Below are 71,868 nucleotides of genomic sequence, written 5' to 3'. Positions count from 1 at the left end.
GTCTCTGAAGAGAGATGTTCATTTAGTGATGACCACAGCCCCTGTACAAGCTGCACATTTGATCTTTAGGAAGCAGGGACAGAGTGACAGCTGAGTGGACCGACCAAAGGGTCTGGCAAGAACATGTAAAATCCTAAAATGAGTCCAGATAGCTTACTAAATAATTTTGTGTGATTTTCACAGCACTCGCTTTAAAGCAAAACAATTTGCTGTTCAAGAACAGCAAAGTCCTGAAAGAAGGTCAAATGAAGAATGGTACACACATACACACACACACACACACACACACACACCCTCACACGCCCTGGAAAGAATCTCTTCCTTTTGATACCAGGGGAATGTTCTGTGTTGGTGATTAACTTCTTTGCACAAATTCCTCTAAGGGGTACAATTTAAGGCTAGTTGGGGAATATTATAATATCTTGGTACATACATGAAAATATCACCAAGCAGCTGGACATGGTGGTGCACGCTTGTATTCCTAGCACTCAGGAGTCAGAGGCAGGCAGATCGTTGTGAGTTCGAGGCCAGCATGGTCTACGAAGAGAAACCCTGTCTTGAGGAAGAGAGACAGGATTAAAGTTGTCTTTCACATCAGCACACTACTGCTTTCAAGTGCAAGCACTTGGAGGGAATATGGCTATCAGAGCTGAGCTTAGCCGCTGCGGCTTGTCTTCTTCAGAAGTCACCACTGAAGCCGGAGTTCTCTGTCCTGTGAAGGGCAGTATGTCAGACGTAAATCAATGTGTTCTGAGTGTGGTTGTGTTCTGAGTGTGGTAAATGGTTTCTCTGTTAGACTGGCTGTTTCTGGGACCTTCCGAGGGTCCTGGTGAATCAGAATCAACAGTCCATATGTCTGATGTGAGTCCTTACTGATTACCACAGGGCAGATCATTTAGGACTGTGGCAGTCTAAACCTGGCCCTAGCCAGAGGCCGAGCCTGCTACCAGCTCCTGTTTTTTTCTGGGGGTCTGCCTACCCAGGCAGCTGCAGACTGTTTCAAACCACCAAAATGCAGTTTCAAGTTACAGCCTAAAGGCAGGTTTTCAAATTACTGCAGGCTGCTGCTATTTCCCCTGGAATGTTTGGATCCAGGGAGCAAGTTAATCCCAGCTCCAGACAACCGAGTGAAATGCCTGCAGAAGAACCTTCCACCAGCACTTGCTCTATCCGAGCAATTCCACTTCTTCTGCATCTGCCCCAGCCTGTGCCAACCCCAGCAGGAAGCTGCTCCTCCTTCTTTCCTTTGCCTGTCACTATGGATTGCCCGGTCCTGGGTCTTTTGATGCCAGGTCTTGTCTTGCCACACACCCTCTCTGCCAATCTCTCCCTCACAGATCCTCATCGCTCCCTTCACTGCCTTCATTTGCATGTTTCTCCCAAGATGGCCACCCTTTGCACAGCTCATCACCACGTAATCAACAAAATGATACAACTTCCCCTTCCTCTTCTTCCTTCTCTTGCAAAGAGGTGCCCATTGTTTGGCCAGTGAACATTCACCTCTTGATAAGTGCCTGTTCTCATCCCTATGAATCACTCCCTTATTTATTCATCCAACAAATTTATTGAGTGTTTAATAGGGGCCACATTCAGGGAACAAAAGATAAGTGAGAAACTAGTCAGGTAGGCTTACTGTAAGTAAATACCCACAGTGTTGTAACCCTTACAAGCACACATTGTAATATAGCAAAGACATAACTATACCCATGTAACATATTCAGCTAGAACCTCGGAATGTGGTTGTTTTGTTTTTAATTTTGGATTAGATTTTTATTTACTTTTTAAAAGTGTACACACTGGGGTGCGTTCTCCTCATCCATCATGTGGGTCCAGGGATCTAACAAAACATCACACCTAGCAGCAGGAGACTTTACCTTATTTTTGGTTTGTTTCCCATATTTTAAAAAAAATAAGCTAGGTGTGGTGGCACACCCCTTTGATCCCAGCACTCAGGGAGGCAGAGGCAAGGTGAATCTTTGTGAGTTGGAGGCCAGCCTGGTCTACAAAGCAAGTCTAGAGCTGCCAAGGCCACACAGAGAAACCCTGTCTTGAAAACCCCCAAAAAATAAGATAAAATAAATTAATAACAATAATTTATTTTATTCTATATGTATTAGTATTCTGCCCACTTGTATGTATGTATGTATCTATGTATGTGCGGCACATGCTTGAGGGATGTCCAAAGAGGCCAGTAGAGGGCGTTAGAGCCCCTGGGACTAGAATTGCATGTAGCTGTGAGCTGATAAGTAGGCATGGGAATCCAGCCTTCACCCTCTAGAAAAGCATAAAGTGCTCTTCATCACTGAGCTATCTCTGAGCGCTCCACCCCCACCTCCACCCCTTGTTTTGTTTTTCCAGATAGGGTCTCAAGTGGCTCAAGCTGCCCTTGAACTTCTGATCACTCAGCCTCTACAGATGTGTGCCGTCACACCTTGCTTTTATCTTTTTATCTTATTTATTTGGTTTTCGGCTTTGTGACTCAAGGCCTTGATATGTAATTTTGGGCTGTCCTTCAACTCACTCTGTAGAACAGACTGACCTCAAACTGACGTCAATCACACAGAGATTCGCCTGCCTCTGTCTCCAGAGTGCTGGGATTAAAATTGTGGGCTCATTCCTCTGCCCCCAACAGTACCAAGCCATTTTCCAACCTCTATTTTGTTTTTCTTTTTGAAATAAAATCCTTCTACAAAGCCCAGGCTGGCCTCAAACTAGTATTCTCCCTGCAAAGCCCCAGTAGGTGATAACAGAAGCTGGTCATCCTGCCAGTCACTGGAATGATCTTAATGTGCTTTAATGTTTTACTGGATTAGTGTGCTGATTTTAAAAAAGAAAAGTGAGTCGGGAGTGGTAGCGCATGCCTTTAATCTTAGCACTCAGGAGGCAGAGGAAGGCGGATTGTTCAAGGTAGCACATGTCCATAACCCTAGCTTTCCTGTGGTGGCAGGCTAGCCTTTCTTGGTTATATAATTAGTTGATTTAATTAGAGGCCAGACCCCACAAGAGACCCTTTCTCAAAAATAAATAAATGAAAAAGAAAGATGAAAAAGAAAAAAAATGGAAACGGAAACAGGTGTAATAATGAAAGCCTTTGAGAGACTGAGGCAGGATTAGGAACTTGAGGCCAGCCTTGTCACAAGACAAGTTAAAGACCAACCTGGGCCACCAGAGACTCTGTCTCTAAAGCCAATCAGAAAGGCAAGCTGGTCATGTGAACATTCCTGGCATTGTGAGGTGGCGGACAAGGACACGGAACGGAGGCTCCATCAACTCAGGTTTATCTTGTCCTCAGAAGGATTAAGCGAAGGGAACATCATTGTCTTAGCTGAAACAGACCTGTTTGAGAAATTTGACTGCTCCTCTTTAACCCTGATTTCTCTCAGAAGTTTAGATAAGTTGTTTAATTCTCATGCAAATTCTGGCACAGCGTCTTTTTCTTTTGAAGAAAAAACAGGAAAGTTGTGCAAGTGAGCAATGACCAATGCCTCGCACTAAGGGACTTTTGTCAGTAGGGAAAAAACCCATCAGTGACTTCACCAGGAAGACCTCTCTCTACTGAGGACTGACGGGGAGAGCAACCGACAGAAATATGAAGGGCTGCAGGTTCCATATGCAGCCACTGCTTTCTGTGTGTCTCTTCCTCTTTCACTGCTGCCCAGCAAAGTTAGAGCAAAGAACCCAGTTCCTTCGGTTTTCATCCCAACTTATTGGAGCCTAGTGAAGGAATTAAGTCCAAAATAATGGCTTCTTGAGGAGGGTGGGGGTGTGCCCAGTATGAGAGACATTGCCTAGCAGACACAAGACTCTTCTCTGAGACTTACCATCAAAAATAAACTTAAAAAAAAAAAAAAAGATCGAAACAAAGCAATCGTCTCCTGTAACTTTTCTTTTCACAGGTGGGAGAAGCACTCCACCCGTGACTTTGCACAGCAGTAAACAGGGACGTGCAGAAACAGGCAGACTGTAAGCATAAGCCCGGACACAGGCCAGGGAAGTTCAGCCATCATCGGAAAAGCTTCCTCCCGCGGCACATGGGAACAAACACAGTCGCCTCCCACGGCAGGACAATGTGCAGTGGAGCATTCAGCTCTAATTGGGATGTCTCCTTCCAATCCCTCTGCCCAGGGCTCAAGGAACTCTACAGAAGAAGAGGCAGAAGGAGTGTAAGAGCCAATGGGGGCGGAAGCCAGCAAGGGATCAAGGCGCTCTGGACACACAGGACCAACACGTAGAAACCCACAGAGACTGAAGCATTACACAGAGAGTCTGCACCAGACGCGATTCCTGTGTGTGTGAACATGTGCATGCATCTCTGTATCAGTGTATGTTTCTTATGCTTTTTCTTTGGCTTTTTCTTGCTTGGTCCTTTGTTGGCTTGGTTTTTTGTTTGTTTGTTTGTTTGTTTGTTTGTTTGTTTTTCGAAACAGAGTTTCTCTGTGTCGCCTTGACTGTCCTGGATGCACTTTGTAGACCAGGCTGTCCTCGAACTCAGAGATCCGCCTGGCTCTGCCTCCCGAGTGCTGGGACTAAAGGCGTGCGCCCCCACGCCCGGCTCCACGCTTCAGTTTTAAAGGTACTAACGTGACAAGCAAATGACTAACTTTCTAGGAGTTTGAGTCAGGCTTGGTTGCGCACCTCTCTGATATCAGTGTTAGGTCCTGCTGCAGGGCGCGGTTGGCATGCCATGCCTTCCACCCAGGGCCGGGGCTTCCCCTCTCCCGGAGACTCAGTCTATAAACCCTGCAAGGGGAAGGACACAAAAAGAATGAAGAAAATTTAAAGGAAAGTAAAAGTGAAAAATAAACGTAGCAAAACAAACAATATTGATGGCATCGGCTGTAATGGCCATCCTTAAACAACTGTGTCGTTTTTGTTTATTTGTTCGTCCACTTGTTTGTTTTTTTGTTTTGTTTTATGGTTTTTTTTTTCCCCTCAGTCTGGCCTCCTTATGTAGCTGAGGCTGGTCTTGAACTCTTGATCCTCCTGCCTGTACCTCCCAAGTGCTAACTTTATGGCTATGAACCACCAAGCTCAGCAACAATTATGTCCTTGTACAGAACTGTCGTCTAAATAGAAGACACAGAGAATGAGGTGGGGGGGGGGAGGGGAGGGACAAAAGAGCTTACAAACCTGTGAGTCTGTGGCCCAGGCCCGTTTTCCTGCAGGCAGTGCCACACTCGGGCATCAGTATCTCCTGCTCTCTATGTGTAACCTCGCCACCAGTCCCCAGACCCAGTCGGGCTTGCCTCCAACACCTGGCCTTTCTGCTAACCCGTGTTTCAGAGCTGTCTTTTTTTTTTTTTTTTTTAAACCTAGTATGTAATCCCTTGGTCTCCAGTCCTAAAAAGAAAGTGCAAGCTGATTAGCATGCAAATCAAGTGACTTTCACCAGCAGTCTCCCCTGCATGTCACCTCTACTCTAGAATAGCTTTTTATGCACAGCCCTTAAAATGCTTGCTGGTCCCCACATGCATTCTCTTGCTCAGGCTGGTCTGTTTGCTGAGGATAATTCATTCCCTCGTAATCTGGCAAATCCTTAGCACTTAAAACCACAGTAATAATAATAATAATAATAATAATAACAACAACAACAAAAACAAAACCAACTCACTTCCTCTTAATCTGGCAAATCCTTAGCACTCAAAACCACAGCCAAAAAAAAATTTAAAAAAAAAAAAGAAGAAAGAAAGTATATAGTAGTACTCTCTCTGCCAGAAGCATGGACCGGCACCTGTCTATCCGACGGCTTCTGTCCTTGCTCCTGCCTCTCCTGTCAAACTGTGTGCTCCAAGACCCAGAACTCAGGTCTGGTTGGTGCTAAGTGCTTGGGAGGCAAACATTTGATGAGCTGGTTTTATTCATGTCTTATGTATGTATTTATTACTGCTCTAAAGTCACTGCTTCTGCTTCACCACTTTTACTGAAAACAGCTGAACTTTAATAAGTGCATTAAAAAAGCTGAGGCAGGAGGATTCCGAACTCAAGGCCAGCAGAGGCTACACAGTGACGTTCTGCCTCAAGAAAGGGGTGGAGGGGTGGGGGGGGAGGGGGGAGAGAAAGAGAAGAGAGAGGGAAAGGGAAAGAGTGGGGGGAAAAACAACAAAAACAAACAAACAAGCTCAGAGGTGGGTGGGTTGTTACATAGGTAACAGAGACAGTTAAAAGAAAGGCCACAGAACTGAAAGTTAAACTTCTGGACTCTCTCATGGCTGAGAAGATAAAGGCCAGAGCCACACGGCATTCAAGGCAGGACGGGGTGTTTTGAAGCTGGGAAGCACTAAGGCCCTCACTTCCCTTCCAAATGTCTCCGCTCTTGGGATCTCTTTTGTTTCTTGGGAAATTCTAAACATATTACACGGCCTTTTCAATGAAGGGTCTGTTTCCTGTAACTGGTGCCTCCTTTCAATTACGATCAAACGGATTCATCATTAAGCGGAGCCATGACTCTTTCTCAAGTTAACGTTAATTATAACTTTGGTGGATGTGTTGCAGCTTGCGCCAACCTATCTGATTCTGCAAACAGACGGGGCAAAGCTTCTAGGAGACAGCATTTCGCCTCTGTGATTATGGTGCTTGCCTGCAATAACTCATGGGTATTTCTTCCCAGGGAAAAAATCTTCATCTAAGTACTTATTATATGAAAAATATGAACCTTTATTAGAAGCTAACAGTACGGTCTATGTCTGCTCAGTTTCTGTTAAGCAATGAAAGAGAACTCGGATGCTTTGTTCTTACATGTTGGTGTGAGATTTGCTACCTTAAAAGTATTACATTCAAAGAATTTACTGTTGTAGAAAAATACAGGCAGCTATTTCTAAACTAACTTGATAATCTCTGATGCCCTAAGTGAAGGTCACCTGCAAGCCTTTTGTGTGTGTGTGTGTGTGTGTAGTCTAAAGTAGTCAGCATACTTACTGTTTCTATAAGCTAGAACTTGCAAACAGGTATGTAGCTTACAGTTAGCCTCACCAGATAAAACACAGGCAAAAAATTCAAATTTAACTGGAATTCTCATATTTCTGTTTGCTGGACCATCCTGATTTTAGTGTGATTTTATTTATCACTGTTTTTTTTTAAACAGAAATACTTGACCCACCAAGCTCTTATTTTTAAATTCTAGCTGCTGGAGCTCATTGTACAATGTGTGTTCTGTAAATGATCTCCAGTTAATAAGCGCATTCTCCAACTGGTCTCTTACCAGGCACCTACTCAATGCCTACACTTCCCTCTCTGGTCTTATCTACTTTGTGTGTTTACAGACATCATTGCTGCATGCACTTACCATGTGGCGTTCTTATCTTGACCATCCCCATATGCAGTTGAGTACTGGGTAACTTTGTTAATGGTGCTTCTCCATTACATACATTTTTATACCTTATTGTAGATACCTGGAAAAAAAAAAGACTAATGATTTCTGTACCGGCTCCTTTTCATGTCAACCTGATACAAGCTAAAGTCATCGGAGAGAAAGGAGCTTCCATTGCAAAAATGCCTTCATATAAGATCCAGCTGCAAGGCATTTTCTTAATTAGTGATCAGTTGGGGCATGCTCAGCTCACTGTGTGTGGCTCCATCTGTGGGCTACTAGTTCTGGGTTCCATAAGAAAGCAGGCTGAACAGTCCGTGACAAGCCAGACAGTAAGCAGCACCCCTCCATGGCCTGCGCATCGGCTTCCACCTTCAGGCTCTAGCCGTGCTTGAGTTCCTCTCCTGAATTCCTTTGGTGATAGAGCGATGGTGTAGAACTGTAGGCAGAATAAACCCTTTCCTCCCCAGCTTTCTTCTCAGTCCTAGTGCTTTGTTGCAGCAATAGAAAGCCTAAGACGGTTTGTTTCAAAACAATACTGGTGGTTTCTTAGATATTCTATACGTTGTTTAACCCACCATCTGATTTAGCCTCTGCCTAAAGCAGTTCCGGTGAGATATGTCACAGTGGAGGAAATCATGGATTTTTTTTTTCAGGAGTGGGGGGAGCGGAGCGGGCTGTTGAGACAGGGTTTCTCTGTGTAGCCTTGGCTGTCCTAGATTTGCTTTGTAGACCAGGTTGGCCTCGAACTCACAGCGATCGGCCTGCCTCTGTCTCCTGAGTGCTAGGATTAAAGGCATGCGCCACCAGGTCCAGCAAAATCATGGATTTTATAAGATACCGAATGGTCTTTTGGTTCTTCTATAAAACTAAAACAACCATGGGACACTGGAAGATTCTTTAATCTCTCTCCATATTGGCTTTCCTGTGTGAACAACAAAGAGGTTGCACATAATGACACTATGCTTGAGACTGTGTTGTTGTCAATAACTAATGATTCTGGGGCTGGTGAGATGACTTAGTGGTTAGAAGCACTTGATGCCCTTGTAGAGGACCCAGGACCCACGTGGTGGTTCACAACCACTAGTTCCAGACGACCGGATGGAATCAGTCGCGTACATGTACAAACATACATTCAGGTAATACACCAATACACATAAAGTTGGAAAAAAATAAAACCTTTTAGAAAATAACTAATGATTCTGCGAAGCTAATTCCTAGTGGAGACTTTGTGGGGCTGATGAGACAGTGTGAGCTGCGGCAGCAGGTCAGTACCTTTCCCGAGTTACTGTAATGTCTTACAGCATTGGAAAGCATTTATCCATTGTCAGGGTTGCATAGCATCACTGCAGATTGCTAGGAGACAGTAAATGTTTTTACAAGCAAAAAGCCTTCGCGGTTTCCTACCCCTATCTACTGAATCAAGAAAGAACACGGTTTGCCCAGCTACTGGTCTACAAAACAGCCTTGTGTTTCAGAGCGGAGGATAATCCCTTTCAGACCTAACTGAAGAAGAAGAGAGTTTGGTTCTTCTTATCCAGCCTGCAGCATCCCTAATGAAAGAGGGAGCACCACTGGCTTGGCAAGTCTCGACATGACAGCACGCCCCTGAGGCTGGGCACAGGGTCACACCGTATGATCTTAGAACTCAGGAGGTAGAGGCAAGAGGGAGGTTAAGGCTACTGTGGGTTGTGTAGCAAGTTCCAGGTCAACCTGGGCTACGTTGCAATGTAGGTCCTCAAAGAAAACAAAACATAACATATTATCTTGAAGAACTATTGCAAGTAGCCTGCTAGTTGATTCAAAGCCGCCAAACACTGTGGATTTTGAAAAGCAGGGAGGTGCTGCCTGTCACGGTGGCACAGGCCTGTAATCCCAGCACTCCAAAAGGCAGAGGCAGGTGGATCTCTGCGAGTTTGTGGCCAGCTTGGTCTACAAAGCAAGTCCGGGACAACCAAGGCCTCAGAGAGAAACCTTGTCTCAAAAAACAAAAAACAAAAGAAAAAGAAAAAGAAAAAGAAAACCCTTCGGTTCACAGAGACAAGACCACACCTGAATACTCTCACTCTCTCTGCCAAGAGTAAGCATCTATCTCATAAAATTCTCTCTTATGCAAACTAACCAGATTGCTCAACATTAATTAATATAATTAACACATTATCAATAAATGCCCTTACCACCCCCCTCTATGTATTCCCAGCTTCCTGCAAGCACAGATCACAGCCTTTCTAAACAGCCAGCATTAATCTTACCCTCTTTCCCACAATTACCTTCCAAACTGAAAACTATCCCATTATAAAAGCCAAAGAATGAGCCAGAGAAAATTATACACTAGACAGAGAACTGGTTAGCCATGAGAGCGAGAGCAGGGACATGCTTCACACGTTTACTAAATTGCTGCTTTAAAAAAAATGATAATTTATTATTGTACTTAGTAATCATGTGGGATTAAATGATACCAAGCAACTAAAATAAAATGAAGATGCAGAAATGGGGATAAGAAATTACCACATAGAGAATCCTGTCTCAAACCCTGACCCGAAAAGGAAATTACCAAAACATTCAAGAATTTGTAATCATTCTGTTTAATCTGCCTAACATTCATTATATATATATCAGCTAGTAAAGGGTCCCAGTGGAGCAGAGAGTGTGTGAAACTTACAGAAGTAGCAGAAAAAATAAATAAATAAACTATGCCAAGACTCTGTGCAGCATTATTTGTTGTCTGTACCTCTAAAAAGCTGAGTAGATAAATTACATTTTTGTTACTACTTTGGAATAAATAGAAAAATAGAAGCTGAGGTTATTATTTGGTGGTGGAGCTTTTGCCTAGCGTGTATTCAGCTCTGGGTTTGATTCCCAGCGCGCGCGCGTGCGCGCACACGCACACACACACACACACACACACACACACACTTTCCTTAGCTGAGTACAGTGGGTCCTATCTGTCATCCTAGAATTTAGGAGATAGAGGTGAAAGAATCAAAAGACTAATGCTAACGTTGGCTCTAAAGGAATTCAAAACTACTGCCTCTGCCTCCCGAGAGCTGGGATTAAAGGCCACCACACCCGGCTATTTAATTGGTTTTCAATGTTTCAATCTGCTTACTAAATTTTTCCTCCATATTTTGAAGATTTTCCTCCAATTTACTGTTATATTAATTTTGGAAACTATGTTGAAAAGATCTTAGATGGATTTTAAGTCATGCATCTGTTTGAGTCTTCTCTGCAAAGACCATCAATTCTTTTTCAGCTATCTCTAACCGTGAGTTCTGTTATATGAGAGTCAGTCATTTGGTAATGGGTCATGGGTGGTGGTTGTGTCATTATTTTAATGTTGTCTTTTTGGGGTTTTGCACCAAAATAAAAATGAAGAGTTGGGAAGATAGCTTGATGAGAGAGGGAGGCTGCATAACAAATGTCCTGGCTTCAACTTTCAAAACTGAAGGGGAAAAAGGAACATTCCAGTAAGCAAACAGGGGTTTCCCTTATCAGTATACCTTACCACTAATAAAGGTGTCATGTCAGGCAGCAGCTGCCTGTTACATGTACAAAGCAATCAGCAAAATGCTAACAACATTTTACACTCCATATATGTGTATGCATATCTGCCCCAGAAGTAATGGGGGAAGGTCATGGATGCTAACAGAAATAGAAAATAGCAATAGATCAGAGGAAAACAATTCAAAAAGATCAGTGGGCGGGCATGGTGGCACACGCCTTTAATCCCAGCACTCGGGAGGCAGAGGCAGGCGAATCGCTGTGACTTTGAGGCCAGCTTCGTGTACAAAACGAGTCCTGGACAGCCAAGGCTACACAGAGAAACCCTGTCTCTAAAACAAAACAAAAAACAAACAAACAAAAAAACCCAAAAAGGTCAGTGAGCCATCAGCAGTGAGGATGATGGGCTGTTGTCCTCCCAGGACTCAGGAGATTAACTGGCGATGAACACTTAATCCCAGGAGTCCAAGGCTTGTCTGCGCAATGTAGGAGGAGAGAGACAAAGAGAAGGAAGGAAGGGAGAGTTCTCCACTTCCTGTTTTCGGCACTGTTGAGACCTTACTATGCTAAGGACACGGTGAAGGAAAAATGAATTTGCCTGATGCTCGATGAAGAAAACGTCTAATCCTTTTAATTCCAAGGGACAAATGATAAGAACTGTGGTTGCTTTGGGGATTAAATAAAAATAATTAGAACACTCATATATACAAATGCATGCAAAGTCCTAGGACGGGGCAACAAAACACTACAGTATCTACTGCAATGCTGCTTTGTGAGATAATACACCAGAAAGACAAAGGCATAAGAGACAAGTGTCCCCAATTTCTCCCACAAAAATTGCAAAGTAATTCTATACCTAACGGAAATGATGTTGTCCTTTGGATTACTTAAGTAGAGATTTAGATCCAGAACTTTGAAATCCTGAGGAACTAGGACATGGGCTAGGCCTAGAGATAGTGACAAGGAGCAGACACAGGGACATCTGAGTGACCAAAGTGTACATCTTCCTCGGCTTCTTATATAGCCTTTGTCTTCATAGGAGCCACATATATATCCACATGATTTTGTAATTGTTAAATGTCAGCATAAACAAAATATTAAAAATTGGCATTGATAAATCACAAAAGTAAGATTGTCCCATTTTGTTCTGTGTTGAACACTGAAAATTCAAAGCAGACTCTTTTTGTGTAGTTCACTAATATATAGAGTCTATATGCCAAAGAACAAGCCACAGACTGCATTCTCTCTCTCTCTCTCTCTCTCTCTCTCTCTCTCTCTCTCTCTCTCTCTCTCTCTCTCTCTCTCTCCCCCCCCCTCAAGTTTTTCGAAACAGGAATTCTCTGTGTAGCCTTGGGTGTCCTGGACTTGCTTTGTAGACAGACTGTCCTGGAACTCACAGAGATCCACCTGTCTCTGCCTCCCAAGTGCTAGCATTAAAGGCATGTGCCACCACCTCCTGGCTGAAAATGCGTTCTCAACAGGATGATGCTCTTCATATTGATTGCTGGAGATGAGTTGGGTGAAAAGATTGGGGGGTGTAGTGGGGGGGGGGGGATTTGTCCACACTATCAAAAGAAAAACAGTGAAAAAATTCAAGCTGATGGGTAGTTTGGGGATGATAATATCAAAGGGAAGAACAGTTGTGGTTAGGGTTTTGATTGATGACGATTACTAAAGGTTGAAATATTTAAGAAGCAAATTAAAATGTGCACTTTTCAGCTTGGCTTGGTGGCCCATGCTTTTGATCCCAGTGCTTGAGAGGCAGAGGCAGGTGAATCTTTGTGAGTTCGAGGCCAGCCTGGTCTACAAAGTGAGTCCAGGACAGCTAGAGCTGTTACAAGGAGAAACCCTGTCTCAGTTTTCTAAGTTTGGGAAGCCAGGACTAAGAACAATTAGACAGAAGCAGGGCAAAGTTCTGGAGGTGCTGGACTCACTGCCAGCTGCAGGTTGTGTTGAATGGAGGAGCCGGTGAGCTCATTCCAAGGATGGATTCTCACTGTGGGTAAAAGGCCAAAGCACAACTCCCACACGAGTGAGAGTGATCAAGGGTGTACATTCAGTACTAGTTTGTAATGCAGTGAACAAAATAATGTAAGATGTTAAGTTGCTAAAGCAATCAACACAAGTCAACCCTGGAAAAGGTGCTTCTGTCTCACAGCGGCAAACTTTGATTCGTTTCGACTTAAATCCCAGGTGAAGACTATCAGTAGGAATTGCTCAGCGTCTGGGTAGTGGTGGCACACAGCTTTAATCCCAGCATTCTGGAGCCAGGGACAGGCAGATCTCTGAGGAGGAGTCCAGTCTACTATACAGAATGAGTTCCAGGGCTGCACAGAGAAACCTTGTCTCAACAAAACAAAACAAGGCCCGGAGAGATGGCTCAGAGGTTAAGAGCACTGGCTGCTCTTCCAGAGGTCCTGAGTTCAATTCCTAGCAACCACATGGTGGTTCGTAACCATCTAGGATGATATCAGGTGCCCTCTTCTGGCCTGTTGGCTCATATGCAGGTAGAACACTATAAATAAATAAGTCTTAAAAGCAAAAACAAAAGTAAAACAAAACTGAGCTTTTGGATCAGTACGTGTGTGTGTGTGTGTGTGTGTGTGTGTGTGTGTGGTTCCAAGTCTGGTGGCGCAAGCCTGTAATCCCAGCACTTAGGAGGAGGCAGAGGCAGGTGGATCTCGAGTTTGAGGCTGGCCTGGTCTACATAAGGGAGCCCAGGACAGCCAAGGCTACACAGAGAAACCCTGTCTCTGAAAAACAAAACAAAACAAAACAAAGGAATAAATAAAAAACATATACATGCAGGAAAAACACCAATGCATAAAAAAATTAATAAATCTTAAAAAAGAGAGAGAGAGAGAGAGAGAGAGAGAGAGAGAGTGAGAGAGAAACAAAGAAATGCTATCTCAGGTAACTAGACTCTCTGGAAAGCACTAGCATTACTTTAATTAGACCTTTCTGCTCCTGAAATTGTAGATGAATTTGAAGTTCAGATGCGTACATGATTGGATTCAGCTAACTCATAAGAGATTCAGATGGACAGCTGCAAGGGCAGTGTCTCTGTGTGTTTGTTTATATTTTGGGACCCATAACATAATGTGACATAGCTACATTTCTTTTGTGTAGTCTGGTCTCCATGGAAAGTGAATTTACTTTTTTTCTTTTTGTTTGCTGGTTGTTTATTTGTTTCTGAGATAAAGTTTCCCAGAGCCCAAGATGACCTTGAGTTCCCGGTCCACCGGCCTCTGCTTCTTCAGGCCTGCCATTTCAGCCTATGTCACCAGACCTGGTTTTACTCATGCTGAAGTAGACTCCAGTGCCTGTGCACACTAGCTGCGCATTCTACCACACAAAGGCACACCCTCATTTCCTGTTCCTGGAAAGTGAATTTATGATTAGACTTAAGGATCGGAAGAGAGTCAGAAGACCACCAAGGTGATACACTACTGTATTTCTAGCACTTGGTTTGGCACGTGGGGTGGGTAGAAACACAGTTTGGATTTCCCCCTAATTTATATAATGGGATCTTACCAAGATGAGGAGGGCCAAATTAGCCAAAAACAAAACATAATACACTAGAAGAATTGGTTATTTTATGAAAACAGTTTTAGAGTTATTTTATTATTTAATGTGTTTTGCGATTTTTGCCCGAATGTATGTAGCATGGATGTGCCGCCTCGTGCTTGTGAAGGTTACAAAAGGACATCAGGTGCCTTGAACTAGTGTTTCAGATGGTTGTGAACCTCCATTTTGGTTCTGGGAACCAAACACAAGTCCTCTGTAAGAGCAAGAAGGTGCTCTGAAACTTGGAGTCGCCTCTCTAGCCCTCTTACTGAAATATTTTGTGACATCAAATCCCAATTGTGAGGCCTGCCTTTCACCACAAGGACCAGTTCCAAGACTCGCATGTCAGTGTGATCCACTGAGATTGTGTTTTTTGTTTTCTAGCCTATTCTCTCTTTTTCACGGTTTTTTTTTCTCTTCATCTTACAACTGATTGGCTTAGAAAACACTTCAGTAAGGTACAAAGAATGCTTTGTTAGACTTTTGGGTGTTTCCAAGCTCCTGGTTAAAAATTTAACCATCTTTTAGCTGCCCCCACTGATAGCAACCATTGCTCCACAGGATGGACTTGGCTCACAATAGTGACCTTAATTCCCTATTGTCTCATGTGTGCAGTAGTGCACACTCTTCTTCAGTACCACTTACAAACCTTATGTTTGGCCATTCAAACATTTCACAAGAATAAGTCTTGGGAAAAAATGTCTTTTTCTTTTCGTTCGTTCTTTTTTTTTTTTTGGTTTTATGAGACAGGGTTTTTCATAGCAATCCAACTGCCTCTGCCTCCTGAGTGCTGGCATTAAAGGCATGCACCATCACACCCAGCGGAAAAAAATTTCAGTCAGCTAAAAAAACAAAGGTTTTAAAAAATCTGTTTCACACCAGGTGCGGTGGCACACACCTTTAATCCCAGCACTGGAGAGGCAGAGGAAGGCAGATCACTGTGAGTTCAAGGCCAGCCTGGTCTACAAAGCAAGTCCAGGACAGCCAAGGCTACACAGAGAAACCCTGTCTCAAAAAACAAAAACAAAAACAAAAAAATCTGTTTCACAAAACAGCCTTATCCTTCAGGCCATAGAGCTATATGCTGTGAACTAACAACAGTGTGAATGCCGGAGCCTGAAATGTGTCCACTTACTGAGTAGACAAGGGCTGGCTACAGAGCGGCAGAGGGCATGGGATTAATTTTATCTGGAACCTGGTATGTTCTGCATTCCTGTGAGATACCAAAGTATTTTTCCAGGAGACAGTTCTGACCCAAATGCGGCAGTTGTTTATAGTGACAAATGTTTCCCAAGGATCAGGCAAGAAAACAAAAACAGTCCTTCTGGGTCTAACAATTTCAGTGTTGTTGGTGACCAAAGCGAGAAGGCCCGGAGCAGCAGATGGGATGATTTCAGTGGGTGGAAGGGTGAGCTGGGCATGTTTAAACAGAGCGTGCATGAGATTCCTTCTACGAGTTTGGCTGTGAACACCAGGAAAGAGATAACCAAGTTGTTGCTTCGTGAGGCAGAGGTGAGAGAGGTTACTTATTATTTTCCTTTGTGTTCCTACTGATCAGGGTTGAGCACCTTTAAATGCTGACTACAGAGTTCAAGAGAGAAGAAGTTGAAAACATCAGAAAGTCAAACAAAGGAGCTTTGAGCCTGGAAGCTCAGGAAGGTCACAGAAGGGAGGTATCAAGGCTAGTTGGTTCTGTGTGCTTGAGATAACCAGTACTCCTACATATCCATAGAAATTATCTGGTTCAAGGCCAGCCTGGGATATGGCAGACACCATGTAATGAAACAAAGAGAAAGAAGAAGCCATGCCTGAGAACTAAAAAGAAAGTGAGAAAGTGGACCCATAACCTCTGATCCTATTTTTCTTATGTTAATGAGATTCAGTTTGACATTTTCATACACACATGCAGTATACACTGATCAAATCCAAACTCCTCCTTAACCAAACTTACAACATTTTCCTATCTGAACATGTCCAAGACACTGAGGATGGAATGCCATAGGCAAGGCTGATAACAGTTGATGAAAACAAGGTCTAAAGTCACAGCTCAGTGAAAGGGAACTTGCCAAACAAACAGCATGCCCTGGTACTGCAAGAAAGAAAAGTTTTGTCTGGTCCCCAAAGCAAATATTTATTCAACTTGTTAAAGATATTAAAACTCATCACAATAATAAAATCTTGGGAAGAACACCTGAAGATGAACAAAATAACTTACATGTCCATCGCAAAATAAAATACACACACACACACACACAAAACCACCAAAGCTGGGCATAGTGGCGCACGCCTTTAATCCCAGCACTTGGGAGGCAGAGGCAGGCGGATCGCTGTGAGTTCGAGGCCAGCCTGGTCTACAAAGCGAGTCCAGGACAGCTAAGGTTGCACAGAGAAACCCTGTCTCGAAAAACAAAAACAACAACAACAACAAAAAACCCACCAAAATACCAATGTCACTACAGTGGCTAAAGTACCAGGCTGTGTGTTCATGGCTCATTGCTCAAGACATGAGCCTCAGTGCCAAAAACACAGTTGATAAGGGTTTTTTTTTGTTGTTGTTGTTTTGTTTGTTTGTTTGTTCCAGACAGGGTCTCTCTGTGTTGCCTTGCCTGTCCTGGACTTGTTTTGTAGATTAGGCTGGCCTCTGCCTCCTGAGTGCTAGGGTTAAAGCATGCTCCACCATGCCCGGTGATAAGGGTTTTTTGTTTGGTTGGTTGTTGGTTTTTCAAGACAGGGTTTCTCTGTGTAGACTTGGTTGGTCTGGACTCTCTTTGTACAACAGGCTGGCCTCAAACTCACAGAGATCCATCTACCTCTGCCACCATCCTGAGTGCTGGGATTAAAGGCGTACACCACCACACCCAGCTACACAGTAGATAAGACTTTTAGTTATCATTTGTTAGGTTGTTTTGTTTTACATTAATTCTTTTTGTTTGTTTCTTGAGACTAAGTTTCTCTGTGTAGCCTCGGCTGTCCTGGGCTCAGTTTGTAGACCCAGCTGACCTTGAACTCACAGAGATCCGCCTGCCTCTGCCTCCCAAGTGCTGGGATTTAAGGAGTGTGGACCATGCCCGGCTAATTCATTCTTTAGTCCGTGGACTTCAGTCAATTTAATACAATTTGATTAGTATATTTCTTAGTAAATTTCAAAAAGATATAAGCACTTGCTAAATTTATCATGTAGTTCACAATTACTCAGGGTTAAGGTACTCCATTTAGTTGAAGTAGTCAACGGTTCACCTTTTTGTTATTGTTTTTGTTGCTGTTGTTCGAGGCAGGGTTTCTCTGTGTATCCTTGGCTATCCTGGACCAAGCTGGCCTCGAACTCACAAAGATATGCCTGCCTCTACCTCATAAGCACTGGGATTACAGCCATGTGCCACCATGCCCGGCCTCAACAGTTAATCTTTTGATAAAGTCACATTATTGTTATTGGTGGTTGTGATGGTGGTGGTTTGCTTGTTTGTTTTTGGAGAAAAGGTCTTGTAGGTCAGAGTAGCCCTACATTCCCGAAATTTCCTGTCCCTCTCTCTCCCGATACTGGGATTATAGGTGTGTGCCACCACACCTGACTAAGGCCAAGTAAGCTAAACTTTTTGTGGTACTAGATGACTTATTTGGAAATTTCTTTTTTGTTTTTTCCGGACAGATTTTCTCGATGTCGCCTTGGCTGGCCTCGAACTCAATATGTAGACCAGGCTGGCCTCATACTCACAGAAATCCTCCTGCCTTTGCCTCCCGAGTGCTGGGATTAAAAGTCTGTGCTGCCACCCACCTCCTATCAGAAAAATTATTTTCATTTCTTTGTATTACAGAAGTGGAAGGCCGGGTGTGGTGGCACATGCCTGTAATCCTAGCACTCTGGAGGAAGAGGCAGGTGAATCAGCCTGGTCTACAAAGCGAGGCCAGGACAGCCAAGATAACACAGAGAAACCCTGTCTTGAAAAAACTAAAAAAAGAAAAGAAAAGAAATAAAAGAAGTGGAAATTCTTTTTTTCTTCCTTTTTTTTTGGGAGGGGGCAGGGTTTCAAGCCACGTTTTCTCTGTGTAACTCTGGCTGTTCATATATGTATATATTACAGGAAGCATCTACTGTATTAGGTTTCCATATGTCCCCCTCCAATGGCCCTCAGTGTTAGCTGTCCCTCTCCATAGCTCTCCCCTCACAGGGCTCTTCCCCCACCCTCCTTATTTGAGCTATTCATTCCTGCTCTCACTTCTTCCATCGTAACTATCTATTCTATTTCCCTTTCCTAAGATTGACTTGTCTCCCCTAGTCCTTTCCTCTATACCTAACCTCTGTGGTTCTAATAATTGTAGTTTGTTATCACTGACTTAGCAGCTAACATCCACATATAAGTGGATACATACCATAATAGTCTTTCTGGGCCTGATTTACTTCACTCAGGTACAAAGTGAGTCTAGGACAGCAAGGGCTGTTACACAGAGAAAAACCCTGCTTTGAAAAACAAACAAACAAACAAACAAAGGGAAAAAGAAAAAAGAGAGAGAGAGATCTAATAAGCTTTCTGGACAGTATTAAAATAATAGCAATAAGCCAGGCATGGTGGCACATGCCTTTGATCTCAGCACTTGGGAGGCAGAAGCAGGTGGATCACTGTGAGTTTGAGGCCGGCCAGCCTGGCCTATAAAGTGAGTCCAGGACAGCCAAGGCTAACACAGAGAAAACCTGTCTTGGAAAAAAAAAAAAGACAGAAAAGAAAAAAGAAAGAATAGCAATAAACATGCCTGAGCAAGCGGCTCTGTAATAAAATGTAGAGTACTTTGGGTACATGGCCAAGAGTGGTAGAGCCACATCTTGAAGTAGATCTATTGCCATCTTCCTGAGGAACTGCCACACTGATTTCCATAGTGGTTGTACAAATTTTCACTCCCACCAGCAACGGATGAGTATTCCCCTTACTGTACATACTTACCCCCATGAACTATCAATTATTTTATCTTGGCCATTCTGGCTCTCTATAAGATGAAATCTTGAGACAGGGTTTCTCTGTATAGCCTTGGCTGTCCTGGACTCCCTCTGTAGACCAAGCAGAACTCGAACTCACAGTGATCCGCCTGCCTCCATACCAGCCATGTTTTTTCCTTCGGTATCCTAAAGTATTTCTTTATTTTAATGTTTGTCGAGACAGGGTTTCTCTGTGTCATAGCCCTGGCAGCCCTAGACTCACTTTGTAGACCAGGCTGGCCTCAAACTCACAGAACTCACAGAGATCTATTTGCCTCTGTCTCAGTGACTTCTTGCTTTTGCCTGCAAAAGCTACTCAAGAAGTGCTGGGTGTGGTGACACGGTGACAACAGTCTGTAATCCCAGCACTCATCAGCAGCGTGAGAAGACAGAAAGATCATGTGTCTAAAGCCAGTCTAGGTATCATCGTTGGACCCAGAGTTGGGGGGAGGGAGAAAGGGAGGGAGGGAGGGAGGGGGGAGGGAGGGAGGGAGGGAGAGAGAGAGAGAGAGAGAGAGGAGAGAGAGAGAGAGAGAGAGAGAGAGAGAGAGAGAGAGAGAGAGAGAGAGAAAGGAGAACCTGGGTAATTTAGTTGAATCAACAAAATCTAGGGTGTGGTGAGAAGGAAGCCTTCAGTGTTTTTGAAGCTAACAACTTGGATCTTGCTGGGAATCTAGTCAATTTATCTTCAATTTTTTTTCCCCACCTTGATACACAGTGACCTGTCCTGGTGTTAAGAAACCAACAGATTACCCCGAAGCAGCCTCAGATGTCAAAATCTCTGACACCTCATTTTACAAGCAAGTGAAGCAAGTTACAAAAACTAGAAACCTCCATCCTCCTCCATGTACCCAGCATGTAATGGAAGAGCAAGAACGAAAATGATGGCCCTCGGAAGTCAGGCGAAACGGCTGGGTCTCCAAGGAAGCCGTCCTTCAAGGAGAAACCAAAGTATATACGCTTGGCTCCTTTCTCCCTTTCTGCCTCTTGATGAGATTTAGATCAGCAAAATGCCTTGGCTCCATCTCCTTAGTTTCATCAGCAATTTTATATCTTGTTTCCCATCGTTTCACTTTTCCCCTAGACTCAGCTAAGAAGTAGCTCGGCTAAGAAGTAGCTCGGAAGTCACACCACTGTAGGCACTGTGTATGGATGACGTGGGTTCATATGAAATCCTCTCGCTTGTGTTAGCTTTTGAAACACATGAAGGTAGCAGGTACACTTTGTTTCTAGGTTTGTGTGCAGAAACTTCATTAGAGGCAGGTGTGGTGGCCCACCCCTATAATACCAGCACTCGGGAGGCAGAGGCAGGTGGATCACTGTGATTTCGAGGCCAACCTGTTCTACAAGTAAGTCCAGGACAGCCAGAGCAACACAGAGAAAACCTGTCTTGAAAAAACAAAATAAAAAAGGCAAAAACAAACAACAAAGAAACAAGCAAAACAACAAGAAAAACTCAGACATTTTGTTAGGTTTTTGTTTGTTTGTTTGTTCTTCACGGAATTTCACTCTGTAGACTGGGTTGAACTGCAACTCACTATGTAGCCTAGGCTGCTCTTGTACTCTTGAAAATCAGCCTCAGCTTCAGCCTCAGACTCCCAAGTGCTGATATTACAGATATGAGTCATCACAGCTGGCAAAGCGTGGCTGTTTTGAGGAGGCATTAACACAGTTTATTTACTCTACAAGTTATTAATTTATCTCAGTTTTTGTTTGATGGGGAGCTGAAGTTAGAAACAACCTTCTTCTTCTTCTTCTTCTTCTTCTTCTTCTTCTTCTTCTTCTTCTTTTTCTTCTTCCTCTTCCTCCTCCTCCTTCTCCTCTTCTTTTTTTTTTTGTTTGTTTGTTTTTCGAGACAGGGTTTCTCTGTGTAGCCTTGGCAGTCCTGGACTAGCTTTGTAGACCAGGATGGCCTCGTACTCACAGCAATCCACCTGTCTCTGTCTCCTGAGTGCTGGGATTAAAGGCGTATGCCACCACCACCCCAGCTTAATTATTTTTGTTTGATTGTTTGTTTGTTTTGTTTTGTTTTTTCAAGATAGAATTTTTCTCTTTGTAGACTGGGCTGGACTCAAACTCACAGAAATCCACCTGCCTCTGCCTCCCTAGTGCTGGGATTAAAGGCATGACCCACCATGCCTGGCCCTTCAAATTTAATTCTTGCTAAACTCAATCTTTAAAATGTTCAAAGCTGGACATGGTGGCTCCTACCTGTAAATTCCAGCAAGAGCCTGAAGCAGGAGAATTGCCATGAGTTTGAGGCCAGCCTGGGATCAGTGGTAAATCATAGACTAGTCTGGACCATAGTGTGAGATCAATGTTCAAAACTCTGACTCTAATTCTTAAAATGTATCCTTAAATTTTTCCTAAATTAGCCAAGCAGTAGTGGTGCGCACCTTTAATCCCAACACCCAGGAGGCAGAGGCAGGTGGATCTCTATGAGTTTGAGGCCAGCCTGGTCTAAAAGGGAATCCAGAACAGCCGGGGCTGTTACACAGAGAAATCCTATCTCAAAAAAAAAAAAAAATCCAAAAAGGAAGCAAACTTGCTTTGTATGTTACATACGATAGCTAATTGTGGAGTAAATTATATATTCCCCACCTCCTATGGAAGAGGCCTCACATAAATTATGGTAGCAATGCTTGAGGAATTCTGTCATCACAAGCGTGTGTTTTGGAACAGGGGTGGAGTATGAATAGCAAGACAACCCCATCCTGGGCTCAGTACCAAGCACCATCCAAGAAAACTAAACAAGAAAAACTCCCAAGATTATAACTAAAAGCTGAAGAGTATAGATTTGCATAAAAAAAGTGTCTTCAATACTTTTGACAATAAGGCAAACTTAGGGGCTCAGGATGTAGCTCAGTTGCTGGTGCGCTTGCTTGGCATGCAGGAAACCCCCAGTTTGATTCCTAGCTGCACACACTGGTCTAGGTAGTACATGTTTATATTCCAGCAACTCTGGAAGTAGAGATGGGCGTAGGTTAAACCTGAGGTCAGCCTGATCTACATAGCTGGTTCTGGACCAGTCCAGGGCCAGTCCAGGCTACACAGTGTAATCCTCTCCCAAACACGCTGCAGGGGGGGCCTGGGGGAGTACCCCCGTAATTAGCCATTATCCTTCCCCACTCTCACCCACCCTTCCTTTTGCTGTGAGGTGGGGTCTCAGTACATAACCTAAGCTTTCCTTGTGCTTTTGGCAATGCTGCTGCCTCAGCTTAGCAGTTATGGATTTCAGGCGTGTGCCTCCATGATCAACTTCCACCGTCATTTTTCTTTGGTGGTTGGTTTGGCTTTGGATCTTGATAAAAGGTTTTCTTTTCTTTTCTTTCTTTCTTCCCCTGCTCCCCCCATCCCTCCCCCCCAAAAACAGGGTTTCTCTATGTTAGCCTTGCCTGTCCTGGACTTGCTTTGTAGACTAGGTTGGCCTCGAACTCACAGCAATCCATCTGCCTCTGCCTCCCAAGTGCTGCGGATTAAAGGCATGTGCCACCATGCCCGGCTTGTTTTTCCTTTTTGTTCAATTTGTAGGATTCTTTGAAACTTTCGGTGATAAATTGTGTGTGTGTGTGTGTGTGTGTGTGTGTGTGTGTGATTCAATAATTTTGGAAACTATTATTTAGACAAGAGTGGTAGAACCCTTTGTGTGGCACGCCTAGATTCAATCCCCAGCAAGGCAGAACTATAAACAAACAGGCATGTGCTCCGTCATGAACGCTGCCTTTGCTTAGGAGAAGGATTACCTCAGGGGCTGGGAAGTCTGAACTAAGTCTTGCTCTTCTTCACACTGATAGCTGGTCGTGTCGAAATCTATCTCGTCCTTTAATTACAGACCTCCGTGTGAAGCAGCTAGGTCGGCAGCAAATAAAAAGGAATTGCTGGGCAAAGGGGAATTAGAGCGTCAGAAACATTCCCAGTCTTCCCACAGGAAAATTTGGGAAGACTACGAGAGGTACGACTTCACATCCTTTTGAATCCACAACCTCTGTGATGACGGATGGAGGCTTTTTTTTTTTTTTTTTTTTTATCTTGAGCCAGTTCCATGTAGTCACCTCGTGATGACTGCAAAACCTGTAAACGGAGCATTCGACATAGGTCCTAGGGCATCGGACTAGCTCGAGTTCCTCCCTGTAATTGTCAGGATGCTGCAATGTCATTTATAATGAAGGCAAGTGGGACTCTCACACAACAAGAGAATAAACTTTTGCAGTATGAAGCTCACTGTGTGGAAGGTTAGACCGCTCTTTAACACAAGGGCAATTCTGCGGGCACGGAGGCTTAGCTTATTCCTGTAATTGCAGCACTTGGGAAATAGGGTGAGAAGGGCTGAGAGCTCTGGTCCAGCCTGGGCTGCACAATGAGACATTGTCTCCAAAAGGAAGCAAAAATAGCTGGGGATGTGGCTTGCTAGGTAGAATGCTTGCCTAGCATGCAGACTTGTGCCTTGCTATGGAACCCCAGCTCTGAATGGGGTGAGCACAATAGAATTACCACGGCTGGGGACAGGCTAGATCAAAGTTCAGAGAGGCCCTGTCTCTAAGGAATAAGGTGAAGAGAGTTTTTTTTCCTGGAGGGGGAGAGGGGCTTTTTAAATTTTCGTTTCTTGTTTTTTTTTTTAAAGTATTTAGTTATTCCCTTTACATCCTAATTGTAGCCCCCTCCTTCCTCTCTTCCTTGTCCCACCCTCCCCTCCTCTTCTCCCATCCCCCCCTTCTCTATGCCTCAGAAAAGGTGAGCCCCCTCTGCCAACCTAGCCCAGCACATCAAGTCTCATTACGGCTTCCATGGTGACCTGGCAAGGCAGCCCCACAAAGGGGAAGAGATGAAAATGCATGCAAGAGAGCCCATGTCAGAGACAGCCCCTCCCCCACTCCCCTTACTAAGGGACCCACGTGAAGACTAAGCTGCCCATCGGCTATGTGTGGAGGTCCAGTCCATGCATGGTCCCTGGTAAGGTGGAGCGCTATAGAACAGGGCGTCTGCATCTTCCTGCAGCCTGGGAGCACACAGAGGAGCACACAAAATAGAGCAGAGAGAAAGAAGAAAGGAGTAAAGGATGGAGGAGACACGGGGGTGGAGGGGTGAGGAAGAGAGGGGTAAGTGAAAAAGAGCAAGAGAAGAGGGAGCAAAGGGAGGGTGGAAGGGAGGAGGGAAAAAGGAAGGGAGAGGGGGAGAGGGGGAGAAAAGAGATGGAAAGAAAGAAGAACTTGCAGCACGTGCTACCATGTATTGTGGGGCTGTTCCCCAATGCTGATCTGCCTGTCCAGAGAGGGTGTCACTGCACTGTGCTGCTTCTGTTACTCACTGCAGGCCACAGTTTGTCCTAACACTGGAGAGAGGTCAGCGATTAAGGACACACGCCACTCAAAGCCTGGCCACCCTGAGCTGGAACCCACTTACGAGATGGTAGGAAATACATTGTCCTGTGCCTCTGCATAGTCTATCCACACCAACAATGCTGTGTGTGTGTGTGTGGGGGGGGGTTGTTTGGTTGGTTGGTTGGTTTTCGTTTTTGTTCTGTTTTAATTTGTTATAAAACTATGTATACGAAATTCATATGGGTCAAATGCCAATGTATTAAGGAAGACCAATTTCTGAAAAGGTCACAATTATCTTCAAGTACAAGGAAAGTAGGTAGAGATTAAGAAAACTGCTGTACACCCATGAGCTCAGCACATGGGGGGGGCAGTGGCTAAGGGAGGAGGGTGGAATGTTCAAGTACAGTCTTGGCTACATAGGAGAGGTGGGGGAGGGAGAGAAAAGAAGCTGCCACCTATATTTTGAATATACTTGGAATTATCCTGAGAAGATGCTCAGAGTCTGGTCTTCCACATGCCTCTGCTTCAAGACTGGGTGCTACCCTGAATGGAGTCACTCATTAGTGAACTGCTTAATAGAGAGTCAGTCGTTTGTTATGGAATTGATTTTTTTTTTTTAATATTTTGTTCATTTGAAAACAAACTTAGATGTTTAGCACAGGCTGGCCTGGAACTTGCTGTCTAGCCTAGCATAACCTTGAACTCGTGACTGTCTTGCTTCCCCAGTGTGAGCACGCTCACCCTGCGCGAACAGCTTCTGTGGGACAGTGGAGGGCTTCTTCCCATCTGCAGCTTTGATCTGAATTCTTTTGTTTTGTCTGTTTTCTGATTCGTTTATTTTAGAGTTTGGGGGTGTCACTCTGTTGACCAGGCAGACCTTGAACTCCTGGGTTCAATTGATTCTCTTGTCATAGGTGTCTCCCACGTCACCATGCTCGGCCTGGCCCTTTTTTCCTCTTACGGTCACTTTTATTCACTCAGCTCTCAGAGCTCTGAGAGTAACACTGTATATGTTATGCAACAGGAAGAGAATTCATCTAAAATAGTCCTCACCTGGTGGAGAGTAAAAAACATTGAGACTCGTTTCCCTTGGCCTTGTAATTTCAAAAACAAAAAAACAAAAAACAAAAAAACCTAAACATATCTTTGTTTTCCTGTCAAAACTTTCATGAAAGTTGACAACACAAAGGTGATGTGTTGATATTCAGAGCTGACTGCTTACTGGATTTTTTTCCCTCTTGGAAACAGATGGTCCCTTTACTTAAGGCCTCCCATTTATCAAGGACTTGCTACAAGGATGTTCTTTTGTTCTTGTTTTCCAGCGTGCATGATGCGTGTGTGTGTGTGTGTGTGTGTGTGTGTGTGTGTGTGTGTGTGTGTGTGTTACAAGTGTGGGTGTGCAAAATCAAAGGACAATTTTCTGAAGCCTTCCACCCTGGAATCCAGGGGTCAATTAAGGTCATCAGGCTGGCAAGACAAGTGCTTTTATCTAGGAGCCAACTCTCAACCTTTCCTCACCTTACCTCTTTTTTTTCCCCCCTTGTGACAGAGTTTCATGTGCTCCAGACTGGTCCCAAGCTCTCTGTGTAGCCAAGGATAACTGTGAGTTCTGGATCCTGCCTGACTCCACTTTAGCCATGTTTTGTTTTGGTTTGATTTTTTTTTTTTGGTTTTTCCAAGACAGCATTTCTCTGTTTAATCTCTGCTGTCCTGGACTCGCTGTGTAGACCAGGCTGGCCTCGAACTCATAGCAATCTGCCTGCTTCTGCCTGCCTCTGCCTCCCAAGAGCTGGGATTAAAAGGCCGGCTTTGGTTTGGTTTGGTTTTTGGTGTTTTTGTTTTTGTTTTGCGACGGGGGAAGTGTGTTTCGAGTCATGGTTTCTCTGTGTAGCCTCGGCTGCCCTGGACAAACTTTGTAGACCAGGCTGGCCTTGAACTTACGTGGATCTGCCTGCCTCTGCCTGCTGGGAGCTGAGATTAAAGGCATTCACCACTATGCCCAGCTACCTTGTTACATCTTATTTAATCATCATAAGCCTTTTGCAGACATGGCTTTAGTTTTTGTTTGTAGGTGGTAACTGAGGCTCAGACGCACAGGATGATACAATGGCAGACACCAGGGTGTCACTTTTAGGTGGCCCCCCACATCTACCAGCTTCAGAAATTCCTAGGTCCATATATTAAAAAGAAAAAAGTTCTTTTGGGTGTGTTGGCATGTCTTTAATCTCACCACTTGGGAGGCAGAGGCGAGCGGATCGCTGTGAATTCGAGGCCAGCCTGGTCTGCAAAGCAAGTCCAGGACAGCCAAGGCTAACACAGAAAGACCCTGTCTCAAAAATAAAAATCAAAAAAAAAAAAAAAAAAAGAAAGAAAGAAAGAAAGAAAAGAAAAAAAGAAAAAAAAAGAAAAGAAAGAAAGACAGAAAAGAGAAAGAAAGAAAATCGTGGTGAGAGGAAAAGTGTTCCTGTTCACCTCTAACCAAAACAAAACAAAAAACGGTCTCAGTGATGAAAAATACATGTCCTGTGCTATTCGTAGCAGTGAATGGTGAAAATAACAGATCCAAACCATCCGGGCAGCTTTGCCTTGACATCCGCTTATGCTTACGGTGCCTGTGGGTTTGGGAAGGAGATGCTAAAAATAACAAGGAAAGACAAGACTTGTTTAAGCCTCCCCCTTTAGAGTGTGTATGGTGAGCGGATGAGCACATGACCAAGGCTTCCTGAACAAGGCAGCAGCTCCTTCAGTCACCCTCTCCTTGCATAGGCCTCTTGAGTCGACTTCCTTCATTTCTGCTCGGAATACTTCACCACAGTGCAGAGCGCCTGGCTCTTATGAACACTTCTCAAGAAGCGGCTCATTTACGTCGTGCGCATGTTGGAAATCCCCCCAGAAGCCCTGGGATTTTCGGAAGCTCTGAAGACCTGCTTGCTTCTAACGGTTGCTAACACAGCCAGCCTTACAGTAACGCTGCCTTTAACACAGGTGCCTCATAAAGGTCGTGGGACGAGGGGGAGGGGCATCTAGTCACTTAGTCATTTTAATGAAAAGTGAGATGTCCATTGCCTGCAGGCACTGATCATTAGGCTCCCTTTGCCACCACTAACTGTAAGCTTGGTAAAGTTGTTAGGCTGGATTGAAAATGACAGTGTTAATTCTCCACCTCTCCACCATTCCCCCACCCCACGGTGATGTATCCAGAACTGGGACATCCCAAAAAGCAGGTACTCTGCCACTGAGCCAATCTGGCCCTGAATTTTCCCTGTTGGGGCTCCCAAGTCCTCTCAAGCAGACATGCTGCTAGCAAATGAACAGAAAGCACACACATACCTCTGATTAGTAGCCCAGGCTGACCTCGAACTCACAGAGATCCGCCTGCTTCTGCTTCCCAAGTGCTGGCATTAAAAGCATGTGCCACTATGCCCAGCCTTCTTTTACTTTTATTTTTTATTTTTGGAGATGGGATATTTCTATACAGCCCTGGCTGTCCTGGAGCTCGCTACGTAGACCAGGTTCACCTCTAATCCACAGATCCACCAGCCTCTGCTTACCAAGTGCTGGGATTAAAGGCACTTTCCACTACATGTCCAAATAATTCTTTCAACTGTAGTGTGCTCTGAAAACGCCTCTAGATCACTTACTTGTAACATATATCATATATATTATACAGTTAACCTTTTTTTTCCCCGCGAGACAGAGTTTCTCTGGGTCACCTTGGTTGTGCTAGACTTGCTTTGTAGACCAGGCTGGCCTCAAACTCACAGAGGTCCTCCTGCCTTTGCCTCCCAATTGCTGGGATTAAAGGCATGCGCCACTACTGCCCAGTTTCACACAGTTTATACTTTAAGATAGGGTACCATGCTGGGCATGGTGGTGCACACCTATAATCCCAAGAACTCTGGGAGGCAGAGGCAGTCGGACTACCATGAGTTCAAGGCCAGCCTGGCCTACAAGCAAGTCCAAGACAGCCAAGACTACACAGAGAGACCCTGTCTTGAACCTCCCCTCCCCCCAAACAGCCAGGCGTGGTAGTGAGTGCCTTTAATCCCAGCACTTGGGAGGCAGAGACAGGAGTATCTCTGTGAGTTCTAAGAGAGTCTGCTCTACAGAGAGTTCCAGGACAGCTAGAGCCACACAGAGAAACCCTGTCTTAAAAAACAAAAACAAAAATAAAACAAAAAACAAACAAACAAAAAGATAGTGTACCATAACCCAGGCTGACCTTGAACTTCTGATCCTCTTGCCTACAGCTCTCAAATTTGGATGCGGGGGTATGTGCCACCAAGCCCAGTTTATAATACTGCTTCCTTAGCTCTTCTCATCCACAATAGCTTATTATCAGAGAGAATCATCGGTTTAGAGTTTGAGCTTGCTTTAACGCTGACTGAAGTCAGTGGCCTCCTGCCAAGCAGTACCCTCGTTCCCACATTTGCTATGTTTGGCGTTTTAGATAGCGATCACCTGCATTTCTCAGCCTCTCTAATTATGAAATACTTCAAGTCCTCCAGACAAGTGAGAACCCGAGTGGAGATAAAAACTCAACATGTTTCTGATGGATCGCAATGGCACGCGTTAATTACAAAGGTTAAAACATCTGTTGGGTTACCCAGAGCTACTTCTGAGATATTTCATTTGGCACTTATTTTTAAAAGGTAAGTGTGTGTGTGTGTGGGGGGGAGGTGGGATGTGGAGTGTCAAGGTACTCACATGAAGAGTGTTTGATTCTACAGATGAACCAGAAAGAATCTAATCAAGACGGTTGGAGAATCTGAACAAGAAAAAGCAAGGAAAGACTTGATAAAAACAAAACTGTATGCTTAACCTATTTTCACTTAAATTGTACATTCCATGTCAGACACCAATTATGGAACTGTAACTCTAGGATGTCCAGCGTGGAGGTGCATGTCCCTAATCCCTGCATTAGAAAAGCCTGAGTCTGGAGGACAGGAACTAAAGGCTATCCTAAGCTACATGGTCAAAGTCAGTCTCAAAACAAAACACACACACAAGCATATGCACACATATACAAACACAAATATACACACAGAAACACACACACACACACACACACACACACACACACACAGAGAAAATAAACCTCAGCAACAACAAAATCTATGATGAAACTGTGGCTCTACTTCCACACTGTCGTGAACCAGCAAAGCTTGGGAAGCAGAAGAGTAAATAACAGATTGAAAGCTTTTAATTCAAAGGGACGATGACCTCAGCTGGTTTACAGTTTTTCATATCTGCTGTTTTTCTTTTTAAGCTATGAAGTAAACATTATAAATTATGAGTTCTGCAGGATATATCAGGTGCATCTTAGTTATCAGGTTTTGTTTTTGCTGCTGTTGTTTTGGTTTGGTTGGCCTAGACATTATGGTCTTCCTGCCTCTACCTCCAGAGTTCTGAAATTATAGGCATGCAGGCATCATGCCTGGCTTCTGTGACAGAGTTGACATAGAGTAAATTCATGTTAGGATGTAGTTATACTTAAATCGAAAATTATTTCACCAGCACTTGGGAGGCAGAGGCAGGTGGGTCGCTGTGAGTTTGAGACCAGCCTGGACTACAAAGCAAGTCCAGGACAGTCAAGGCTACACAGAGAGACCCTGTCTGGAAAAAAACAAAAAAGCAACAACAACAACAAAAGAAAATTATTTCAGTCTTACTGAAATAGGATTTTTTTTTTCAAAGACATAGGTTCTGTGTAGCCCTGGCTGTCCTGATCTCATTTTGTAGACCAGGCTAGCCTTGAACTCATAGAAATCTACCTGCCTCTGTCTGCTTCCCTGAGTGCTGGGATTGCAGTCATGTGCCACCATCGCTCAGCTGAGTTTTTTTTTCTTTTGGACACAGGGTTTCTCTGTGTAGCCTTGACTGTCCTGGACTTGCTTTGTAGACTAGGCTGGCCTTGAACTCACAGCGACCTTCCTGTCTTTGCCTCCAGAATGCTAGTATTAAAAGCGTGTGCTGCCACCGCCGCCACCAACACCCCCCCTGTACTTATTTATATTGTTTGATTGTTGAAGCATGTTGGTTTTTTTTTTTAAGATTTATTTATTATGTATACAGTGTTCTGCTTGCACATATACCTACACACCAGAAGAGAACATGAGATCTCATTATAGATGGTTGTGGACCACCATGTAGTTGCTGGGAACTGAACTCTGGACCTTTGGAAGAGCTGCCAATGTTCTTAACCTCTGAGCCATCTCTCCAGCCCCCCCCCCTTTTTTTTATTTTTCAAGACAGGTTTTCAATGTGCGTAGCCTTGACTGTCCTGAACTTGGTTTGTAGACCAGGCTGGCCTTGAACTCATAGAGATCTGCCTGCCTCTGCCTCCTGAGTGCTGAGATTAAAGCATGCACCACCACACCCGGCTGAGGCACATCTTTCATATAGTCCAAGCTGTTCTTGCAATCACTATGCAGTCCAGGATGATCTTGAACTTCTGATTCTCCTGTCTCCACATCCTTCCAGCTGGGCTGGAACTCACTATGTAGCCGAGGCTAGCCTTGGAATTGCCAGTGTCTTCTGTCTCTGCCTCTCAAGTAGCACTATCACAGCATTGTCACCACACCATGATATGTAGACATTTCCTCTAGGGCTCTTCAGAGTGAGCTGAGGACAGGGTGCTGGAGAACTGCATGTCACTTGCGTCCTAGTTGCTCTGAGTTGGTTAAAAAGTGCACTTGGGCCACAGCTGTGTCAGACACATCAGAGCCCTGCAAAGCCCTGGCCATTCAGACTCTGGCTGGAGACAAGGCTCCTAGTTTTGTTTAACCAATCCTGACAGCTTACTCTTGCCTTTAAAGGGCTTTGCGTTAAGCTCAGTTATAATCATTTTCTTAGTTTGTGTGAACTTACTTTTTTCTATTGATGTATTTGTGTGTACGTGTGAGAATTCTTGCCGCTGCATGCTCAGAGAGGCCAAAATATAACATGGGCATTTGGTTGGTAGGTTGGTAGGTTGGCCAACTGGTACTTTTTCTGGCTAAATCAGCTCATCAGACTAGGATAGATTTTTTTTTTAAGAATCTTTGTGTATGTATATATATATATATATATATATATATATATATATATATGTTTTATGTTTATGACATGCATGCATGTGTGTATGCACAGTTGAATGTGTATGGCACCACATGTGTACAGGTATGCAGTATGTGTGCACGCATGTATGAGTGCGTGTGTGTGTGTGTGTGTGTGTGTGTGTGTGCGCGTGCGCGCGTGCGCGCGCGCACATGAGCATCCATACCCAAGGGCAATGTTTGCTATCTTCAATAGTTCCTCCACATTTTTCTTGGTTTGTTTGTTTTATGCTTTTGTTTGTTTGTTTTTTTAAACTAGGTCTCTCTCACTGTATCCCTGGTTGGCCTGGAACTCACAGAAATCTGCCTTTACAGCAGGGCGGTAGTAGCACATGCCTTTAATCCCAGCACTTGGGAGGCAGAGGCAGATGGATCTCTGTGAGTTCAAGGCCAGCCTGGCCTACAAAGAAAATCCAGGAGAGGCAAGGCTACACAGAGAGAAACCATGTCTTGAAAAACACCGCCACCAACTACAACAAAAGAAATCTGCCTTTCCTTACCTGTGCTGCTGAGTGCTGGAATTAGAAGCACACAACATCACATTCATCTAGAATTCTCTATGTACCTCACCCTGTCCCCAAGTTTTCCATCTGAGATTATGCATGTGTCCTGATAGGCTGGCTTTCGTATTTACTTTCCTCCTTCCTTTTGAGACAGGGTCTCACCATGTAAAACAGGCTATTCTTGAACTCACAAAGATCCACACCCTTCTGCCTCCTCAATGCTGACATTAAAGACATGGATGCCTGTTTTTATTTGCTAATAAAACAAAATAATGGTATTGGCTTCTGCTACCATGGCAACAAAGACCTCTCCTATACTGTCTTTACCAAATCTGATGATCAATTGAAAAGTAACCACCTAACAAGTGTGTAGCAGAAACTCCCAAATAGTTTCCACTGTGACCCGCACAGCACAAGGGCAGTGGCTTGGTGCATTACATGACTAGGGTAGAGGGTTTGCCTTTTCATGGGTGTGTGAGAGGGTGCCTCCCAGCACTGTTTATATTCTTTAAGAAAGCATGTGGACACTGAAATTTCTCTACACATCAGAGCCCTAGTAAGCATATGTTCATTTCCCAGAAGCCTCTGGGGTTCAGGGGGATAAAACAAAAAAGACAAAAGCCGACAAGAGCAAAAGCTAACTTTACATTTTCACTGTGTTTGAGTGCCTTCAAATGAACAATCTTTCCCATAGGCTCCTCTATTTTTCTTGCCTTCTCCCTGCAGTGTTTTGTGCGGTTTGCTTTGCATCTCCTCTTGAGTTCTGGAAGTTGCCAGCTACAACCTCTGACACGTCAATGACTCAATTATATTTGCCTCAACCAAGAAATGGTAAAAACAGAAGCAAGGAGCCAAGAAAGACTACAGACATGTTCCTACTGTTGGTGTGCTGCTGCTGTTTATGGAGAAAACTCACTTTTAAGATTTTAATAAGCTCTCCAACTTCATTATTTTTTTTTTCTCCCTTCAAGCACAAAGCTTAGTTGTTTTGGCACGTTGAAAGCTGAAGTCCGGAATTTTGAGAAGAGGTAGCGTTGTGGGTGGAAACCTAGCACCCCGGGCAGGTGGAGAAGTTGAGCAATTTTCACAAAATATGATAAAGGAACAGCCCTTGCCCTGGAAGAGTAACCCAAACACCCAGAGACTAAGGTAAAAAAAAATCATTGAATAAAATAAGAGAATTGAGCAGGGCGCTGGTGGCACACACCTTTATTCCTAGCACTCGGGAGGCAGAGGCAGGTGGATTGCTGTGAATTCGAGGCCAGCCTGGTCTACAAATCAAGTCCAGGACACCCAAGGCTACACAGAGAAGCCCTGTCTCAGATAAAAAGTGTGTGTGTGTGTGTGTGTGTGTGAGAGAGAGAGAGAGAGAGAGAGAGAGAGAGAGAGAGAGAGAGAGAATTGGAGTGCGCCTTTTAATATCTAAAGATATGAGTCAATTCTGCTGCCTTTTAAAAAGGGCCTGGGTTCTGTTCCCAGCACCCACATCTGTGGACACTCAACTTCCTGTTCTGATGCACTCTGTGGGCACTTGTATGCATATGATATCCATAAACTCACACATAAGTGCATAAATAAAACTAACAACATTTTTTTTTAAGTGTGTGGTTATGGGAATTGAACCCAGAGCCTTGTGTCTATAGGCAGAGCCTGTAGGGCTGTCTTATTCACTCTGGCGTTACCTCGCAACTAAATTGTCCCAGTCATCTTCCTGCCATTCACTTCCTCAGTAGTTAGAGTCACAGGCCTGTGGCCCTTAGTCTTGTTACAGATTGAATCCTGCATTAAAATGAAATGATGACAATAGAAAACATGATTGTCAATTTTCTAAAAAAGGTTAGAGAACTTTTCTGAACGTGGTGCCACAAGCCTGTAAGGTAGGACCAGTCACATAGCAACTTTGAGGCCAGCCCAGTGTGGGCTACCAGTCTCAAAACACAAACACAAAATTCACTGGCACACAGCCGGGCACAGTGGTGCACATCTTTAATCTCAGCACTCGGGAGGCAGAGGCAGGTGGATCCCTGTGAGTTCAAGGCCAGCCCAGTCTACAAAGTGAGTCCATGACAGACAGTCAAGGCTACACAGAGAAACCTTGTCTTGAAAAACCAAAAAATAAAATAAAATAAATTCACTGGTATCATCTTCATATATATGCATATTAGAAAAATGAACAGAACATAAGTGTTTCAATTTCTGGAAGAATTTATTTTGTATACCTTTGGGGACGAGAACATAATCATGCCGGGTGTAGTGGTGCACACCTTTAATCCCAGCACTCGGGAGGCAGAGGCAAGTGGATTTCTGTGAGTTCAAGGCCAACCTGGTCTACGAAGGGAGTCCAGGACACCCAAAGCTAAATAGAGAGACCAAAAAGAACTAAATCATTCAGTCATTGCCTACTGTTTAGTGGCTTCAACTACAAGTTAGCTTTCCTCTGATGTCCATTGAGGAGTGTGAAGAGATAGTCATTAAGTTTGACTTTGTTTCATATACTTCTATATATTCAAGTTTTATAAGCACATGAGAGTATTCCTTATCTCCTGCTGAAAGTGCAACCAAAGAGTTTAGGTTTGATGGTGGCCTCATCCTTAAGCTGGACTTATATAACCCTCAGTTATATAAGTATTCCTTTCTTTTTGTTTGAGACAGGGTTTCCTTGTAGCCTTGGCTGTCCTAGATTCACTTTGTAGACCAGGCTGGCCTTGTACTCAAGAGATCCACCTGCCTCTGACTTTTCAAAATAGGGTCTCATATTCATATATCCCAAGCTGGCTCCAATCCTATGTGGCTGAGCATACCCTTACACTTAAAAAAAAAAAAATTAAAACCGGTATAAGACATTGAGTACCATTATGTCATTTTAAAGTGTTTTTATGACCCCTCCCCTCCACAAAACCCCCCTGAAACCTGGAACGTCAGATCCTCTTTCCAGGTTATGTAGCACTGAATGTCACATTCAGGACTTCATGCAGGGGAGGCAAACATTCTATAACAGTGCTGCTTTCCAGCCTTCCCAAGGCTGCAAACCTTTAGTACAGTTCATGTTGGGTGACTCCAACTATTTTCATTGCTACCTCAGAACTGTAATGCTGCTGAGTAGTGTCTTAGCTCCCTAGACTACTGGAAATACGTGTAATGGTCACGGCCCACAGTTTGAGAACTGCTGCTCTGCAGTTAGAGCTCCATCCCTACAGGACTATTTCAGACTTTACTGGATGAGCCATCTTGCCAGCCCTGTTTCAGCCTGACAGATTATAAAAGCGTAGGTAAGTGTTTTTAAACACACAAACCTCACTCTCTAACTCAAGCTTTGAACTATTGAGGCCAAATGAGGCTTGACCTTGATGTAATACCCTTGCCTCAAGACTCCCATATGTTGAGATTATTGGCTTCAGCTACTACTCTTGATAGTCCATTTTATGGCTGAATCATCCATTGACCAGAGCATTTTCCTCTTGCAGGGCTGAGTTTTCCTGGGAATCTTTAGGTTTGTTTGGTTTTTTTGGTCTGTGTAACTCTGGCTGGCCTGAAACTCACCATAGACTACACAGGGTCTCCAAAACCCAGAAATCCATTTGCCTCTATCTGTGTGTGCAAGACCGAAGAAGTAAGCCATGTTAGTTTCAGAAAGTTTTCAATAAAATTACCAAAATTGAGTTCCTACCCTTGATGTCAGGATACCCAAGCTTGTGGTTGCTATACTGAGAAATCCTGACTTAAAAAAAAAACAAGGTCGGGCGTCGTGGCACACACCTTTAATCCTAGCACTGGGGAAGCAGAAGTAGGCGTATGGCTGTTGAGTTCAAGGCCAGCAAAAAAAGTTCACTCCTGATGGGGACACAGGTCAGTGGTAAAGCACATGCTTAGCTCATGAGGTGCTAACTCTAGCTGAATGTAACCTCTTCATATACCACCATACCTGTAACCACCAAGTCTGCCCTGGAATCCCATGTATTGAGGAAGCTGCCACAAGAGAATTTCCAGGTTTGCATAACTCTGCTAGGTTCTAGTCTATGTGTGTAGGGCCTGGCATGGGAGTGGAGCTGTATCCCAAATTGAACATATACATATATGTATACTCTTTTGTCTCAGTTAAAATGTTACCCCCAAAGTTTCAAAATTAGTGATGCACAGAACACAGCTTATGTCGAGTGTCTTTTTCTCAGCTGGGGAGTGGTGATGGCCCATGCCTTTAATCCCAGCCCTCGGGAGGCAGAGACAGATGGATCTCCTAGTTCAAGGCCAACCCTGGTCTACATACTGAGTTCCAGGATAGCAGAGCTACACAGAGAGAAGCTCTGTCTGGAAAAACCAACCAACAAACAAACAAAACACATGGATCTTAAGGCTGGAGAGAGGGTTCAGTGGTTAAGGACACATCGACAGTTCTTCAAAGATCTGGGATCTGTGTTTGATTCCCAGCACCCACATGGCAGCTCACAGCTGTCTGTAACTCTAGTCCTAAGGGATTCCACTCCTTTTCCTGGCCACTGCAGGCACGCTATACAAACATATGGTCAGACAAAATATTAAGCCACATAAAAAAAAAAGAACACTATAATTTGATCTATTTTTGGTAACTTTGAATACATAAATGCAGTTAAGTTTACAAAAAAAAAACTCATACAAGACTCACAGTCTATCTTTGTACTAAATTAAAACTTTATTGAATAAAGAACAGTCTCCCAAGCATGATTGGATGGGCTAGGTCTACATTACATGCAACGAAGCTGAAACATGACAGTAGTTTAACATGGAATGTCAAACAAATTAGCTTTTCATTGTACAAAACCATTTATGTAACTGACGTGCAAGAAGAAAAATAGGACACTCAACATTTCACCAATCATCTGTGATGAGTTTTTTTTTAAAAGGCATTTGAAGAAACCGGTAGATGTCTTTAGAATATAGTTCAAATAAATTAGTTACATGTGCACTGCTACTGCCGAAACCTCCTTTGCGCCTCCTTGTATTTCAAATAAAAGCTTAGTGCAAACATCAAAGTTGCTCGTCACTCTAAAGACTGTTAAACTCAGAATATAAGTTCTGAATTAATGTGTAGGACAAAAATCAGATTACCAGTTACTACAAAACTCCTTTAGGCACACTTGATAGTCCACTGTAAGCATTGTCTTTCTAAGTCTCTCACATTAATGACTAAAGCCTGTTTACAGTACTAAAATTCTATCATTCAAGCATCAATGATTATACTTCAGAGAAAGGAAATCATTCATTTCAGTAATGGCATGACTGCTACATTCTAAAAAGAGGGAAGAAAGTCATAATCAACAACCAGTATCCATAATAGGATACATGGGGGCGGGGGGGGAAATTTTTAGGGAAAAAGTGTGCTTTACTTGCACAGCAGGAATTCTATAATGTAAACACCATGTTGGCCCACACCACAAAAATCCACGAGGAAGGTTCAAATTTGAACACCATGTGCATCGATTCGAATCTCTGTTTGTTGAGTTTATACTGCCTCTGCTTGTACCAATAATGACAAATAAGACACACTTACACACACATGCACACCCACACGAAGAAGTGATTGTAAAATACCGAGCATGGCTTGCCTCCCTGATGCTAACAACTCAAAAAGAAATCACTAAATGACACCGAGACTGTTTAAAAAAAAAAAACGTGGATAGAAACCATTTGGTGAGTGTGAAGAACAATTAAGGATGACGTATGGGAGATAGCGTCCGGGGTGGGACAGATGTGAAAAAAGAAGCCACCGAGATGCAAATACACGGACAGTCCTTTTTCTTTGAGCCTTGTCCGGCAACTTGGAAGGGTACCAATAATGAAAATCATGTTTAGTAGCACAAGATCCATCCACACCAGGAGGGCCAGACCTAGAAAGCTTATCTGCAAACTGCAACTTTTTTTTTTTTAAACACTGGAATGTTTTAGCAAGGATGTAGTAGGACAGTGTGTCTTTTCATAAGGGAAATGAATGCTGAAACAGCATAGATTCCTGGCCAAAGCAATCTCAGTTTCTCAGTAAAACAAAAAATTAAAAAAAAAAAAAAATTATCACCCACTCACTCACGTATGCAGAACCATTCTTAAGGTTCGGTTGGGGTGGGGGCACAGAGAGAGAAAGCCCTTACCTATCTATGTTCACCCAATGCGACTCTTACTAGAATTTAAGTTCTTTCAATCTACTACATTAAATACCAGTATGTACCTCCCTTATCCCCACCTGTTCCACCCAGCTACCCCAAACACCCCCAAGGAACTAGGTATTGTAATGTCTGTTTTCTACGCCTCATCTCTGAGGTTATTGAGTACCATATCTCCATGGGAACAAAATGAACACCCCAGGTGCACTTTCTGTAAGCACCCTTTTTTTTAATCTCCTCCACAACTGAGTGGCATCTTGATGCTCAAGCCCCTGTTTAGATCTCCAGATCATCAGGCCGAGGCCTGCTGCTGGCCCGGCTGCTGGCTCTGCTGGAAGGTCGCTGGTCCACGATGGCTAATGGCTGGAGTTCATGGCCAGCAGCGATTTTTTTGGCATTCGGGTTGTCATCGGGGAAATCAAAAGGCTGGGCATGGGAGTTGGAGATGGTGCTTCCGGCCTGCCCCATTCGATTTTGCTCCGCGCTGTAATTAGCCCAGTTTTGCTCACTCGCTTGCTTGTTGTAATTGCGGCATGAAGAATTGTTTCTGTCGCCCGTGACCAGCTTGTACCCAGGAGGAGACATAGGGGAGAGTGGAGCCGTGGGTGAGGAGCAGCCATTGAAGTAAGCGTATTTGGGAGAGCCACAGTCTTTTGATGGGCTCAGAGGGCCAGAGGTGGCGTGGTAAGGGTCGCTTCTTCCCTTCACGCGATCCTTCACGCCCTTGAAGAAGACATAGAAGAGCTCGATGATGTTCAAAGCGAGAGACACCAACGACACCACCAACATGAAGATGATGAAGATCGTTTTCTCCGTGGGACGGGAGAGGAAGCAGTCCACCTGATGGGGGCAGGGGTCTCGCTTGCAGGTGTAGACGGCACTCAGGCTGAACCCATAGATGTACCACTGGATCAGCAGGAAGGCCACCTCGAAGACAGACTTGAAGAGGATGCTGATGATGTAGGTTCTCAACAGGCCGCCCCTCATCTTCACCTTGCCGTGCTCTTCAATGCCGTACTTGAACTTCTTGATCTCAATCTGCTTCAGATGCATGTCCACGTTGGCACCATCCGTCTGGGCTACTTTGAGCTCCTCCTCCCTTTTGTTCAGTTTCTCTTCCTTTCTCATGACGTAGAACACATGCGCCAAATACAGGAGCGTGGGCACAGACACGAATATGATCTGAAGGACCCAGAAGCGCACATGAGAGATGGGGAAGGACTTGTCATAGCAGACGTTCTCGCAACCAGGTTGTTGAGTGTTACAGCGAAAGGCCGACTGCTCATCACCCCACGCTGACTCGACTGCGGTCCCTAGGAGCAGGATTCTGAAGATGAAGAGCACCGACAGCCACACCTTCCCTCCAGCGGTGGAGTAGGCTTGTACCTTGTCCAGCAGCTTCCCCAAGGCACTCCAGTCACCCATGTCTGGGCACCTCCTAAGGGGAGAGAGAGAGAGAGAGAGAGAGAGAGAGAGAGAGAGAGAGAGAGAGAGAGAGAGAGAGAGAGAGAGAGAGAGAGAGAGAGAGAAGGTCAGTGATTATACGGCTGCAAATTGACGGTTTCATACATAAATAGTTTTCTTTCTTCAGATGACAGTCTGGAGTCAGATTCAACCTGAACCAAAACAGAGTCCAAGTGCAAATCTGGCTGCATTTTCCAAAGATAAAGTTAAGCCAGAGAATAGCCCCTTGTCCAGCGATGGGGGTGCAGGACTTTTTTAATTCCAGCATTCTGGAAGCAGGGCCAGGCAGATCTCTGTGAGTATGAGGCCAGCCTGGTCTACAGAAAGTTCTAGCACAGCCAAGGCTACACAGAGAAACCCTGTATCGAAAAATCAAAAAAAAAAAAAAAAAAAGCAACGGCACCTAGCTAATACAGGAAGAAGGGCAACTCTAACTTTCTCAGCATGTATTACCAGCCCCTTGTCCCCGCCTTGTCCTGTGGCCTGAGAGGCTCTCCCTGCCCTGCCAAGTGTCTTTACTTATTTTACTTGCCTGATAAATGAGGACAGCTCTTATCTAGGAGACCAGGGTCTATATGCACATCTAAGCAAAGTGTATTATTAAAATATGGGCCCCTAAGTAAGGACTGAGCAAAGGACCTTGCTTCCGAAGATGCTAGGACACGCCAGTTATTCCTATTTTTACTCTGAGATGTTTCTCCACGGTGTATCAAGCATGTAATTTGTGCAGTTCTGAATTAAGGACATCTTCCCATTTCTCTCCCTTTCTTTGATGGGCCTCCTATATAAGCCTAGGTTGTTTTTCAAAAGTTGCGATCCTCCTGCCTCTGCCTCCTGGGATTCTAGGCATGTGCTGCCTCCCATGCTTGGCCTGTTTCTTAGCACAAGGCTAGAAAACTGATATGAGATTGAGGTTACCCTGACAATAATATACACATTTCAATTGAGTTCAATTTGTCAGCCCGGTGGTATGGCCCACACCTTTAATTCCAGCAGAAAGGCAAGCTGATCTCCACATTTAGGGTCAGACTGGTCTACTAAAGAGTTAAGTTCCCAGAACAGCCAGAGCTACACAGAAAAACCCCAGTCTTGGGGAAAACAAAACAAGACCAAATAAATAAATAAATAAATAAATAAATAAAAAATCACCTACCAACATAAAAACAAAAAAGGGCATTTTCTCAGGCCCACCCCTCACCCAACCCCAGCTGCAAAAAGATTGCCTTTCTTCTTTTGAGGTAGTTTTCATTTTTAGCAGTTCTCTTACTGGCTCCATCCAGTACATTCACTTGACCTTAGCCAGGGGTGGTAGGTAGCTCATGCCTATAATTTTCTGCACCCAGCATGTAGACACAAGAGAATCACTATAAATATGAGGCCAGCCTGGTCTACACAGCAAGTTCCAAGACATCAAAGGGCTAAAATGTTAAGCCTATAACCAGGGAAAGAGCAACAAGAAGCCGGTGAAGAGGCTGTTTTCTCACTAGAGCCTTTTAGAAGACACAGTCAAAGATTCAACAATTAACTGCCTATATAGCTCCTGAGGGAGAGGAGGGGCTAATGAACCTCTCCCAACTCCATGGGTATCTTTGATGATGGCCAGACTCCTGCCAAAACTAGTAGAGTAAGGTGTGGTCCATGCAATTTTTATTTTTGTTGTTGGGTTTTTTTCCCCCTGAGACAGAGTTTCTCTGTGAAGCCTTGGCTGTCCTTGACTTGCTTTGTAGACCAGGCTGGCTTCGAACTCACAGTGATCTGCCTGCCTCTGCCTCCTGAGTGCTGGCCACCATGTCTGGCCTATAATATTTTCTAAACAGTCATAGATGAAAGAATCTTTCCTTCCACTTTCTGGAAGGTCATTTCAGACTGTGAAATGGCAATTCAGAAAGTGAAATTGGTATATGAACTTTAAACAGAAGTAAAGGCTGGAAGGGTCTGGAGTTAAATAGCCAGGGAGGTTCGAAGTGAAGGGAATAATTTAATCTTGATAGACAGGATAATGGTTCGAGAACATAAAAGAAAAAGCCTCTAATTTAGCAGAAAATACTAGAGGAGGACTGAAGGGCAGTCCACAAGGGTCAAGCAAACAAGGAAAACTTTTGGAGCCATATCCAGACAGTTCTTATGTGATGATGTGTAAATTGGCCCCACTTCTGTTTGTAAAGAGCTGTAATATTCTGCCAGGGTCATCTGCTTTTGCTCAGATATCCAGTTGTTGGGGGACAGGGTAGCGAAAACAAAGTGCACACATCTCATCACTGATCATACGGCAATAGATCAAGCAGCACCCTCAGAGGCAGACTGGGCCCCACAGAGACAACCTAACCAGTCAGTGTTTCTTTTTTCTTCATACCGAAATACAATTGAGGGCTGCTGGAAGTTTTTAATACTCTAGAGTATGGAGTAAGAAACTTGACTTTGTATTATTTCTGAGGTTCCACCAAAAAAAAAAAATATTCCGAGTGCCAGGGGATGTGAACTGGGTCACCAGTCGGCTCTCTGGGTAGTAGTTCCTTTACTTATCCCACCAGCCACTTAATTGCAAAGCTGTCTTTTCTCTAAGCACCCACGCAGCAGCAGTCATTTGCATTAATGAGTTAGTCTTTCATCGGAATAAGATATAAATTACCCAATTTGGGCACTCTAGCTCCTGTAACATGTAGGCACCTGTCATTACCACTATCATAGACACCCATCAAATAATGCTTAATGTGAGGGCTCATCTTGTGACTCCAAACTTAGCTACCTGTCTGTCTGCTTGTAGTCGCTCACTGTCACCAACCCACAGTTGCGTTTCACTTTTCTAGATCTTCACAATAATGATGATGATGATGATGATGCTAGCTTTAAGTTTGTGGCAAACTTCCCACCTTAGTCTCCTAGAGTATAGGTATGCACAGCCACATCTAGCTCTAAGTTGCAACATTAATGCTCTTTTATAACCAAGGGACTCAATCTTATGTTCACAGGATCCCCAGCATTGCCCCCCCTTTTTTTCTATTTTTCTTTTAAAGTTATAAACTACATGTACCAGAACATGTGTATGCCTTGCTTGGTAGACATGAACACAGGTTTCGTGGTGCCTCGGTGCTTGCTCACTTTTATTCTAGATGCTCACGTTGAAGCTTTCCAATTATGCCATGGTCTAAGTTAATGATTTGTGCAAAGTTGTCAGATACAGCTTTTTTTTCATCACACCACCACCACCACCACCACCACATACTTAAGTGTCTTATGAAACCCAGGCTGTCCTCAAAACCTAGAAGTAAGGCCTGGTCCTCCTGCTAGCTCTGCCAAGATTAAAGGCTCAAGCAAGCACCCAAATTAGCTGGGTCTCCAACTCCAAGAAGCAGATTTTTGACAGTGACTGGGTCGGTCACTTTTCTAGTACTTTCTGCAGACTATGTTAGGTCACTTGCTCTTCCACAGTCATAGGCCAGATGCTCAAAGTCCCAGGCACTCAGTGTGATCCCCTTGAGGACCCACTTGGGTCTTTTTTTACAGCTGCTTTCTACGACAGCCACACAACAGAATTTGCTGGCATACATACATGCCTGGCCTTCTCAAGAGTGCATTGAATCTGAGCGCCTGGGAAGTCAAGGCCTGGGAAATCAGCTTTTGTCTTTTCTTTATTACTATTTAAAACAAATGTCCTGGTTAGTTTTAAAGTAAAGCCATGTAGGCAAACAGCCGGTCAGTGGCTCCTCCGAAGTTTGGGTGTTTTCCTGCCCAAAATACTTGAGTGGCGGAACATCTGGGAAGGAGAAAGAGCCAGAGTGTCTAAATATTTAGTCCAAGGTACAGAGCAATCGGGGACAGCAGCTCTCTGGCACCTGTGAACTGAGGTCACCCTTGGCTCCTCTGGTTCTGTCACTCACTCCTTGTCACTGCCCAAGACCTCAGCAATGGAAACTGTTTAACCTAAAGGAGTCGTCTTTAGAATAGTTTACAATTTGGGGCTGAAGAAAAGGCTCGGTGGTTACGAGCACTGATGGCTCTTCCAGAGGACCCGGGTTCAATTCCCAGCAGCTACAAGGCAGCTAGCTCACAACTATCTGTAACTCCAAGATCTGACACGCTGAAGTGCCAAGATTGCAAGTGTGTGCCAACAAGCCCAGCTGGTAGCAATCTTTTTTGGACCAGATTTCACTGTGAGCCCGCCGGTGGTGGTGCACGCCTTTAATCCCGGCACTTGGAGGAGAGGCAGGTAGGTGGGTATCTATGAGTACAGGGTCAGCCTGTTCTACAAATTGAGTTCCAGGACAGTCGGGACTGTTATAGAGAAACCCTGTCCAAATTTAAAGAAAAAAAAAATCTTACTATGTAGACCAGATGGGCCTCAGACTGAGATCTGCTTGCCTCTGCCTCTGGAATGCTGAGATTAAAGACGTGCAGCACCTCGTCTAGCTAGCAATCATCTCGGAAGGAGACAAAGGGATTTTAGATAAAGGTTCTTTATTTTAATCTATTTGTTTATTTTGTTTTTCTGAAACAGGGTTTCTCTGTGTAGCCCCGGCTGTCCTGGTTTTGTTGAACAGGCTGGCCTCAAACTCAGAGATATTCCTGTCTCTGCCTCTCAAGGGATGAAGTTAAAGGTGTGTGCCACCGTGCCTAGCTTTCTGCTGTGTATTTTTAGAGTGCCATGTCCAAAAAAAAGTGTATGCCTCTAAAAATACAGACCTTTCCTACCATTTTTCTTTAACTGTAATAAGGAAACCTGCCCTTTATACCTTTAAATGCTCTATTTCGACCTTACCTCTTCACTTCCAGCCATTACCTTTTGGGGGGGTAGGGCGGCGCGTGGGGGAGTCAATTTTAAAATGACGTATAATTAATGCATTTGAATTTAATGTGCAGATAAGCTTTATCTTCAAGATGAGACTGCTTCCTCCTAGCATCCTAGCGTTTAGCCTGACTCACCTCTCTCCAGTTTTCCTGTTGCTCTACTTGGCAAAATATTTGCATCTCTGTCCTGCACCGCACTTTATTTCATTTCAGGTCTCACCTTTTAACCAACTTGCCTGAGCAGTAACTATGAAATAGTTCTTCCCCGCGTCCCGGAACTTCCTGTTTCCCCTGTCTTAATGTTTTTAAAAACAGCTTTCCTCTATGCCCGCCCCCCCCCACCCCCAGTAAGTAACACACATTTGCTTACTGTCAGGATCCCCCTCTAGAATGTGAACCCTAGGAGGGAGCTGGTTTTTCCACAGCTACACCTCTGGCACCTCAGAATAAGGCATGCTGGTAAATCCTTGCAAGCGGGAGTTCAGGGGACTCTGAGCTGGCCTAGCGGCTGTAATCTCAGGACACAGAAGCATCCTGACAATCTTAAGGTCAGAGTCAGGTCTTTAAAAAAACTCTTCTTAAAGCCAGAGGGGCTGGAGAAAGGACCCAGCAGTTAGGAGCACTTCTTGCTCTAGCAGAGGACATGGGTTTGGCTCTCAACATGCCTATGATAGCTTCAGTTCCAGAGGTATCTACTGCCCTCTTTGAACCCTTAGGCACCAGGCCTGTTCACGGTGTACATTCATACAAAACACTCAGACGCACAAGGCACCATTGCTTCGCGTGTTCTCTCCCTGCCTTAAAGCAGTGTCTAAAAACCTCACGTGACAATATGCTGAAGGACTGCTGTTTGTTGAAACAACAGGCTTCAAATCATTTGTGAGCTGTTAGCCTCAGTGTTAGTTAACACCCTCAAGGAGATGCCCCCCCTTTTCCCCTACCCCCCCCCACCCCAGCTCTGAGCGTTCTGATAGATCGTAACACGGTTTCACAGTAGCCAAGGACACAGCCACAGAAGCAGCCTGCTTGAAAGTTTTATTTCAGGAATGACAAACGAGGGAGATGGCTCCAAACGGGAGACAGACAAGAGCTGACGTTAACTAGTCAGTGTTGTATAATAATCCCTACACGGTCTGACTCCCCGAAGGCATCAAGGTGACTTGAATCCAGCACCACGGAAAACATCTCCAGATCTGGTAAAACTCAACTATTACAGCCTTGTACCGGGAGAGTGTGCTCAGCTCTTTTGCCAGTGAAACCTATTCTATATAAACATTGTTGTTACAAATTCTGACACACAGGTTTCAGATTACCTCGATTCTTTTGTAAAGAATTTCTTAATATTCTCAGCCTCTCAGGTTGAATGGGAACCGTCAGTTTCTTTGTTCTGCGCTGATACATCCTCATCTGAACACACTCCAAACAGACCAGACTCCACAGAACGAAATAAGCAGTGTTTAAGGCACCCCACCCAAAGGAAGATGGTGAACCAACAATCTCTCTCACCTGCCACTCAACTCCCCGGCAAACAAGGATTGCTCAGTCAATTTTAGGGGTGGGGGTGGGGTAGATGCTACAGACTAAAAGCCATATTCAACTGCCATCCAAATAACTTCAAAACCTACCCCTTGTTGTTTTATCTGTCCCCACTCACACCCTCTACTAAACAATGCAGTTGCTTTGTGATCTGTTAAGACAGGTTTAGGGTGCTTAGGTATGTTAAGAACAGGCTGTTTGCCTCAATAAGCACTGAGTGAGGCAATCCATGTATTCCATGACAAAATGCATCAAAAAAATTATAAATTTATCTCATCGGCCTTTTAATTTTGGTACCTTTTTTTTCTATCGGAAATTAGTAACTAAAACTGTCCAGAACATAGTTCGAAGCCAGCCTGGTCCACAAAGCTCCAGGACAAGATCACACACAGAGAAAAACAAAACCAAGCAAACAAAAAGTCACGGAGAGTGGAGAATTTAGCTGGTTACCCAATAATTCAAAACACAAATTCACACCTAGAAGCAGCTGGGATTTTGTTTGTTTGTTTGTTTAAGCTTGGAAGTCTCTGCCCTGAATGCAGACTCTAATGATACACACAAGATGATTATTTTTTTTCCTCTCCTGTGCTGAGCTGGAGAGGCCTCAACACATCAAAAGTCAGAATCTTGAAGGGAAGTTATAACAGGAAAGGTGGAGCCACAGGTACTAATCAGTGGGTGACTTTCCTAGCATTCCCTTCCCTAGGGGTATACAAAGTTTCTACAGTTCACATGAGATGTGCTGCCAAGAAGGCACAACACAGCACCCACCATCTCTTCTCTGCAGGAATTGGAAACTAGTTCTAACCAACCAAACGCTGCTCCCTGTCCGGAAGGAAAGGCACCCTTCCCTTGCTTGCTGCTAGCTTTTAGAACCAAATTTCCCGTGGAAGGTCAGAAATTCAAAAATCCCAACAGCAAAGGATGCGATGACCGGGCGATGCTGAAGAATTTAAAAAAAAAAGGGGGGGTGGGGGTAGAAAAAAAATATGGTTTGTGTTTAGACAGTGGAAGATCAAAGCACACCCAAAAGCCCCAGTCAAAGGACAGGTGGCCACTGGACGTGCCATTCAACCTCTCACCTGGGCAGAATGTTCAGTCTGTACCTGGGCTCATTTTCACTAAACTTGGCCTACCAAGCCGCATTAACTAATGTGCTCCCTGAGGTACTTAATGTCCTCATTAGCATAGTTTATTCTTCAGGCTTTTATTTTCAGCAAGCCTCATCCAAAATTAACACCAGGCTTCCAGGTGGGACACTATTGATCCTTCAAGGTTGCCCAGTGGTCGTTTGGAATGCCAACTCATCCACCTTCCAGTCACTACGCTTTTGGTTGGGGAACAAAGGAAATTAAAAACCCACCTCTAAATACAGCCCGGTAGGTTTTAGATCTGAATTCTTGTCTTCCCACCTGAATCCCAGCACTGGGAAGGAAAGGGAAGCTCGCCTCCGGACGCCGGCCGGGAAGCGCAGGTCCAAAGCACCGCCTGAGCTGCCCAGCGAGCTTTGGGTGGACCCGAGGGCACGAACCGGGAGAACTCAGCTAGGAAGTAAAGGTTTGAATTTCCCAATCCTGAACGGATTTGCCTCAGCTCACGTCAGTAGCTGTCTCATGGGTTTCCCGAAGGGTCTCCTTTGCCCCTCCTTCCGCCCCGCCTCATTCTTACGGAATTTCAAGTTTCCAGGAGTGTTACAAGTGCATTTGCCAGCACAAGGACTCTCTAGGTGTTCAGAGGCCCTTCCCGGGGGGCTCCACTCAGCCACCCAACGGGTTTAGGGAGAGAAAGAACGAGAAAGGGAGCTGCGGAGGGGGCAAGGGACAACTTGAGTAAAGTCAATCACTTGTTCTTTGACCCTAACTCCGCCTCCCCCTCCCCCTCCAGGACCGCAAAGCCGCGAGGCTGCGGGGAGCGGGAGCGGAGCCCGGGATGCTAAGATGGCAGGAGGGGCCCGCGCAAGCCTCTTCCCTAAAGCTTTCACTTCGTTTAGACTCAGCCTCATCTGGAACAAAACAAAACAAAACCCTTATACACAGACGCATCCTGCCTGAGTTATTTCGGTCTTGATTTAGGCGGGACAGAATGAACACCGCTCAAAGTGCTTTACAAAATGTGTTGCCAATTTAAGGAGGGAAAAAAAAACAGCTTTCAGACGGACCCCTTTTAAACTGCGGTTAACATCTTTGCCTACTGCTTAGCACTCTGGTAGCGTCAATTCAAAACTGCCCCATCAGCTCCGAAGCAGCTACTGGTCCCCGCAGGCAGACGAAGGAGCGGGAGCGAGAGTGAGGGTGGGGGTGGGGGGAGCAACTCCTTCGAAAGCACCACACCAAAAATCCGTGGTTCTTATTCCTTCTAGGAGCTTGTGTTTTAGCAGTTGGTTTTGGAAAAAGCATCCTGCTACGCACTCTTTCTAAACGCCCTTTTCTTCCTCTAACGCTCCCGTAAGTCACCACCACCACCCATTCAAGATTTCTCATGCCCGGAGTTGCCAGCGTGGAGTGAAAAGGCTGGCTGTGTGTGCGTGCTGAGGGGATTCGTCCCCAAGCGCCGCGCTGGCTTCCACAAAGTAACTACTGTTGGCATAAAAACCCATACAGAGGCACCCTGGATCTACGTATCTTCAGGCTCAATCCTGAATAGTCTAAGGAGGAACCACGTGGAACTCAAGCTGCCTCGGGTTCTCAACAAAGCACTGTTACAAAAGGAGGCTGCTTTTTCAAGGCTACACCACGGCCGTCCGAATTTCCATAAGGAAAAAAAAAAGCACACAGTGTACAACACTATAGGAAGCACACTAAGCAAACTTGACTGAGGTGTCCGACCCAAGCCCCCGCCACCCCCACCCCCCGCAACACCTTCTCCCTTAGTGACTGCAGAAGGGTAAAATTAGGCTTCGCAACAAAGAGCCAAGTCTAGTAAGTTGGTTCTTTACTCTAGCTGGAAAAAGTTGAAGCCTTTTACCTGTTGCATTGTCAGCAGAGCTTTTTAGACAACCAAAGATAGGAAACAGCACGTGCAAACTACAAAGGCACTTTGAAGATCAGCAGTCTACCTTACAGTATCGTAAGTCGAAGACACAACGCATTTATAAACCACAAGAGCAGAATTTCCCTTACAGAAAAAGACGCTAATAGGTAAAGTGGGTTTTTCAAAACTTACTCTTTCACTTATTGAAAGTGAAGCCGGCGCGCCAAAGCGGTGAAGCTTCTCGGAGGCTGAAGTCAAAGGAAAAGAGTTCAGGCTCTCAGACCTGTCTATTTAAAGTTTAAAAGTATGCTGCTGTTTGGTTCCTTTCCTCACGCCTTCCCCCAATGAAAGAAAAGTGCTGATACCTCGTAAAAGCGTTTTTCTAACTTGGAGCACAGAGCTTTTAAAAGTTTCAAGCCACTGACTCAACTGGGAGGGGCTAGGAGAAAGGGGAGGGAGGAAGAAGAGGCGGGGAGGAGGCTGGTGTGCGTGGGGCTGAGCAGGCAGAAGAAGCAACCAGGTCAAGATAAAGTTGTAGTTTGAATGTGCTGATGAGGAGAAAAAGAAAAAGAAAAAGAAACAGCCCTAGGTATACGGCCGCCACTACTCGGCTGTGACTCCTAAAGTGTTGCGATTATGTAGTGCGTCCCTTCAGGAGCCGACCTGGGAGAGTGAAAAAGAAGTACGCTTTATGTTACACTTTCTAAATTTAAAAAAAAAAAGTGTAATAAATAAAAATGGGGGTGGGGGAGAGACAAGGTTTACTAGTGCAGACTTGCTCTGTGTTGCCCAGGGTGTGTGAATCTGGAGGTGGGTGTGAGGGATCTTTTTATGACCTAATTCTCTTCCTCTTAAAACATGGACAATTAACAAAGGAAAGAAACGGTGGGCACTGGAAAGAGATTTCACAACCAGAGGCGTGTGGTGGTATGTCTACCCTTTCCGTTCCCCTCCTGCCTTAGGTATTTTTACTTATTCTTTCAGTTAAGCACAAGAAGATGTGTTATATATTTGGGATAATATATCAATGTACGTACGTTTTGACTGAAATGTTGATACTGACCTCTACCAGCTCTCCAAGGAAGTGAAAATTTGTATCTCAGGCCTATTCATACCAACAATTTAACATTTAAATCTGCAGGGAGATGTCAGAAGTCTTTTTCCCCTCTTCTTTCTCTCACTATCACTTATTAAAAACAACAACTGCAAACTAGAGTTGGTATAAAGTGGGTTTGAGAACTACACACACACACATGCACACACACACACACACACACACACACACACACACACACACACACACACGCACGCACGCACACACACCACCCCTCCAGCCGAGACAGTTCTGCCTGGTGACTGCCTGTCCCACGGCTTCATGGCTCTCTCATCAGTGCAGACTCCGGCTTCTGAAGGCCTGAGGAATGAAGCCTCGTTCCTAGAGCGGGCAGCTCCTTTGAGGGCTCCCAGATGTCCTCCATGAGGGCTTGTGCTAGGACAGTTGCCATAAACAGGCTTCAGTGCTGCTCCTGTGGCTAGACACGGGACACCTCTTAGCCTCTGTCCAGGCATCCATCCGATCGTGCTAACCCGTTCACACTAAAACAGACAGCAGAACAAAGAAGGACAGCAACGTCTTCCTGGGATATGAAATCCCCAAGTGTCTTCTCGCTGGAGTGACTTAAGGAGGCACCATTTGAAATCTCAGCGTTTAAGACACCAGCGTGCCCTCCTTCTCTTGATTATCCCACCTTTACGGTTTGTTTGTCTTTAAGTTAAAGAAGGAAAATAATGTTATAGAAGTAGAAACTATAACCTGACTTTCATGGCTTTGTGTTCAGCAACCTGAAGTTAGGGTTTTTTTTTTAATTTGTTTTGTTTTTGTCTCTTATTCTTGTGTATTTGTGTGTGTGTGTGGGGGGGGGTGGGTGTGGGTGTGGGTGTGTGTACACAAACAGAAGTTAGAAGAGAACTTGTGAAAGTTGGTTCCCCTTTTCCACATCAAAGCTGAGCTCAGATCTTCAGACCTGGCGACATTGAGCCATCTTCTCCGGCCTTCCAAAATTTATTTATTTAGTGATTTATTAATTAGCTAGTTTTTTTTTTTTTTTGGTGTGTGTGTTTTGATTTGTTTTGTTTTTGAGTCAGAGACTCTCTACGACTGTCCTGAAACTCACCACATAGCCAGGCTGGCCTCAAACTCACAGAGATATGTCTACCTCTGCCTCTCCAGTGCTGGGATTAAAGGCGCAAACCACATGCTTGGTTTATTAAATTCATTTTTAACTGATTAAAAAAAAGTGTAAGAATTGTAGGTAATATTGGAGGGATGTGTTGTTTTGGTACACACAAAGCTTAGTAACTTTAGTATAAAGTTTGTGATGTTGAACCCAGTATGAACATATTTGTCCGTTGAAGCATTTATCATTCCCTACAGTAAAATATGCAGACCCCTAAAGAAATTCTTTTTGAAACAGATAATACCCCATCACCAGTGCTGAGCTTACACCACACTCACTAAAATCACCCATCCTGTTCCTCTTTCCCTCTTCACAAACACAAATTTTATTTAATTTACAGGAAAATTTGCTTGCGGGGCGTGGTGGCACACGCCTTTAATCCTAGTACTTGGGAAGCAGAGACGGGCAAATCTCTGTAAATTTAAGGTCAGACTGGTCTACAAGGTGAGTTCCAGGACAGCCAGGGCTACACTGAAAAAAAAAAAATCAAAACAACAACAAAATCTATTTTGTTAATAAAATTTCTATGATATCAATTCAAAATTGGTTGCAGAAAAACAAACCAAGTTGTGATTGGTTGATTGCCTTACAATAGTATTTTTATGGTGCTGGAGCTGGAGCGATGGCTCAGTAGTTAAGAGAGAAGTCTGTTCTTCAATTCCCAGGAACCGCGTGGTGGCTCATAACCATATATTATGTGATCTGATGCCCTCTTCTGGCCTTCAGGTGTCCGTGCAGGTAGAGCAGTCATACATAAAATTTAAAGAAACAACAGCATTTTAAAAGCAAATTTATGGTTGGGTTTTTTGTTTGTCTTTTCTTTTTTTAGGCAGTTCTCATATTGGCCCAGGCTGGCCTTTAACTCTTGAACTCCCTGTTGTGTGTACTTGCCAGCACAGGTGCTACATGCTGGCTGTAAGCAAATGTATTAATGTATTTGTACATCATTGTAGCTGTGGACAGCAGATGGTTTTCCAGAATTGTGCCTTCTTGTTTGTTTGAGGTTTTTTTGTTTGTTTTGTTTTCACTTTTGTTTTTGGAGACAAGGTTTCTCTTGTAGTCCTGGCTGTCCTGGACCCACTTTGTAGACCAGGCTGGCCTCAAATTCATAGAGATCTACCTGCCATGCATCACCACAGCTGGCTAGAACTTCCCGTATCTTTTCTTCTTCTTCTTCTTCTTCTTCTTCTTCTTCTTCTTCTTCTTCTTCTTCTTCTTCTTCTTCTTCTTCTTCTTCTTCTTCTTCTTCATGTTAGCCTTGTCTGTCCTGGACTCACTTTGTAGACCAGGCTGGCCTTGAACTCACAGCAACCCACCTGCTTCTGTCTCCTGAGTAAGTGCTGTGATTAAAGGCATGAATCACCATGCCCAGCTAGGACTGTGCTTCTTAGTAGGAAAGATTACTTCATTCTTTAAATTTTTACTTTTGTTTACAAACACATTTCTGGAATTTTGAGATACACAGAGGAAATTTTAAGGTGGTTTTGTTTTGTTTTGTTTGGGGGGGGGGAAGATTTATTTTTTTATTATGTATACAGTGCTCTGCCTGCTTGTACCCCAGGCCAGAAGAGGACATCAGATCACATTATAGATAGTTGTGAGCCACCATGTGGAATTGCTGGGAATTGAACTCAGGTCCTCTGGAAGAACAGTCAGTGCTCTTAACCACTGAGCCATCTCTCCAGCCCAAATGTTAAGGTTTTTAAAGGTCTGTCTTATGTAAACTAGTAGATGATTCTTTTTCTTTTGAGACTGGCTCTCACCATGTAGTCCTGGCGTAGAATTCTGTAGACCAGGCTGCCCTTGAGCACAGGATAACTCCTATTTTACTGAGTAGCAAGAACATAAAAGCAAAAAACTACTGGTGTTGAGAGGGACTCAGTGGTCTCTGCTTACAGTCCTAGTCACTTTGGAGCACGTGGCAGGACAACCAAGTATCTTCAGCATCAGGCTGTAGAGACTGCTGTGAAGGGCACTGCAGTGGGTGCTAGAGTGGAAGATGTAAATATGTATATGTAAATATGAATGCTATGCCAACCATAAGCCAAGAAAGGCAATCAGAAATCTCAGAAGCTGTTGATAGACTTCAGCGAGAAAACAAGAGGCAGGAGGAAGCGGAGACCGAGCTTGGAAATTTAATTGGGAAAATATTACAAACATCAAAAAGGGGGGGTGGGGTGGCTAAAATGCCTAGGCAAAGATATCCAAGTGACTGTGGGGTAAGGTGTTCGGGTTAAAACTGCGGAAAGATTTTTTTTTTTTTTTTGATTAACTGAAAAGAATCTAGTTAAAGCTGCAGGCTCTGTAATGCTTGCTAAAAGAGGGAATGTGGGAAGTGAATCTCCAAGACAAAGCACACAGCTTGAGTGAATTTCCTTTAATGCCCAGAAAGAAAAAGAATGACAAAAAAGCAAGGGGAGTCGAGAAAGAGAAAGGCATTCAGAATGGTTGGGGGGGGCGGTTTAGTCTTATGGACAATACCTCTAGCCTGGGGCTTTCTAGGTCTTTAACTTTGAAAGGGGAATTATTCACTGAAAACAAGAGTGGGCGCAGACCTTACAGAAGTGCTAAGGTAGAGCTTTAGGGGATGGGAGTGTGAAGGCGGTTTCCCTCCTGACTGAGGAAGTAAATGTATATCTTTGGGAATTAAAATGGATCTGTAGAAGATACAACTATCCTAGACTGGGAGGGTCAAATATAACATTGCATTGGGTCCCAGATACCATTATCTATCTTTTTCTTTCCTTTTCTTTATTTTTTTTTCTGTCCCTCCTTTCTCCTCCTCCATCTCTTCTTCTTGAGTCAAAACCTCAGTATATAGCGCTGGCTGGCTGGCCTCCTGCCTCTGAGTCCCCAGTTCTGGATCAAAGGTGTGCACCACTTCTCTCCAGGGCCACTTTTATCTGACGCTGAGCTTTCTGTTGTTGCTTTAACCTTTGAGATAAATCATGACCCTCCTTCCTCATTTCCTGGGTTGGGATGCTGGTGTGGGTGACGCCCCTGGTTTAGCATTCCTTTCATTAGCATCACAATATGTTTCTTATGCATCACATTTCAATTTAAATAAATGTGTTTTAGTCTGCAAGGAAGGAGTGAGTGTGAATTTGGAGCTTAATAGCATGCAAATATGGGGCTGCTTTACTTAAATTGGTCAACCAGCCAAAAAAGGTGTCTTAATGTTACTGGTAGGGAGCCGCGTCCCCTTGAATAGTGACTTCACAAGCAAATTGCGCTAGAATTCCTCTCAACAAAGTTTCTGAAACCTGACAACTCACACCTCTATTCAACTCAATTCAACTCCAGAGGACTCAGGTAATTGAAACCTTGCTCCCTGTTTATTTAGCACCCCGTCATTCTTGAAAACAATGTACAGGTCAAAGTTTCACTTCACCTAAGCAAAATTTCATCGGCGCCACCCCCCCCCCCATTTCCCTCTTAGTGAATGTGACTGTGACGCTAAACAGAAAAAAAAAAAGTATTTATAAAGGGAAGGAAGAATTTTCTTTGTTTTGCTTTGTTTTGTTGGAGGGAAAAGAAGCTTACCGGTGGATAAATATGTGTCTGGCTCCATCTTCTGTACAGACTGAAAATGAACATTCAAAGAAGCAACTGTGGCTCTGGGAGACGTTCCCACCTCCACTCTCTTCTTCCCAGCCTCTCTCTTTCTCTTGGTTCTTTTGCTTAGTCTATGTAGAATAGTGCCTTTTAACAAATATCAACTCTGCCTTTTAAAAATGCATCCGCTAAACCACTTGCTATTTAGTTAATATTAGTTTGATGTCAATTTTTTATGAAGCTAGGTTAATCTTTTAGGGTGTTTACATTTATTTATGCAGTACATATGCACTGTGTCTTACGAACTATGCTATATGCTGGTTAGAAGATTTTTAATTATAGAGTGAAAACAAAAAACAGTGTCAGGGTGAACCTCCCCAAGCTTAAGTCTTCATGCTCTCATAAGAGAATTTTGAAAAAGCAGCAAATTAGAGGAACACACACACACACACACACACACACACACACACACACACACACACACACAAAATAATGCTAGTTTTCCTTTTCAAAAGGGAACACCAGTTTTTTCCCTCTATAACTAGGTGGTAAGGTACTGCTTTTAGGAATCCTATGAAAAGAAGGTTTGTGAGATACCTTAGTGAGTCAAAACAGTTGCCACCAAGATGTACCACCTCAGTTTAATTCCCCAGGACACACACTGTAGAAGAAAGCTGGCTCCTGGAAGTTGCCTTCTGGCCTCAACATGTTACTCTGGCATGGATGTACCCACATACACCTATGCTAAATAAGTAAATTTGAATGAAATCTTATAAACAATATGTCTACTTCCACACCCCTCAGAAAAAAGGGAAACGTTTAGGGTAGAAGATAGAGAGGTTTTGAGTTTTGTTTTGTGACAAGATCTCCTGTAGCCCAGGCTAACTCTGGGCTAGCTAGCCTAGGCTAGCTATGTAGGTAGGGACAACACTGAGTCCCTGATCATCCATGTGCGGGGGATTATAGGCAATTACTGTCTTGCCTGGCTCAAAACTAGGATGATTTTACACACCACCAAGTTTTGATTATATAAAGAGAAACAACATCCAATTACCCGAATCTTCTGACCACCAGGCATTGTATTTATGTATTAAAACATCACACATTTGCATAATTGCTCTGTGTCGATTCAAAATCAAAGCTTTAAAAGAGAGGAACCTCTCCCAGTCTTGGGAGTTGCCCTCACTTTTCCTAAGTCTATTTTTCTGCTGCTTAAAAAAAGAAAACAAGACAGGGCTATTTGTACTGATTTTCTAAGTTTTGACTATACTTGAAATTTCAGTCTGCTGATTATTCAGCAAAAAAAGAAAATATTTTAAACCTTTATTTTAGGTTAAACAACATGAGCATTACTCAATTATCTGAAAGTCATTCGGCACATGTCTTCCCCACCCCCCTCTCATTTGTTTTTTGAGACAGAGTTTCTCTGTGTAGCCTTGGCTCTCCTAGACTTGCTTTGTAGACCAGGCTGGCCTTGAACTCACAGCAGTCTGCCTGCCTCTGCCTCTGCCTCTGCCTCTGCCTCCCAAGTATTGGGACTAAAGGCACATGTCACCACATCCCACCAGCGCAAGTCTTTGATTCCACCACTCAGGAGGTGGTGGAAGCAGCCATATTGCTGTAATTCCAGGCCAGCCTGGTCTACATGTCAAGTTTTAGGCCAACCAGAGTCATCCCGTGAAACTCTGTCTAAAAGAAAAGTCACTCAGCAAGACAGTTAGCTCTCTCTTCTGTGTGATATTTGCCTTCAGTTTATATTCAGCGTTGTCCTACATACTCTGGAGCCTTAGAAAGCATAGAGAACATTTTATGTGCTGCTGAAAAAAAATTCTTGAGTGTGTAATTTGTCCAAATTTAAGAATAAAAGCAAGTGTATAGTTAAAACAAGAAATTAAAGAACAAAATTATTCACACTGCTATTTAATTGAATCAAAAAAAAAAAGGAAAGAAAGGAAGGAAGGAAGGATGACAAACTGACTTAGCATTGCTTTAAGAGTCCGCTGAGATAAAAATTCCCAAATGAAATATTTACAATGCTTGGTTATACTACCTCTTACCAAGGTCGTTAAAGTGCCTTTCTGTTGTATGTCTGCGTTGGCTTTGGTACACAGGAAGAGGCACCTATCTCAGCTTTATGCCATGCATGTCTGTGAGAGATGGCACCAAACTTTACAGAGTTCTTATCTGTATAAACACAAAACAACACAATTACTCCTAAGAAATCATTTATGATAATAACTATAAATTCTCGATGAATTAGAAATATTTCCACCTCAAGAGATACAGATGACTAAAGCTGAAAAATTACTGAAATTTTATTTTAGAGTGCAGCTGTGTGTGTGCGTGTGTGCGTGCACACACACTCGGGGATATGCAGCTGTCCTCTGAGATCAGATGGAGTTGGATCCCTTGGAGCTGCAGTTATGGGCAGTTGTGAGCTATTCATTACTGATGGTAGGAAACCTAACTTCTTCTTCTTCTTGTTCTTATCTACTAAACTATCTCTCCAGCTCCCTCTAGTGACTTCTTAATCTCTTGGAGGTTCCTGCCAGGCATTACTGTAAAGAACCTGAGTGTAAACTAAGCCTATATTAAAGAATGACTTTTATTTTAAAACTTCCAAACTTTTTCAGACCCAAGCCATCCTCCCCATTGGCCTTGGATGGAAGTTAGATTTTTCTACACTTAGCCTCCCATGTTTATTTTTGTCTGTGTTTTTGTTTTATTTTGAGACCGAGTCTCACAGAGCCCAGTCTGGCTTTGAACTCAAGAAGCAGAGGGTTATCTTGAATCCACTCTCTTTTCGAAACCTCCCAAATGCTGTGAGATCACATGCTACTTGGAGTTCCACGTTTGGATAAAGGTATTGAAATCCTTTATCTTCTACAGGAATCCAGACTTCTGGGTGAGATCTTGAAAAAGAAGCTGCCATCCATTTGGCTGGTTAAGAAGAGTCCGAGTAAGAAATAGACTGTTTCTTTCTTTCTCTTTTTGTTTTGTTTTGTTTTGAGACAGGGTTTCTCTGTGTAGCCTTGGCTGTCCTGGATTCACTTTGTAGACCAGACTAACCTCGAACTCACAGCAATCCACCAGCCTCTGCCTCCCAAGTGCCGGGATTAAAGGTGTGCGCCACCATGCCCAGCATTCTTCTTCTTTTAAGATTTATTTATTTATTACTTGTACAGTATGCCGCCTGCATGCCAGAAGAGGGCACCAGATCTTATTATAGATGGTTGTGAGCCACCCTGTGGTTGCTAGGAATTGAACACAGGGCCTTTAGAAGAGCAGACAGTGCACTTAACCTCTGAACCATCTCTCCAGCTCCAGCAACACAGTTTCTTATGTATAGAGGGAAAACAGAGGCTTCATGCAGAAGCAAGCCAGATGATAAAATCATACTGGCAGTCCTGTAACAGGTCCCCAGATCTCAGCACAGCTGACGCCATGATGGAAGTACCATGCAGGCCATAAAACTCAGCACATAGATAACATCATAAGCCAAAATGAAAACAAAGACCCAATTCATCAAAGCGCACAGTTCTGGGAAAGTTTCTTTTCTTTCTTTCTTTCTTTCTTCTTTTTTTTTCTTTTAAAAAAATATATTTTATTAATTTATTCATATTACATCTCAATTGTTAGCCCATCTCTTGTATCCTCCCATTCTTCCCTTCCTCCCATTTTCCCCTTATTCCTCTCCCTTATGACTGTTCCTGAGGGGCACCTCCTCCCCTGTATATGCTCATAGGGCATCAAGTCTCTTCTTGGAGCCTGCTATTCTTCCTCTGAGTGCCACCAGGCCTTGGAAAGTCTCTAAATGTGCTAAGCTTCCTCTTTGGCTTCTGTAGTTTTGCTTCTGGCTAACTGTTCTTGTTTACTGAAGTGTGTCAACCCAGAACATGGTTTTTGTGCTTAAAAGCTCACACTGAGAAAGGCTTGGGCTTCTTTGGTATGCAAACCACCAGGTCACCGGCTTGCTAATAAAGACTTCCTATTGGCTCAAACCCATGTCTTTTCTCATGGATACACCACAACAGTTCCACCCTCAAAATTAACCATAGCACTCACTCCAGTGTGGGTTTTGATGGGACAGTGATTCATCTGGCAGACCAGCCAGTAAGTAGGGAAGACTTTCACGTTGTCACACTGCATGACCAGAGGACAGTAATCAGGTGCCACGCTGAGAGGCACACTATTATTTAAAACTGAGCCTTTCTGTGGACCCAAGTGAGAACAGAGAAGAAAGAGCAGTCAGGGAACTCAGATTTAACCAGTCATTGCCCCCGGGGGTGGGGGTGGGGAGGGAGGGGGAGGGAGAGAGAGAGAGAGAGAGAGAGAGAGAGAGAGAGAGAGAGAGAGAGAGAGAGAGAGAGAGAGAGAGAGAGAGAGAGCGCACTGGGAGGTAGCTGTGCAGAAAAGAAGGGCTGCCTGCTGGCAATCACGGGCAGCAGGAGGCATGATGCAGGCACACACCGGCCCAGAGAAACTTATCCAACTTGTCCAAGGTGGTTGAGAGTAGATCTCAAATGACAATAACCCTGAAGATGATTGCCAGGGGTCTGAGTCAGTGGGTCGATCTCTGGCGCCACCTATTGTCCTACAGCCCCAAGGCTCTGAAAGCCAAACCCTGTTGGGTGCTCAGTATTTTTAGAGGTCTTGAAGGTAGAAAGCCAAATCCTCCACTTAAGGTGCCTGCTTCCCACGCTCTCGGTGCAACTGCGGAGGACTCTCAGCTAGAATGCAGTCACTCTAGGTGGCGGAAACCTGGGGAATCCCTGGAAGAGGGAAAGAACTTGCCCTGCCTACAGGCTGCAAAGCCAAGCACCACGCTCAGGGACTCTACGTAAGCAAAGAAGAGAAGCCAATAATGTGAAGACAGACCCTTCCGGGCGAGCTGAAGACAGACCCTTCCGGGTGAGCTGAGTGGATAAGACAAGACTCCCCAAGTGTGCATCCACGAGCACTACTTCTAACATCCATACCTTAATTCTCAGGGTCCAATTTTAGCAGACTACAACAGGAACCTGCTCCAACACTATTTTGTTTTGTTTTGTTTTGTTTTTGTTATTGTTTTTTTTTTTTTTCGACACAGGGTCTCTCTGTATTAGCCTTGACTGCCCTGGAGTCGCTCTGTAGACCAGACTGGCCTCGAACTCACAGCGATTTGCCTGCCTTTGCCTCCTAAATGCTGGGATTAAAGGCGTGCACCACCACACGCATCTGGTTTTGATTATTTTTTTAAAGGTCACGATGGATAGGAAGGTCTTGGGGAAATAACGGCTAATAAATATTCCCCCATGGTTCTCATTTAAGTGTCTTCATACGTAAACAAGACGGAAAGTAAAGTTAAATGAGAATGAAAGCAAGCCCAGATTTGGGTTTGTCCTGGCTGAGAACATCTGAAAAGCCTTCAGTTACCTGCGAGGGGCCTCATGTCTGGCCTCCGAAAGAAAGGGCAAAGGTCAGTTGATACGGGTCCTCTAGTGCTTAGTTTGATTATTAATTAACTGGAACCAGAACTGGTGGAGCACATCTTAAATATATCAAAGGCGAGGAGGTAGAGGCAGGTGGCTCTCCATGAATTCAAGTCTTTTTCTTCATAATCATCTTTTATAACCTACTGAGTACAACTAATGCTGCCCATATGTGCACAGGTGTAGGGCTAACCACCCAGAGCTTGTGCCACCTCCCACGGTCCTTCCCTCGGGAGCCATAAGTCCTTAAAGCTGGACTGTTTTTGACTGACTTGACCGGTCTCATCTTCAGATGGTCTCCCTAAGCTAAAAACCACAGAGTTGAACGACTATATAGATCTAATAGACTAAAAAATATTTACGGAACATTCCATCCAATAGATACAGAAAACACATTCTTCTCAGAAGCTCATGGGAGCTTCTCTAAAACAGACCACATTGTAGAACATAAACGAAGCATTGCCAAAAGAATACAAAGAACAACAAAACCCAAATTTCTTATATTGTATCCCATTACAATAGAATATTGTTTGATATCATCTACAAAAGCAAGTCTAGGATAGCCAAGGCTACAGAGAGAAACCCTGTCTCAAAAAAAAAAAAAAAAAAAAAAAAGAGAGAGAGAAAGAGAGAGAGAGAGAGAGAGAGAGAGAGAGAGAATTAAAAAAAAGAAGGAAGGCTGGGCACACTCAGGAGGCACAGGCAAGTGGATCACTGTGAGTTCGAGGCCAGCCTGGTGTACAAAGCGAGTCCAGGACAGCCAAGGCTACACAGACAAACCCTGTCTTGAAAAAACAAAAACAAAAACAAAAATAAATAAATAATAATAATAATAAATAAGAAAATAAAAAGAATATTGTTTGAAATCAATAAAAAGAGAAACTACACAGCTACTTAGATACTGAACAGTACAATCTTCAAAGATTAATGAGCATCAGACAGGACATTTTACAATTCTCAGAATCATGAGAATAAAAGCACAATTTACCAGAACCATTGGGATATGGCTGAAAAATGTTCCTCTCCTTTTGTGTGTGTGTGGGGGGGAGACATTTCTTTTTTGTTTGTTTTTCGAGACAGGGTTTCTGTGTAACCTTGACTGTCCTGGACTCACTTTATAGACCAGGCTGGCCTTGAACTCACAGCAATCCCCCTGCCTTTGCCTTCCAAGTGCTGGGATTAAAGGTGTGCACCACCATACCCAGCTGGGGCATTTCTTTCTTTCTTTTTTAATATTTTATTAATTTATTCATGTTATATCTAAATTGTTATCCCATCCCTTGTATCCTCCCATTCCTCCCTCCCTCCTGCTTTCCCCTACTTCCCTCCCCTATGACTGTGACTGAGGGGGACCTCCTTCCCCTATATATGCTCAGAGGGTATCAAGTCTCTTCTTGGTAGCTTACTATCCTTCCTCTGAGTGCCACCAGGTCTCCCCCTCCAGGGGACGTGGTCAAATATGGGGCACCAGAGTTCGTGTGAAAGTCAGTCCCCACTCTCCACTCAACTGTGGAGAATGTCCTGTCCATTGGCTAGATCTGGGTAGGGGTTTGAGGTTTACTGCATGTATTATCCTTGCCTGGTTTGAGCAGGACCCCTGGGCCCAGATCCACTCATCATAATGTTCTTCTTGTAGGTTTCTAGGACCCGCTGGATCCTTCAGGACATTTCTTTTTAAAGATTTATTTTTATTTATTTATTTATTATTTAGATACTGTTCTGCCTGAATGTACACCTGCACATCAGAAGATGGCATCAGATCACATTATAGATGGTTGTGGGCCACCATGTCATTGCTAGAAATTGAATTCAGGACCTCTGGAAGAACATACAGTACTCTTAACCTCTGAGCCATCTCTCCAGCCCCCCATAAAATAGATCTTAAGTCAAATCAGACATGGGTTGGTTACTCCCACAACTTTGTGCCACCATTGCATTAGCATATCTTGTAGGTAGGAGACTATTATAAATCAGTTTATAGCTGGCCTGGTGTTTTCTTTTCTCCCTTGGTAGCATTCAGAGTACCATCCAGTATCATGAATAATAGTTTGTAGGGGTAAAAACTCTATGTACACACCAGCTCAACTTCTCTATGGTCAATGAGTTATGTCGGTGTTGTCCCAGCAATGGGGTCTTGTCATCAGTTTGTGGAGAGCAGCCTGTAGTCTTGGCAACAGCATGGGTTGTTTCGGGGTTCCCAGGGAACTCTTTGGTCAGCAACTCAATTAAATGTAACCAATTCCAGGTACTGGAAGCTTCTTTTTGTGACAAGAGATGTCCAGTTGGGGCTCTGTCTCTCCCATTATTTGATGATTTCATTTACATCACTTTTCATTTTAGGAAGCTTCTACTGTGTTAGGTTTCCATACTACTTCTGAAATGGCCCTTAGTTTTACCTGTCTCTCCTGCATTCCTTTCCTTCCCCCTTGTCACGTGATTCTCCTATTTCAGTGCCTTCATTGTCCTTGTCCATCCATAACTATTTATTCTATTTCCCTTTTCATTCTTTCTCTCTTTCCTTTAATTTTTGTCTTTTTGGGGTTTTTTGTTTGTTTGTTTGTTTTTGGTTTTTGGGTTTTGTTTTTGCTTTTCGAGATCGTTTCTCTGTGTAGCCTTGGCTGTCCTGGACTGACTTTGTAGACCAGGCTTGCCTTGAACTCACAGCAATCTGCCTGGCTCTCTATTTTCCTTTTCTAGGGAGATCTATCTGTTTACTTGTCTTTCTGGATCTGAGTTACCTGACTCAGGATGATTTTTTTCTAGATCCATCCATCTGTGAATGGATGTGAATTTCCCAAAGCAATATAGTTGGATCTTTTTATGTTTTGTTTTTGTTTGTTTGGTTTTTGTTTTGTTTTTTGTTTTATGAGACAGGAGCTCTCTGTGTAGTCTTGGCTGTCCTAGCCTTACTTTGTAGATCAGGCTGGCCTCAAACTCACAGCCACCTGCCTCTGCCTACCAAGTACTGGGATTAAAGGTGGCGCCACCACGCCTGGCTTATTGTTGGATCTTGAAGAGGATCACTTCCCATCTTCCTGAGGAATGGCTACTCTGCTTTGCACACTATCTGTACAAATTTCCACTCCCACCAGCAATGGATGAGTGTTCCACTTATTCCACATCCTTGCTAGCATGACATAGCACTTTTTTTTTTTAAATCTTAGTCATTCTTATGGGTATAAGATGAAATCTCAAGGTAGTTTGAATTTGTATTTCCCTGATGACTCTTGGAATGTTGAACACTTCCTTAAGTGTTTCACAGCCACTTGAATTTCCTCTATCCAGAATTCTCTGTTTAGATCTGTACCCTATTTTTTTATTGGGTTGTTTGTTTTCTTGATATCTAGTTTGTTGAGTTCTCTATATATTTTGGATATTAGCTCTCTACCAGATGTGTGCTTGGTAAAAATCTTTTTCGTTCTGTAGGCTGCCACTTTGTCCATATTAGTGTCCTTTGCTGTGCAGAAGTTTTTCACTTTCATGAGGTCCCATTTATGAATTGTTGATCTCAGTGGCTGAGCTTACAACACTCTGTTTATAAATTCGTTTCCTGCACGAAGGAGTGCAAAACTATTCCCACTTTCTCGTCTGTCTTTGATCTGTTAGAGTTCAGTTTTGCGCAGGGTGATGAATATGGATCTATTTGCATTCTTCTAGATACATCCACCTATTTGACCAGAACCATTTGTTGAAGATGCTCTCTTTTTTCCAGGGTGTGTGTCTGGCTTCTTTATTAAACATCAGGTGTCCATAGGTGTGTGAATTCGTGTGTCAGTACTTCAATTTGATTCCATTGATCAACGTGTCTGTTTTTGTTCCAATAACAACGTGCCTTTTTCTTTTTCTTTTCTTTCTTTCTTTCTTTTTTTTATTTTTTTATTTTTTTGGTTTTTTCGAGACAGGGTTTCTCTGTGTTAATAGCCTTGGCTGTCCTGGACTCGCTTTGTAGACCAGGCTGGCCTTGAACTCACAGCGATCCGCCTGCCTCTGCCTCCCAAGTGCTGGGATTAAAGGCGTGAGCCACCACGCCCGGCTTTTTTTTTTTTTTTTTTTATGCTATAGCTCTGTAGTACATTTTGAGGTTGAGGATGCTGATGTCTCCAGCAGTTCTTTTATTGTTCAAGATTGTTTCAGCTATCCTGGGTTTTTTGTGTTTTTATATGAAACTGAAGCTTATCCTTTCAAGACCTGTGAAGAACTGTGTTGGAATTTTGGTGGCAATTGCATTGAATCTGTAGATTATTTTTGTTAACATAGACATTTTTACTATATTAGTCTTACTGATCCATGAGCACGGGAGATCTTTTCATCTTCTGATTTCATCTTCAGTTTCTTTCTTTCTTTCCTTTTGGTTTTTCGAGACAAGGTTTCTCTGTGTAGCCTTGGCTCTCCTAGACTTGCTTTGTAGACCAGGCTGGCCTCGAATTCATAATGATCCACCTGCCTCTGCCTCCCGAGTGCTGGGATTAAAGGCGTGCGCCACCACAGCCGGCTTCTTCTTCAATGCCTTAAAGTTTTTTTTTTTTTTTAATCATACAAGTCTTTTACTTGCTTGCTTAGTTACCACTAGATATTTTATATTATTTGAGGCTATTGTGGAAGGTGTTGTTTTTCTGATTTCTTTCTCAACTGTTTGCCATTTGTAGATAAGAAGCCTATTGAAGCCAGGCAGGAGGATCTCTGTGAGTTCCAGGCTAGTCTTGTCTACAGAGCAAATTCAAGGAGAGCCAGAGCTGTTACACAGAGAAACCCTGTTCCCCCCCCCCCCCAAAAAAGAAGAGTGGAGGGCTACTGAATTTTATGGGTTAATTTTGTATTCACCTACTTTGCTGAAAGTGCTTATCAGCTGTAGGAATTTGCTGGTGGAATCCTTTGGGTCACTTACATATATACTATCATAACATCTGTAAACGCAGATGTTTCTACTTCTTTCTTTCCAATTCGTATACCGTTTATCTCCTTCAGGTGACTTATTGCTCTGGCTAAGACTTCAAGAACTGTATTGAATAGGCATGAAGCAACACATGAACAGCCTTTTGTCTCTGATATTAGTGGAATTGCTTTAAGATTCTCTCCATTTAAAAAAAAGTAGTTTTCAGACAATGTCTTGCTGTGTAGCAGGTTTTGTATTGAGCAATTCTTAAAATTTCTGAAACTTTTCTAACTTTAGTAGGGTTCTCTCACATGTTCTCAGTATAGCTCCACCTCTGAGCTACAGCTACAGGTTAGAATGAGTGGTTCTTTATGTTTTATTCACCTATTCTGTTTTATTATTTATTTTATTTATTTATACTTGTGGGAGGGGTATTTCGAGACAGGGTTTCTCTGTGTAGCCTTGGCTGTCCTGGTCTCACTTTGTAGATCAGGCTGGCCTCGAACTCACAATGATCCACCTGCCTCTGCCTCCTGAGTCCTGGGATTAAAGGTGTGTGCCATCATACCTGGCCTTATTTTTTTATTTTTGAAAGAGAGAGAGTTTGGCTATGTAGCCCAGGAGAGATTGGCACTTGTTGTCCTCCTGCTTTAATGTCTGGAGTACTGGGACCCCAGATATATAACATCACATTTTAAACATTATACATTTAAACACTGCACTTCAAATTATCAAAGGTACAAGAGGATCAAAGGGAGGGATGAAGGAAAGGCAAACACTGAATATTTTCTCATATATATATGGCAACTCACCGATCACACACACTACTGAATACACACATATGATATGAACTCGGAAGACAGGCTACATTGTGGGGAGGACACTAGCGGCAGGAGAAGAAAGGGAAAGGTAGCACCATACACAGGCGAAGTTCAGCCGGCTGCTTAGTTTTGTTAATTTGCTACAAACTAGAACCACCTGGTAAGAGGGACCCTCACCTGGGGCATTGTCTCCGTTTTTTAGCTCAGCCTGTAGGCAAGTGTGTTGGGATTATTTTTTTTTTTTTTTTTTTTTTTTTTTGATAAACGATTGATGTGGGAGGGCCCAGCCCACTCTGAGTGGTGCCACCTCTGAGCAGGTGTCTTGAGAGGTGTTAGAAAACAGAGCAAGCCATGGAGAGGAAGCCAGTGAGCAGTGTGCATCCATGACCCCTGCTTCAGTTCTTGCTTCCAGGTTCCTGCCTGGAAAGCCTGCCCCGACATCCCTCAGCGATGGGCTAGACGCTGGAAGCCAAATAAACACTTTTCCTCCATAAGCTGGATTTGTCCAGAAACCAAACTAGAACAGTGAACTAAATAGGAGTGGCACAGACGAATGAAAATGCCATAACAAAACCTGTTACTTTCTAGGCTTTCTAAAAAAAAATGTACTTAAGCTGGGCGTGGTGGCGCACACCTTTAATCCCAGCATTCGGGAGGCAGAGGCAGGCGGATCGCTGTGAGTTTGGGGCCAGCCTGGTCTACAAAGTGAGTCCGAGACAGCCAAGGCTGTTACACACAAATACCCTGCCTTAACAAACAAACAAACAAAAATGTACTTAAAAACCCCACAAGTAAGCCAGGCACGGTGGTGCACACCATTAATGCCAGCACTAGGGAGTCAGAGGCAGGTGGATTGCTGTGAGTTTGAGGCCAGCCTGGTCTACAAAGTGAATTCAGGACAGCCAAGGCTGTTACACACAGAAAACCTGTCTCGAAAAACAAACAAACAAACAAAAATGTACGTAAAAACCGCACAAGTAAGCCAGGCATGGTGGTATGCACTGTTTATCCCAGTACTAGGGAGGCAGAGGCAGGTGGATTGCTGTGAGTTCGAGGCTAGCCTGGTTTACAAAGTGAGTCTAGGACAGCCAGGGCTATTACACACAGAAACCCTGTCTTGAAAGATAAACAAGGATCTGGAGAGATGGCTCAGCGGTTAAGAGCACTGACTGCTCTTTCAGAGGTCCTGAGTTCAATTCCCAGCAACCACATGGTGGCTCACAACCATCTATAATGTGATCTCATGCCCTCTTCTGGTGTGCAGGCATACATGTAGGCAGAACACTGTACATATAATAAATGAATAAATCTTTGTTTAAAAAAAAAGATCAACAAACAAAAATGTACTTTAAAACCCCACAAGGATTTAAAAAGCAGAAGGTTTTTTATAAATTAGTTAATACAGCAAGTTATAATTAACAAAGAGAATGTTTGAGAATTTTCTAAAGCATTAACAGAGTCTCATGCAGGTAAGCTAGTGGGGTGGTTCTTGGATAGATTTATGCATAAAGATTTTCAGTAACTTGGTCTTTTATTGGTTTACTTAGTGAAGGAAGACTGTATACTATGAGTCAGACCCTTTGATTACACTCATCCATAAGAAGACAGCATACTGCGTGCACAGCCTAAACTGCAGATATTTTCATGAATTTGCCACTAAACTAGATGGGACGTAGAATCAATCTTCATGTTGAGCCTTAATTAGGCGATGAAAACCGCAGTTTTAGATTTAGATGTGAGGAATGGTTGCACAAACTGTCTTAGTTAGGGCTACTAGTGCTGTAATGAAACACTATGACCAAAGCCACTTGGGGAGAAAAAGGATTATTTGGCTTCTGCTTTCATGTCACTGTTCATCATCAAAGTAAGTCAGGGCAGGACCTCAAAATAGGATGGGAACCTGGAGACAGGAGGTGATTCAGAGGTCATGGAGGGGTTCTGCTTACTGGCTTGATCCCTACGGCTTTCTCAGCTTGCCTATCCTGGGTTTCTTGTAGAACCAGGACCACCAGTCCAGCAATAGCACCACGAATAATGGGCTGGATCTCCCCCCCCCCCCATCAATCACTAACACAGAAAATGCGCTACAGGCTTGCCTATAGCTGGATCTCATGGAGATACTTTTCTCAATTCTGGCTTCCTGCTCTATCATGACCCTAGCGTGGATCAAGTTGACATAAAACTAGCCACTACAGTGTAGAGGAATTTTAATTCAGAATATGGCCGGTCTGGCAAGAGATCACATCCAAAAACTTTCTATGTCTCTGTGATCTGACTGGAATACAAACACACTTGTCTTTTTCTTTTTTTGGTTTTTCGAGGCAGAGTTTCTCTGTGTATTTCTGGCTGTCCTAGACTTGCTTTGTAGACCAGGCTGGCCTCGAACTCAAAGCAACCCACCTGCCTGTGCCTCCCGAGTGCTGGGATTAAAGGAGAGCACCACCACGCCTGGCATAGCATACAAACACACTTTTAATCCAGGAAGACAGAGGTAAACAGATCTGAGTTTAAGGCCAGCCTGGCATACAGCGAGTTTCAGGTAAAGAAAAGCTTAGGTCCAGGTGTGGTGGTACACCTTTTTAATCCCAAAGAATGAAGGTAAAGATAGTTTGTAGAGGGAAGCACCCATGTTTGAAAGTAATGTCTAATTGAGTGGTAGAAAAAGTGACAAAGCAGAGAAAGATTTGACAGAGTAGGATATGGCCAACTCTGTCGAGAGCAGGGAGCAAATGGAAGCCACTTAAGATAGCAACACAGAGAAGGAGAAAGGAGGCAGTTTTACTGTGACAGCAAAAGAGACAGGTTGCAGAGAGAGAGAGAGCTCAGGTGAAGACTGAATGAGCCAGAAGATTAGGAAAGTTTGCTGGAGCTAGTTTGAAGCCAAGCAGAGCCAGCTTGTACAAGTCAGCTGAGAGAAGAGTTTGAGCCAGAACAGCTGTATTGAAGCAGCCAGCCCAGAGCTCAGTAAGAACAAGAAAGGCTGAGCTTATTAAGCAGTAAGTCTTAGTCTGAAAACACTCTGGGCCTATGTTAGAAGGCTAGAAGCTTCCAGGGCTAGGCCTAGGTTAGCAGAAGGAGGCAATAGTCTTTCAAGACAACAACAAAAGCAAACAAATAAAAGTTCCTTTTTTGTTTGTTTGTTTGTTTGTTTTTTGAGACAGGTTTCTCTGTGTAGCCTTGGCTGTCCTGGACTCCCTTTGTAGACCAGGCTGACCTTGAACTCAGGTCGATCCACCTGCCTCTGCCTCCCGAGTGCTGGGATTAAAGGCATGCGCCACCACGCCCGGCTATAAAAGTTCCTTTACACTACAGAAAGCCCATTATTTATTTTAGTATTTTTGTGCTTTCATGTGTAGGCAATCATGATAAACTTGGCCTCTCAGAGGTTAAATTAGATTAATGTTGGGCTTTCAATATACTGAAAGCCAAGCTAAGGCCAGATACAACATACTCAGTGTACTTTACTTATATTTTTTTATAGATACCTATGTTTGCATTTGAACGTAACAGTTTTTTGTTTGTTTTGTTTTGTTTTTCAAGACAAGGTTTCTCTATATTATCTTGGTCATCCTGGACTCGCATTGTAGACCAGGCTGGCCTCGAACTCATAGATATCTGCCTGCCTCTGCCTCCCTGAGTTCTGGGATTAAAGTCATATGCCACCACGCCTGGCTGAACCTAACAGTTTTAAAGCATTGCAATAGGTCCTTAACTTATACTCCTGGGTACTGGTTTTGTTTATGGCTTGCCCCCTACTGTGTGGGCTTTTGATTTCATCAGTTCATGCAGAGTGATGGAGTCAATAGCATTCGACTTCTGAGACTGGGTCAAGGAAGGCCACATTGCTGTGCTGGAGTCCTGAGCTGCTGCATAAGAAACGTGATTTCCCAGCAGCCACCACGATATGGCAAGACCACCTCCCATGTAAAGGCCAGGAATAAGCATTTAGTTGATGGTCTTAGCTGCACCTGGGGTTCAAAGAGTCCCAGTGCAGGCATACACATGTCACTGAAAAGGGTTCCAGCCCTGAACTATTTGAGTATTCAACCTGTTTGTGGTTTTTCAAATGAGGTGCCAGCCTTTGTGGAACCAAAATGGCATCTGTTGGCATAAGAACATGGTGGTATTTTATGTGCTCATTCTAGAGTTTTGATTCATGATCAATAACTTACAGCATAGGAGATCTTGAATGCCAGAAGAAGCGCTCAGTTAGTAGGAGCTGATACTCCATCCCCCACCCCCACCCCATGCACCCCCCAACATTCATATTGGTTCTTTCCTCCTCCTTTTCTTTTTTTAAAAGAAAGTATTTGGCCTGCATGTGAACTGGCAGGCAAGATGAGGGCACCAGATCTCATTGTAGATGGTTATGTAGCTGCTGGGAATTGAACTCAGGACCTTTGGAAGAACAGCCAGTGCTCTTAACCTCTGAGCCATCTCTCCACCCACCACCTCCTTTTCTTAAGCTTATGAGTTTGTAGTTCTTTAGAGGAATGTGTGAGGGACTATTTACAGGTGTGTGTGCTTCTCAGCAGTAGATGCTCTACAGAAGAAAATGTCTCTCCCCACCTAGGAACCGTGAATTATAGGTTACCAGGAAGGGTTGCGGGGGGTGAGGGGTGTCTCATGAACCTCTCTCTCTTACATGACAGAGCAGCAATGGACCCAGTTTTGTGTGGTGAGACTTCAAGAGTGCAAGAACCGTGCTGGAGAGATGGCTTGGTGGCTAAGAGAGCCACCTGCTCTTCCAGAGGTCCTGAGTTCAATTCCCAGCAACCACATGGTGGCTCCCAAACATCTATAATGTGATCTGATGTCCTCTTCTGGCATGTGGGTATACATGCAGATAAAATACTCATACATTATATAAATAAATATTTTTGAAATGGCAATTTATAAAAAAAAAGAGAAACTTAAAATTTAAAACTATGCCATGCCTAGATGCCAGTGCTGTCCAGCAGTCCACGCCTGGTTCTGCCTCTTGGATTCTTTCCAGCTACTCTTTTATGATGTTCCCTGAAGAAGTCACAGAGATAGAGCCCATATCTGATCACTTTACCAGTCATGTGTCCCTTGGACAGATTCCTACTAATTAAAGGGTGGGTAGCCTGCTATCCTTCCTCTGAGTGCCACCAGGTCCTATAAGCATATACAGGGGGAGGAAGTCCCCCTCAGGAACAGTCATAGGGGAGGGGAATAAGGGGAAAAGGGGAAGGAGGGAAGAATGGGAGGATACAAGGGATAGGATAACCATTGAGATGTAACAAGAATAAATTAATAAAAAAAAAAAAACTAAAAATAAAGGCGGGGGTTGACTGAAGTTTAGAGCAGAGCTAATCTGTAGGCACAGACACAAAGATTTCAAGAGCATTTGATAGGCACATCACACCCCTTCAGCAACACGACAGCAGTAGCTTTCCCTCAGGACCTGTGATCTCTCCAGTCACAGTCTTTTTGCAAGGTTTACAGTATGAGATGTGAATTTCCTCTTGTGGAGAAAGTCTTAAATCTGATCAGAAAGGGGTTGGTTACCCCTGTAACTGTTATACCAGCGGACACAGCTTACCTGTTACAGCTCCACTCGGTATGCCCAAAGCTCTGCCTGCCTCTGCCCACCTTTCAATTGCTGAGATTAAAGGTACAGGTCATCACATCCAGCCCATTCATATGTATTTCTGTTGTGTTCATTAGCTCAATTACTGATTCTGATTATTTGGTTTTTGTTTGTTTGGTTTTTTTTTTTTTCAAATATTTATTTTTTGGGTTT

At 43.8% G+C, this 71,868-nt stretch overlaps 1 protein-coding gene and 1 long non-coding RNA gene across 2 annotated transcripts; both read right to left on the bottom strand.

Annotated features, from left to right (window-relative positions):
• Positions 1–4,373: 4,373 nt before the first annotated feature.
• On the bottom strand, positions 4,374–7,415 carry LOC311594013. Its single transcript, XR_014777903.1, has 2 exons — positions 7,283–7,415; positions 4,374–4,740 (listed from the first exon to the last, which is right to left on the bottom strand). It is a non-coding gene; the product is annotated as an uncharacterized lncRNA (long non-coding RNA).
• Positions 7,416–36,901: 29,486 nt separating this feature from the next.
• On the bottom strand, positions 36,902–49,539 carry GJA1 (gap junction protein alpha 1). The gene is made up of 2 exons (XM_084777417.1): positions 49,337–49,539; positions 36,902–39,827 (listed from the first exon to the last, which is right to left on the bottom strand). The coding sequence occupies exon 2, from the start codon at positions 39,812–39,814 to the stop codon at positions 38,666–38,668; it is 1,149 nt and encodes a 382-aa protein (XP_084633543.1). The 5' UTR covers positions 39,815–39,827; positions 49,337–49,539; the 3' UTR covers positions 36,902–38,665.
• Between the last annotated feature and the right edge of the window lie 22,329 nt (positions 49,540–71,868).

This window comes from Acomys minous (assembly GCF_964271855.1).
Source record: "Acomys minous genome assembly, chromosome: 3".
Taxonomy (NCBI): domain Eukaryota; kingdom Metazoa; phylum Chordata; class Mammalia; order Rodentia; family Muridae; genus Acomys; species Acomys minous.
Note: the sequence above shows the minus strand (reverse complement) of the source record. Positions and strands in the feature narration are given on the sequence as shown.

Bases quoted from the DNA above. Each gene is read 5' to 3' on its own strand.
- GJA1 (XM_084777417.1), bottom strand. From the start codon at position 39,814: ATGGGTGACTGGAGTGCCTTGGGGAAGCTGCTGGACAAGGTACAAGCC.